This window comes from Amia ocellicauda, chromosome 3 (genome assembly GCF_036373705.1).
Source record: "Amia ocellicauda isolate fAmiCal2 chromosome 3, fAmiCal2.hap1, whole genome shotgun sequence".
Taxonomy (NCBI): domain Eukaryota; kingdom Metazoa; phylum Chordata; class Actinopteri; order Amiiformes; family Amiidae; genus Amia; species Amia ocellicauda.
Window position 1 is genome coordinate 29,826,471 of NC_089852.1, and position 69,494 is coordinate 29,895,964.

Sequence of the window (69,494 nt, forward strand, 5' to 3'; positions counted from 1 at the left end):
TTGAGATATATCTTACATTGAACTGCATATATCTCAAACTAACTCCAATTCAAGATATCTCAAATTCAATTCCAGATATCTCGAATTGACTGTTATAATTGGGATGCACACATTCCAGATATCTCAACTACAACATAAAGTCAACAGCGATAAGGGTCTGTGTATGTCTATGGTGAAAAAAGTAGATCTACGTGATTCTATTTCTATGGTCTCTCCCCGTCCCCGCCAGTCTCGGGCAGAACGTCGTGAACTCTCGCGGTGTTTGGGCCGCAGCTTCAGAGCAGCATGGCGGCGGCGGCGATGCGGAGCTGCTGCAGGGGAGTCCTGCAGGCGGGCGGCCACGGCAGAGCTACTCCCCTGTGGCCCCGGCGCACCGGAGGTCAGTCCCGCTGAGTGTCGGCGACCTGTTCAACACGCTCTGAATGGCGAGGGCAGCCGTGGCGGATAATGAAGCGAGAGGTCGGGGGTGTGTCATCAGGGCGGCCGGAGAGATCTTCGTTTCCTTACATTGTCGTAAAACGGTCCGTCCGTCCGCAGTACCGCTGTCGTGAACGTGTTGACAGTGAAGACTAGCGGCCGGTCGTTTCTCTACGGGTCCCTCAGGTTGATCATTTACCAGCTTCAGCGAGCTCTTCTGTTGGTTTTATTGGAAGAAGATTTACTGAAGGGAGGTCTGTGTTTGTGCGCGTTTTACGATGACTATTTCCATATCGTTTTGAGCAACAGGGTTTTATTACTCTTTCTGTTCAAGGTTTAGGGCGAATTGGTATTTTACTCTCGCGTATTACTATTGGTTATCTATAGTTTGATAATAGTTCTTGAGGAGGTTTTTCGGCGACACATGAGCGCCTCTCGATAAGGAGTGCAGTGGCCTCTGTTGAAATGAGTGACTTGGGCCATTCGCCTGTTATGATTAATCAACATTGTCGTGAGATGTATGATTCTGCCGTAAACATGTGGCCAGTAAGTGTTGCCCACCGGTCAGTATGATCTGCGTGTCACATAAAGCCAGCCAGCAGGTGCGAGTGCTGTGGTGTTGCTGTCAATATTGAGTGTGAATTTGTTTATTATTGCACAGGATGGAAAACGTTGGGAAGCACAGGAGCTGGCTGAGGGAAGCAGGTACAGTATAGAGAAGTGCCTCTGTGTGAAGGCCACAGGACAGCCTAAACAAACCACTGTGCACAGCCTCCCTTACACTGACCTCCATGGGGCTTAAGGTCTCAATTAATACATGCAGTCGCTTTTGGTTCATAATGTGTGTATTCTAGTGTTTTCACTTAGCTGACAGACTTTCAATAATTATCCAGTAGAAATCATTCCATACCGACAATTCTGAAGTCCTTTATTTCATTAGTTGTATGTTTTTTTTTGTGTCATCTGACACGTGAGGCAGGTTTTGAGAACCTGCACAATCAATAAGTTGTGAGATTGTATTGCAGTGAAGGAGAGCGCATTTTCCTCCCATGCTACCTCACGAAGAACCTCATATTTTACACCTTTTTTTCCTTGTCAGGATTAAGACAGAAGTCATCAGTGCAGTATTTAAATCGCCCAGATCTTCCAAAGCTGGCCTACCAGAGAATTAAAGGCAAGAGCCCCGGCGTGGTGTTCCTGCCTGGCCTCGCCTCCAACATGAACGGGCAGAAGGCAGAGGCGCTGGAAGATTTCTGCAAATCTTTAGGTCATTCGTATTTAAGGTAATTCCTCTTGGAGCTCTACCATTGTTTTACAGTCCTGAATTGTTCACATGGACCATTGCAAGTTATTTGGGGGAGACTCTTCTTGTCTGTAAAATTGAAATTGCTTATTTTTAAAAATTACATTCATCCTAAAATATTACAGAACAAGCCTCCCCCTGCTGTTGTGCACTAAGGAATTGGGAATTTCAGTGCTTACCCTCTGACCTCTGTTTAGAATAGGTTAAGGAGTGCATGCTGTTTCTCAGATGTTGTGCAGCATTTTAATGATTGATAAATGTGAAGCTTTACTCTTTTGTAGTAATGTGAGCTTGAGTGATTTCCATCAGTAATGTAACTTAAGACCTACTATAAACAGTAATGTGTACAAGTGTGTCAGTTAGACCTTTGTTTAATTCAGTTGGATTACCATATACCGTTTTTGCAGTAAAATGCCAGATTGACTCTCACAATCTGAAGAGTTGACCAGGCGCAGAAGACTACATCAAAATATAAATCATTTAAAACTTAATAATATCCATAGTCTTCAAATTTGAGATCTATAAACAACCTGTTATTTGAATAAAATCATATTTAGAGGAGTCTGTTAGTATAAATGTGAAATAGTCACTCTTTTATGACAGCAGTGTTCTACTGGCCAGTGTTTGAATGTAATGAAGGTGTGGCCATCCATCCCCTCTGGGATTCTCTCAGGTTTGATTACACGGGATGTGGGGCGTCGGAAGGTGTGTGGGAAGAGTGTACGCTCGGCACGTGGAAGAAGGATGTGCTGACCGTGCTGGACGAGCTCACAGAAGGACCACAGGTAAGGGCTGCTTCCAGAGAGCTCCGGGGCTTCCCAGCTTTTATTAACACTATTGCAATGGTATTTGTTTCTTGCTTTCTTTTCTTATGGGGGTTTTGTTTGTAATTGTTAGTGTGTGTACACTTCTACAAGAAGCTGGAGACAGAGAGAGATTTCAGAGAGACGGAATAGAGGGTTGGTCCTAATCTGATTTGTGCTGGAGGTGAAAGTTGTCCTGTATTGCGGCCCACAGCCCACTGCTGCTGTGTGAGGAATGCATCTGGGAGGTGCCGTGTGGGTACGGTGGGTTGTGAGTGCAGCTGAGTGTTGTCTTTGCTGCAGATCTTGGTGGGTTCTAGCATGGGCGGCTGGCTGATGCTCCTTGCCGCGATCGCTCGGCCGGAGAAGACCGCGGCTCTTATTGGCATCGCCAGTGCTACGGATCACTTCGTCACTGCTTTTAAATCCCTTCCTATAGAGGTAAGCAGAGCATTAGGTCTCATGGTTACTTGGTTTATATGACTTAAGAGCTATCTTTTTATCAGGCTTTACTTCCTCCTTCCTGGACATGTTCTGCAAGCTGAACACACTTTTCTTTCCCTTGAAGGTGCGCAAAGAAACGGAAGAGAAAGGGGTGTGGAAGTTGGTGAGCAAGCACAGTGAGGAGGGCTTCTATAACATGCGCCTGGAGTTCATTAAGGAGGCGGAGAACCACTGCATGCTGCAGAGCCCCATTCCTGTCACCTGCCCTGTGCGGCTTATCCACGGCATGCAGGACCAGGACGTCCCCTGGCACGTCTCCATGCAGGTGGCCGAACGTGTACTGAGCACCGACGTGGACGTCGTCCTGCGCAAACACGGCACGCACCGCATGTCTGAGAAGGACGACCTCAAGCTGCTGGTCTACACTATCGACGACCTCATCGACAAGCTCACCACGCTGGCCTGAGCGGACTGGAGTCGACCTTCCTTCTCCTGGCTTCTCTTCTGGGCACTGTGAAGGCAGTTCATTGCCACGCTTATGCAATTAAAGAAAAGGGGATCACCAAAGTAAACAAAACTGTCCGAGAAGTAAAAGACACACAGACGCAGAGAAAAGCTTTTTTTGAACCTTCTATTCCATTTTGCCTTACAGATGGAGTTTTATTTTATTTTATTTTTGATAGTAGTTAAATTGCAGTGTGTTTGTAGTCACACTAGGTTATGTAAAAGATGCTGCTATTTTTGTTTCTATGACAGAACCCCCCCCCCCGCATGTCCCGGAGCTATTTTTCCTACTGTTTTGTACCAACACACACACACACACACACAAATCTATATTCATGTTCCTGTGCCTATTTTTATGACTTTGTTCCACAGAATTTGCCATGGTGTTTATGTATACTTTCAAATAAACATGGTATGTTGCCTGGAATGGGTTTCCTTTTTCTGTTGTGATACGTGTGGGGTTACCATGGCTAGTACAGACTGCCAGTGCTCGAAGATCACCTCTTTAGATCCATTATTTATAGGGTATATCTTTGTTTTATTAACCTTGCAGAACTGTTTATATATCCGGTGTGTATCTTTGATAATTTATGATTTGTTCTCCAGTACTGTCTGCCGGCTTGCTCAGCCCTCAGAGACTGTGCATCTCAGTGCCAGAGACAACAAACTCATATCATCAATATGCCATTAGAGGGCAGCAAATATCAAGGAAATTATAATGGTCAACTCACCTGCAATTACTAGCTGATTGACTTTCTGCCAAGTTTCTCCTCAAGGTTTGAAGTATACAGGAATTGACTCCTTCTATGTCTACCTTATTGGTCTGTTGGCACCTGGAGCCGACACATTTCCTGTGACAGCACAATGTCAGTTCTCACCGTTGCCATAGATTTATGCATGAATTGCAAGAACCATTTTTTTTTTTTAAGTTGTTGTTGCTACATGCTTGTCTGGTCCTATAAGGAACATTAGCAAATAGTTTAATTTCTCTGAGCGTGTATGCATTTATATCTAGATGTGCAGTTGTGTGTTATAATAATATAGTCTCAATAAAAAACTAGTCAGGAATCTGCTTCTAGTAATTTGTGTTACGGACAAATGACAGTTTTAGCTTGAATGGGAAAAGCTCAGGAATGTAAAAAAGTTAAATATTAATGGAAAACTGGTAGAAATTATTAATATTTCATATTACATTGAACATGTGCCTAACAAAGTGCAGTTTTCACTAAACTGAAGGAGAAAGTATTCTGGAACTGTGCATATAAAAAACTGCCTTTTCAAATTCTGCTTCCATACCAAAGTTAAATGAAAGAACCTTTCATATTTGTTGGGCCAGACAAGTAGGTTTCCTGCTGCAAACTGTTTAGCTCATGAACTTACAAAATGCTGAGCTCCAGCTCTTCCTTTTATAAAATATAAGACTCCATATTCTCTATTCTCCCATACTTTCTTTTTATCACCATACATTTATTTTATCATCCATGTCAGTCATTCAATGCAAAAAAGTCACTTTATGATAATGGGTACCAATTATTGATGAACTGATGTATAAATAGCACAGGATTGACATGAATAGCTTATGTACTTCATCTGAGTTTAGTTAATCACATATATAACAAGGTTAGGGATAGGATTACAGACTAGGTTTGTGATCAACATCAGAACTGGCAGTGCATGAGGCATTCATAGGTTATTCCTTTAGGATTCATACAGCAGTTCATTAAGAATTGGTGCCCATTATTGTAAACTGTTACCCAAAAATAAATAAATGCAATGGTTTGCTGCCATATTATACTGCAACTACTGATGCTAGAAAAATGTAACAAAACATGTTTCTGTGCTTCATTTTGCTTCATTAAAGTATTACTGTATCCAAAAAGTACATAATTTCCGTAATTAAAACTGAAGAATTAGATAATCGTGGTTCATTGTTTCTTAATGTTGCCATATCCTACAGCCAGTTATTAATACAGGTTTTGCTTGGATAATGTTCAAATTGATATTTGTTTTTCAAATAAGATGGAACCAAACCAAGAGCACAAAGAGCCGGTGTGTTCCACCTCGCTCAGCAGTATTGGAAAAACGCGCTTCCTTGTGTAGGAATGCCCTTTTTCCCAGCTTGCGTCCTGCTGTGAAGTTTTTCGGCTGCCAGCATTGAAGAGCAAGTTGTGTAGTTGCGGTGGCTGGCCCTGAGAGTCTCATCCAAGCAGACAGAAGGTAAGTTTTAAATTTCTAATTATTTCAAAGATATATGCACCTCTATTTTAACTATGTTGCAAATTGTGTGATGAGATATTTGTAATTCTGTGTCAGGTAGTGTTTTTTGTGTTTTGTTTGTTTCTTCTGGTTACTTTTGCTTTACTCTAGGGGAGCAGAAAGGAAGCAAGATGCATAGTCATGCTGTGTTTGAGCAGTCTTGTTAGAATCAGATGAGTTAAACCTTGATTGTAGGATGCATCAAACAATATTGATTCATAATCGATTACATTAAAAAATTAAATGTGGCACATAAACAGTGAACACATGGAGATACAAACAAACACATACACACAGACCAGTGGAGTAAAGGTAACATTGCATGTAATATATAGGGCAAAGATAAGGCATTGACCCTTTGTGACTGATGCACAGTGGCGACACCAGCTAGAGTCTCTGTTTTGTCTGTTCTTGTTGACCATGTTGCTCAATCTTTAAGCTTTATTGCTCATAGTAACCATGATTACAATCAAAACATATACATCTCCAATTAACTTTTGTTTCAACAGTATATCCAAGCATTTGATTTGCTTTTTTATTGCTTCCCACACTGTTTAGATTGAGATAATGATATCCCATTGTATATGTTTGTCAGGTGCCAGCCCTTAACTGAATATTGTCTAAGTTCCATTGTATAATCTGTGCTGCTGAAACTGTATGTCATCTAATAATTTGACAAGTTTACTAACTGTATCAGAGGCTAGATCATTAATATCAATTAGGAAAAACAGACACCCTTACACTGTCCCTGGTCCCTGGTCCAGCTTTATGGCCTTTCATGTGGCATTTGCAGTTTTCATAGTCAGTGTGAATATTGTAGTTAGAGGTCAATATAAATATAATTTGCTTGAGTACAAATGAGAATATACCATCAGGTGATTGGTTTATTTTAAGTTTTCCAATTGAAGTTCCCTTCTTCCTCTATCTTGATATCAGTTAGGATTGCTCCCTAAGCTGTTATTAGTGTTATTAGTTTCTTCCTTGGTAATCACCTCTGTGAAATACTCTACACTCTGCCCCAGGTCTATAATTACCCCAAGCTGTTTTACTTCTTCCAACCTGATTAACCTACAAGCTATTTTATACTACTTCCCTTATAAATATATTACTTGCATATTAAAAAATGTATTGTGCAAAAACTACTGTCACATGCAGACAAACTATCTATCTAGATGTTTCTGTCCCCTGTTTGACTGGGGTTAGTGGTGCATGGTCTCCTTCTGGAACAGTGGCCTCAATGTGGTCCAAAGGTTCTGCGGTGGTTTTAATGGCGGCGGGTGACCTTTTGAAGCGGTGTGTTGGAAATGAACTGTAATCACTTCCAGCGTAGACACTGTCGCCTCTCAGTCCAAAGGGCAGACAACATTACACACTGAACAACGTCAGGAAAGCCAGGACACAGGTACAGAAACTGCTGGGCTCACAGCATACCTGTGCGTAAGAACAGTAAGACTGAACCTCTTAATAACCTCATATATTCTGAAAAAGTGTGAAGACTGAGGAGGATTGCCTTGACTCTGGAAGGACCATGTGTGCGAAGCCGTGCCAGGTGGTGCTTTTGGCGGGGCTCCTGTGTGGTAAGACCCTCTACTTGTGTGGCTGGGATTGTGTGTGACTGAGGGGAGGGAAGCACTTTTTGCTCATGAAAAGCAACCCCCAACAAAACATATGCAAGGTTAGGAGAAACATTACCAAAATAATATAAATGTTTATTTTAAGTGGTGAATAATTTAAAAAGTAGGTACTTATTTTATCCTGTTGTATATTTTTTAAGTTTTAAATATACTATTTGCTGGTGGTATGAATTACCTATTGACTTGGTGAAACAACTTTCCAGAAAGTTTCACTATTTCACCATATTTTCACTACATTCATACTTCATAAAATCAGCTGATGTTTTTAATTTTTTATTTTGTGCTGTAAATACAGGAGTGTCCAGTGCTCCATTTATGAAGGAGGAGGATGCTAATCAGTTCATCCGACTGAAGAGACAGGCGCAGTATTCACAAGATGGCTACTGGGACCCGTACCATGCACACAACCAGTGGGGATACACTGTCCAAGAGCAGGTCAGTGCACTGCCACACTGCCTCAAACTGCTACACACTGACACAAAACTGGGAAGTAATACAACCAGACCAGAGCGTAGGTCATTCTTAGATGCGGTGTCTCAGTATTGTACTGGCAAATGTTAAGCTTAGAATGATATATGTAAGCAAAGGTACAATTTTATTCTCCCTATTATGTCCTCCAGACAACCAACTAATGCTAGTGGCATTACTGGGCAAAAACTTCAGCGTAAATCCAGTTCCCTTTTAGTTTCGTAAGACCACAAAACAGAATTTGCCACATGGCTACAGAAGCTCCTGGGTGTTTCAGGTGGGCTTTCTTGAGTAATGGCTTCATTCTTGTCACCATACCATACAGGCCAGATGTGTGGATTGTGGAGTGTTGTCACATGTACACTTTGACCAGTCTTGGCCATAAAAGTCTGTATCACACTTGACCTCTTAGTCTCTGTCATCCAGTTTGGAGGGGCAGCATGATCGAGGCAGGGTCTTGTGGTGCCCTACACCTTCCACTTCTTAATAATTGTCTTGGCCGCACTTGCCCTTTGATAGTTTTTATACCCATCCCCTGATCTGTGCTTTCAACAACTTTGTCCCAGAGTTATTTTGAAAGTTCTTTCATGTTCATGGTTGAGTCTTTGCTACAGGAACTGCTGAATTTATCCACAAATCATTTGAATCACTACAGTTTATCAAAGATAAACTTGGTGTGTGATCTGGAAGGTGATTGCTTACACCTGAATTAATTTAGGATTGCTGTTACAAGGGACAATTATCCAACCAAGCCATTGCAATTTTTATTTAATACATTTTTATTACCCTTCAGTTATTTGAGAGCTTAAAACCCTTGTATTGTTTTACTGTGGATTGCAGAACAACAGCAGGTTATGTGCTCCTTCTCTGTATTTTAGGCTACTGAATACTGGACATCACTCCGGACCAACGCACAGTACTATATGGACATGGGTTACATGATGTTTGATCCATCTGTTGCCATGTAAGTCCAAATCCTCTCAGCTTTAAGTTAAAACAGCAATATTTTTGTATAAACTGGATAGAGAATATGAAAGTGCTTTTGAGATTTCAGCCTACGATGTTGGACAGAGGAACGGATATATCCAGATACTTCCTGAGGCTTCCTGAGTCTATTCAGTTGAACAGGTACGCTGGCAGCTGTGAGTGTTGCTGGTCTCAAACTGAAGCCCTCGGGATAACAGCTCAGAGAATCAGAGGTGTCAGACAGCCTGTTTTGTTTTCACAGAGAGAATAACAAGGTGTATATGGACATGCTGCGCAGCACAGGGGAGCACCTTCACGACCAGGCAGGCCAGCACTGAGCCCCCAGGACAGCAGGATCGTGGTAGATGCCCCGCAGCCAGGGTGGCATAGAGCAGCCAGGTCACCCAGTCAAATACAGTGCAGGCTGCTTCAACAAACTGCCCTGCCTGGGTCCAGATCAGCCATAGATTATTGGTGCTATTCTTGGTAGGACATCAAGGGCTTTCTTATATTATGCAATATAATATGTAGTGAAGTGTATTCATACCATCCATTCCATACAAAGTCGTGATTAAAACACGGGGTGTGTAAACCTTTGACTGCAGCTGCATTCATTTCTGTGGAGCAACAGTCAAACATTTAAACACCGGTGTGTGGAATATATATAGTTCTCTCTTGGCTGGATTGTTGTTCATCACAATCTGAAAATATTTAATTGACCAAAAAGTGTCATTTAATGTACAGCTTTGTATTCACATGAATGGATCACAGAATAATATTGTTTCAAATGAAGAATGCAAAATACAGTTAATATAATGTCATGTTCTTCAATATTTTTTATACTCTAGGCTTGTCAATATAGAAACAATAAATTGCATTTCTGCAGTGTCAGTCTCTGTCAGTCTGTCAGGCTCTCCATTAGTTCTGATTATGGTAATATATGTTTATATTTTTATTTCACGTTTGTGGTGCTTTTTAACCTCAGTGTCACCCCCCTGCCGCTGCTGTCCTGACAGTGACACTTCTGGACACATCGGACTCTCCACTTCATGTGGTGTGTTTTCTACATAGTGTTAAGTGTGTACCGTACTGTTGATCATGCATGAATAAAGTTCAAAACAAAATATGAATGTTTTTAAATAAAAATATATTAGTATTAATCAGAAGTAGAACAACATCAATAACAATAACAGCATCGTTAATTCACTCATGTCAGAGGAATAAAGGTTTAATAAAAAGCATTAATCGATGCTAAAGAACAACACACACTGGCGCTGCACAGTCCCCTAGCTGTCCTGCTGTCTTGTTATAAGCTTGCAGTGAACAGCCACTTTCAGCACAACGCTCAGCTGCTATTGCAACTCTGAGGAATCAAGACTGTAGACTGTATGTACCCCATATACTAATGTTAAGGTGTAATTTCTCACAAACAAATATAATAGCAATACAAATATATAAATGAATATCAAAATAAAAATGATTAATAATTATAATAATACTGCACTGCATGGGGATCAAGAATGACGCCATTCCGGGCCCCGCCCCGCGGCGCACGCCCCGCCCCCCGCGCAGCCCTTATTACCGCACAGCCGCTGTCCAGCCTTTCAGCACCTCCAGGAGCAAGAGGCGGCGGACGGGAGGGATTGGATTTGCAAACATCGTTGTGTCAAGCCGCACATCCACAGCTGCAGTGAGTACGAGCCGGCACAGTGCATTCGTTAGAGCTGTCATTATTACTGTGGCTCAAAAATAAAAAGTGACGCGTGCATGTATATGGCACAACTTTAAACATGCCTAAATAAATGCTGTTGTTTTTCAGTCTTTAAAGTTATTGGCTTTATTATGTAGCACTCTTCTGTAGTTTTGTGTTTGTTCGCTTTGCAATTATTCAAGCCGATGTTGCGCAGGATGCTGTTGCAGGATCCTCAGTGACTGCAGCCCTTCTGTCCGTTCGGCCCCTGCGGTCAGACGTGCGGACAGTGTCCAGTGTGGACCGGGCGTGTGTGGGGGAGGCTGCAGCTTCGCCAGGCTGAAGTCACTCCGTTTTTCAGTATTCATCTGTTGTGCTTTTATCAGATGTATGCGGAAACTTATCCACTATACTTTCCCACGCAGTTACGATGGAGGAAAACATGTCGCATCGTTTATTCGCTCTGAGAGGAACCACTCCAAGAGGGTTGCTCTGACGACGTTTTCTGCCTGTGTCAGTTGTTTATTATATGATGTTGATGATGATGATTATTGTGATTTTAACAATATTAATAATAATTCGTTGTTATCTATATTTAACCTTTAGTACAGGGAATCGGAACAGCCATTTAAAATTGGAACTGCGATTAGATTTTATTCTTATACTCCTTGTCATCCTCTGACTACTACTACTATTATTATTATTATCTAAATGTGCTCCTAGGTTAATTCGGTTTACTGTGTAGGTCTGTTGTTACCAAGAAAGTGAGAGAAAGAAAGAGAAACCACTCCTAAACGCTCTGATTATATTTCTGTCATGAGGTTAAATAATTTAAATCCCCGAAAGATATTACTATTACTTACTTGACATTTTGCAAAGACCAAGTTTCATTATATTAAATTCATAAACATTTCTTATATATATATATATATATATATATATATATATATATATATACAGTATAATATATATGTGAGGTGTTTCTCTCCAGTCCACAGTCCTGGGCTGGCTGAAAAGGACCACACCCCGATGCTGGCTAATGGTAGATCTAATAATACCCTTGGGAGACTGTAGATTGCCTCTGTCCTGCTGCTGTAATAGTATCAATTACTCACGAACATCAGACCGTTTTAGGGCAACATCTGTACTTAGATTGTGGGGGATCATTTTCTAAAATATGCTGCCCTGTAACTGTCATGTTCCTTCTTCAGACACAGTTTTTAAAAATTCAAAGTGCAAATAAAATGTTTTGATTGCACAAACATCTATTGTAAGTATGAATGTATTTAACTATCTATTTACAGTGCAGCTAATGTTTTTGTGTCTATAGCCATTTGGAAGTTTGTGAATTTGCAGTAAGTTGCTCCCTGTAGAGAGGGCGCTGAAACCTCTGTTAGGCAGCCCTGAAGACACTGTGCCACTGTTGTGTTTCAGTAATGGCTAACAGAGGACCCAGCTATGGCCTGAGCCGAGAGGTACAGGAGAAGATTGATCAGAAGTATGACACCGAACTGGAGAGCCGACTGGTAGATTGGATTATAGCCCAGTGTGGTGGCAATGTAGAGCGTCCCCAGCCAGGAAAAACCAACTTCCAGAACTGGCTGATGGACGGCACGGTAGGAGCCTCAATTGTGCATTATGCTATTATTTATACTTACAACTGGCTACAGTTTAAGAAAAATTAATTGAGAAATGTGTATATAAATCTAGTATAATATGACAGCAAGGCATTTTTTTTCCATCATCTGAATCAACTGGAGAGCAACATGGATGAGGAATAATACTTTTATAGTTAGCACTATTACTGTTTCATCTAGACTAGTACTACTACCATTACTAATCCAATATGATTACTGCAAGCCTCCACAAGTTATTATTTACTTACTGTGTTTTTCCAATTAAAGTGGCAATTAATACTTGTTATCCAGTTAACCAGCCATGAGAAAAATACTTGTATAATACCTCCATTCAAGGCTGTAATGTTACAGTATTCAGTATTGAAATGATTTGAGAAAACACAGCCCTTAATGAAAGTAATCAATGTGCAGGCCTTTGTGGTCATGGTGGTGCCAAGTGTGGAGTACCAGCTAATGCTGATGGGCTCTGGCTGAGCACTTCTTGTTCATTGTACTCTCTGGTTTTCCTCTGTCTTAAGATGCTCTGCAGGCTGATAAATAGTCTTTACCCCCGAGGTAAGGAACCCATCAAGAAGATTCCAGAGACACAGATGGCCTTCAAGCAGATGGAGAAGATTTCCCAGTTCCTGAAGGCGGCCGAGGCCTATGGAGTTATTACAACAGACATTTTCCAGACTGTGGATTTATGGGAAGGTATGCCAATCAGACTCTCCCACCAAGCAGGGTCGGCTTAAGAAAAACACACACAAAGGTTGAGTGTGCTCATTTTGTTGGGTAATTGATTTTGTACAGAGACATTCTGAATCTCTGTCCACATTTAAAAAGCATTTTAGATGTAAAAATACATAAATAATAAATGTTGTAGAGCTGTGAGTATCTCGGTTCCAAGTATTTGTATATCACTGCATTGCTTCAGAGGGGTGCTGAGCTACACAGAGGGTGTTTGTCAAGGTGCTGTAGCTACACTGCCCTCTCTCTCTCAGGTAAAGACATGGCAGCAGTGCAGAGGACTCTTATGGCACTGGGCAGCGTGGCCGTGACGAAGGACGATGGATATTATCGGGGAGATCGCAACTGGTTCCATAGGTAAGACAGGCATCACAATGTTTCCATATAGCCCAGCACTACCCCTGTGCCACTGTGTTCTTCTCCCAATGACTTTGTAGTTACCCCCGCTATAGTACCATCTATTACTGTAACAGTGGACTCCAGCCTCACATACGCTGTGTTAGTTATCTTGAGCTGACAGGAAGGCCACTGCAGGAGAAGGCCTGTGGGTCTGGCTGTGAGTGCGGATCTTTGTGCTCTGTATCCAAATTTCTGTCAAGTGCCCACAAAAAGCTGTACTTACACATAATGAGCTGTATAATTCATCTGAAGTATTCCTGTAATGGGAAAGCCTACATTTGCAGTTATCTGACCTTTTTAATATTCCGGGATGTCCTCTGGGACTACATCTAATTGAATGTAACGTCATCAAATGTAATGACATAGAATTCCCAATCGTAAATCCAAATCATAGCCCCTTCAGACTAAACCAGAGACACAATCTGAATCCAGGCCTGGCTAGGGAGAGTTGCAGAGCCTCCCTCAGACCTGTCTTATTTCCCAGTGTAGTTGCCGTGAAGGATGGCTCTGTGTTTTGGGAGCAGGATGAAAGGTGTGTGAAAGTGCCAGCGTTGTCCATGAAAGAGACATTCACCTCTCCTCTGTCCACAGGAAGGCGCAGGGCAATCGGCGGGAGTTCTCCGAGGAGCAGCTACGCCAGGGGCAGAGCCTGATTGGCCTGCAGATGGGCAGCAACCGTGGGGCATCTCAGTCGGGCATGACGGGGTATGGCATGCCCCGGCAGATCATGTGACCAGAGACCTGGCGCAGGCAGACGCATGGCGTTATCTCAGTCTCTGGGACGGGGGGCTGCAGCAACTGCGCATAAAGAAGCTTGACCTGACAGCCTTGGAAATCAGTTCCTCAAACGACCATCAAGCCTGGCAGGAAGTGCTTCACACAGACAACCCCCAAGACTGCATTGTAACCAAATGTTGAAATGTTAAATACAGTGCTATGAGTGAGAAGGGAGTGTGCTGTAGAAAACAATGTGTCACAAAATGACTGTATAAATATTTATATTTATTTATTAATGTATTTTGGTCATTTTTATCTTTATTTAACTTTATAGTGAGTTTATTCAATATTACCACTGTCACATTGTCATGTACTTTTCTGTGTTTAAATGCTATTGTCTGTTGGAATAAAATGTCAAGGCTAATCCATTAACCCGGGTTCAGGATGTCTGTTCCTCCGTTGTACAATTATGTTCATTTCGAAATTAAACATTTTCTTTTTTTGAAGCAAACGTAGAAGCTTTTTTGTGAACCTTTGCTGATTTGGAAAGTGTGTTTTAGGAAATAAGAAATCTCTCTGACTCTGTGACTTAACCCTTAACGGTTCATATCTCTACAACACTGTAACTGTCCTGAAGGCTACACACTGATATGCCAACAGCATGGGAATGTAATAAGCTGTTAATCAAAGCACTATCATAACATTTAATCTTCACTTCCTATAGGGAATTATATTCACTGAGTAAACTGAGAATTTTAGACAGCACTCCAAGACATATATTATTTAGTATTACACTTTTACTGATTCATATACAGGATGTCATTTACTTGGTGTATATATATATATATATATATAATATTTAAATATATACACACACAATAATAGTGACTGAGTGTTCTGTGGCGTAACACCAGCCAATGAAGAATGAGTCACATTAGTGCAGAGCAGGGGACATCGGCATTGACCTGAGGATACATGTGTGTGTGCGTGAACACTAAAGCTAAGGATTAATAGCGTGTTATTTTTAAAGCTTTTCGTCATATAGTTTTTATGTTTCATATCAATATTCAGTGACAAAATGAGCTCTGGGGAGACCTGTCAGGATGCATTATGTATGACGAGGGGTTGGGGTCAGGAGGAGCTCATCTGCTGTGAAGGGTGGCTCTGTACAATCCAATAGAACCACTCTGACTCTCCGTCCCAGGGGAACCTGTAATTCAATACTGCGATATATAAAGCACTGCCTTCCAAGGACACAAAGGGAATCCACTCATGTTTTCTCTGTTGGTTTGGTTCTATTCTGTTTTAGTTTGTGTGTGTTTGTTTTTCAGGCCGGGCACTGGGAGTGCGTCCGGCGCAATACACTCCCCGAGCCTGTAGCCCTCCAGGAGTGAGTGAGTGTGGATGTGCAGCCTCACAGCCCCCGACACTCAGCGTGATTTGTTTCTTGGCAGCTGTATAATTAAACAATTCACTTCAAACAAACTGCTGTCCAGTCAAACCCTGAACTCATTTCGGTTATGTGAATGGAGGGCAATGTAATAAACCACTGACAGATGTTTTTTTTTTTTTTCCCAGAGTTAAAGGGATGGTTGCAAGTGTTTTAAAGTTAGATGGAATAGGTTTATATCTGAATATGACTTATATTGCAGCTAATGTTCAAAAACAGATGTTGTAATATTTAATATCCACCCTTCTCCCACCAGACGCAGAAGAGCTGAAGATGAAAGCATGGGGAGGACTCTCTGGGAGGCTTTTATCCTGCAGGGTGCTGACCAAGCCTGGCTGGAGATGGTGAAATTATAAACGCAGGTAACGATACAAACTTTCACCTGTACCTATTGTATTTTTGTATGTATAAGTATTAAAACTTGTACTCTGACAATGAGACACATAGTGACTGGGTACAAGTTTGTAATTTATTATAATTGTCAATTATTTGATTCGGACTGGACTATAATTTAATTTCAGATACAAAATAGAAATTGGGAAAAACATATCTTTGAGGCAAAGAGGAATTAACCAGAAAGGTTTTGATCTATCTTCTCTGTATCTCTTCCTCTTAATACTGCCCTCATACAGAGAAACTCATTCATTAGGCGAAGACAACAAATCGGGAGAAGCGAACCAAAGCGCTTAGTGAAAAGGTCACAGGGGATTCGGACAGCTTTCCTTTCCATTAAAGCAATGTTTTTGTTTATGGTGCCAATAAGGTATTATGGCCTGGCTTATCGATGAGGAAAACTGAATGTGACAAGGCTGCATGAATTAGCATTTATCAACCGGCACATCTATCACTGTCCGCCCTATTAAACTGTCTCTTGGAGAACTGCCATTCACAGAGATGCTATCACTCACAGGCATCTGGACACATTTTTAATTAGGTATTTCAGCATATAGCGTCTTCATGTACTGTATATTAAATAATACATCTCCCATTCAATTACAAAATGTATCTTGATATGCAACTCCATCCAAGCCTTACTGATCTGCATTTTAAAATATGTTGAAGCCCTCTCTGCTCTACTATAGTAATTCCTACACCGTTCACCCAGTTTGGATGTAACTACCCTCACATTAAAGATGATAGTCTACACTTAAATCACATATTGTTTCCTTTCAAATCCATTGTGGTGTTGTACAGAGCCAAAATTATGACAATTGTGTCACTGCCCAAATATTTATGTACCTAACTGTATGTATTATTTATTCCAAGGTAAATGCTTAATTTTAATCTGATTAACATAGATTTACCCACAGGCTAAATTGAATGTGTTTTTTTTTATTGTTTTGTTTGAAACACGATTGTAAACTGATGACTGAAAATTGAATATGACAGCCTAGACATGTGGTTTCTTGTAACTTCTGATAGAGATAACTCTATTCAGAAGAGAGACTGGAAACGAATCCCCTGAGAATTACAAACATGACAGGGAGTCCAGGATAAATCTGTCCCATAACTTTACATTGTGTAAACATTAATCTTTTGGATAGTGTATTATATATCCAATTATACAATTAACAAACAAAAAAAAAGCTTGGTTTATTTCCTAATATAAATGTATTTGTAATAAAATTGTTAGTCCCAGAGTCAGTACCAGACAGCCTGTTGCTCATGACATGACAGGAAACAGACATAGAGTAGTTTGTATGTCACATATATATATATATATATATATATATATATATATATATATATATATATATATATATATATATATATATATATATATATATATATAATTATTTTGTGTACCATTATTCTGAAGAAATGCTGTAAACTTCAGCTTAAAATGACTAGGAGGTTTTTGAGTGCTGTATTCTGAATGTAAAACTGAATGTAAATGGATAGACAGGTAAGGGAGTATTTGGAAACTGAAGACGTGATAATTACATATACATTTAGGCGGATGTACGACGCATGCAGTTTTTTTTCTCTCTAATGCCAGAAATGGATGATTTAATATGTTCCCAATTCACTAGAAACAATACGTCAGTTACAAATGCACTTGTCAATTAAATAACCATTAAATTGCATATGTCCGATAAGACAATCCATGCCATAATGGACCTGTCCGATAAGACACGCAATGTAGAGCCGGTTAAAGGAACTAATCACGACAATGCAAACAGTCAACTTTAATATGAATGAAAAACATGTTGGCTGTCTAATGCTTGAAATCTGATGTTTGCACAGAGGACTGAAGGGCAACCACACTGTACTCACAAGTACTGCCAGCACAGGCCCATGTCAGCATGGCTTCTGCACCAGTTCGCTCTTTCGGCACTTTTTCTACATTGAGTAAAACATTAATATAATTTAACACAGAGAAGCCACTGTGCACTCGGTTGTACTGAAATAATGCCCAGTTCTGTTTTTTCATTCATTATGTCACTCAGTTACACGTTTGCTGAAACGGCGCCCCCTTGTGGGGACTGATTTGCTCTTATATCCCACCAGTTCAGAACCACAGCATCTCTCCCGCTTGAGTCGAGTGTAAAGTTTGCGGGCGGGTTTTTAAATGCTGTCAGCTTGTTATTGTATACGTATGAATGCTCAAATGTTATAGCATGGTGCACTGCTGATGATGGTAGTCTTGATGTATTGTCAACGGCTGGCACAGACACGAAAATATACGAGAATTAATTGATTACAGGTGTCACCTTATGTTATGGGATTGTATGATAATTTGGGGTCTGTGAGACTCTTCAATAAGGTGCACAAACCATTCTCATTGTGTAATGGGAACAACCACAATTCGGAAAAAAAACCTATAATAAGGGTACCTATAATAGGTATACAAATACCTGTTGGTAATAATAGCACACGTAGCAAATAACACAACTACAAAATGAAATACAACACAAATAAAGTTCACACATATATAATAATACAAAATGAGCACTACATGGGTTTACTGGGTCTGCAGGAACTTTATGGAGTTTGCTGATGAAATCTATGAAATTAATTTGTCACTTAATGTGTGTGTGTGTGTGTGTGTGTGTCATGATTATCAACAGCTTTGCCACAACTACGTAGCAGAGAAAGTAGGCAATAGCAAGGAGCTGGTAGCTGTACAGTAGGGAATTAGGGTAGAAGGTGGTTTTCTCCATGAGATCCGACATTAGTCTCCAAAGCTGTGGTCCAGAACCCGCTGTGTGCATGGAGAAGCACAGGCAGCTCGGCTGTATTGTACGGACTAAGTGTCTTTATCAAGATATATTATAAAATATAAAATGTAATGTATGCCCTCACGCAGAGTGCCTTGAGCAAGAGCCTGGATACCGACCTGACCTCTGATGACAGTAATGCTCTCTTCCAGGGCACTATAGGGTTACAGGTACCTCCTGCTTTAGAAACCGATACTCCACTGACAACAGCTCAGAAAACACCCCGGCAAACGTCGTGCTCGGCCGGTGCGATGGGATTATGTCTGGCTTGTGTACGGCTCCTCTTCCCCCCGCCTAAAGCGACCTACCGATACCCTGCAGCGAGGCAGCGGCGCCCCAGGATGGGCACGGAAACCGAGGGGCACAGCCCGAGCCCCGCTGGGGACAATGCCAGTGTCAGTATCAGCACCATCGGGGACAATGTCTGTGTGAGTATCTAAACCATCAACCGTCTCCTCTACTCTAATCTAAAACATAATGCGCAGTGTGGGCATGTCTGGTCTTAATTTGTGTTGATTTGAAACAAAGCTACAAGTCTTTAATAGAAACAAACAAACAAATAAATAGAATCCCAAAATATGACATATGTCGTTTAATACTAGATCATTTAACATGACTCATCTCTGTTCGACTTCTTACTGTAACACTTCACAATCACCCCCTAATTGGTGATGTAATCTCTGGGTTACAGTATGTTACAAGTAAAAACTAGAAACCTGGTCTGTTTTATTCAGTATTTATTCAAAGCAAGTCCAGACAGTTAAAAGAAGTTAGAAGAAGTTAGGAAGACTGTTGAGCGTATTTCTCTTCTAGGTTCTCTTCTAAGTCATTGCAGAGTCTAGGGCAGAACAGTAAGATATTAATGAGTAAGAACTTCAACCAAAACTGAAAATACCAACAACAACAACAACAACTAAACATAAATACATAAGTTGATCGTTTTATATGTTAGTGAATAACTGGCCTGTCTGTGTAGCACTATGAAACTGACCACACTGTGTTAGAGGGGTTTGTTTTGTGTTTCTCTGTTCAGGGAATACTTACTGTTAATCAATGACATACTTACAGTGAGCATCCGTCTGAAAGTTTGGGGAGACCGAAAATCCGATACAGCTGAGACCATCATTCTGCAGAGGCTTAACTATAGCGGAGGGATGGAATGACACCACATCCATTATTAAAGTTCTCTGTAATGTAATACACATTAACTGTAAAGCAAGAGCTTGTGTTACAAGATTTATGTATGTAACGTGTGTTATAAGCATGCAGTCTGTGCGAGGCAGCAACTGGGTTAATTTCCTCCTCAATGTAGTAAACTAGACAGGGCTGACCCTCACTCTCCATCTGCCTGCTTTTTCCCTTTCTTTTTCTGTCTGTCTGTGGAAATGGCATAGTGTAGCATGGTTTACAGGCTCCAGCAGCCATGTTGTTGAAACCTTCCTGACTGGCTTTGGGATTGCAGAGCTGGGTGACACTCCACTGGGTTTCAGGTGACCGACGTGTCTGTGGAAGTGGCGACCGTGGATGCCAAGCTGTCAAAGGCCAGAGCACGGCGGAAGCACAGAAATGGGAAGAGGAAAGGGAAGAGGAGGCGCCGGTCGAAGAAGCGGAAGACCGTGTGGAACCTGCAGGCACTGGCCATCCTGCTGACCGTCACCGTGTTTGTGGTCGTGGTGATCATGTGGACCCTGCTATGGCTGTTCATCTGTGAGCGAGGGAGCAAGGGAGGAGGGAGGGAGAGGGAGAGCAGGGGACAGGGAGCATGCTGAGGGTGTCATGTTCTGGCAGCTCTACCAACAGTCCAAGGAACTGTGTTGTTGGTTAAATGGTAAAAATAATAATCACAAGACACAAGATACTTCAAATGCTTGTTAACATTATTGGTATTGGATTGCATGAAAAACTGATTCAGACCTATACATTTGTTTTCCACTGGAGGGCGGAGTTGTTTGACTTCTCTGAGGGCCTTTTTATTCTCTCAGCTGGTGGGGCCGTGCTGTCCTTATCACACCAAGTAAACTGTGTACTCACAATCATCCATTTCTTCTCAGTCCCTGCTAGTAATGATGGTTGGGGATGTGAAAGTGCAGTAGTATAGCTGAGCACCTCAGGGATGAATAAACACAGCCCAGAAAATGTGTGTGTGTAGCTCGTTCGTAACAATTGATGTACGTGTTTCAGTATAGTCACTCTACTATAGAACTATACTATAGAGGCAGGTGTCTCCTGCATCCTGTGACCGATGCTTCTCTTACAGTTCAGAGGGAGAGTAACAACGGGGTATATTTTGCTGGAATGTTCCGTATCGCCAACTTTGAGTTCATCCCAGAGTACAGACACACCGACTCCACCGAATTCCTCTCCATGGCCACCAAAATTGCGAATGTGGTGAGTTTATATTTTACTGTGAGTTTCTGGAGTCATTTTGTAGGGGCTTGTTTAAAGAAGATTGATACTTTTCTTTAAACTAGATTTATTTTTCAGTTCTACTTCTATTACTACTACTTCTACTGATCAGGATCTAGTACATATTACGCTCTATGAAATAAGTGAATAACTTCAAATGCTTTTTCCGTGTTTTTTGTTTTTCAAAGTTGTCTTTGCAGCAGACAGCAGGGAACAGACAAAACAAACCCCCAACTTCATCTGTGACCACCTAGATTGATATACCAAACTCATCCTTTTTCTTTTGTAGGTGAATGATGTATATAGAAAGTCCCCAGTCTCCAAACTGTACCAGCAGTCTGTCATATCAGACATCAGGTAACGCAGCTTTCACTTAAACAAGTCTCTTCTCCACAGTGTGGTGAAACCTGTCAGGTGGAAGCGTGTGGTGTTACACAAATTCACAGATGTGTGTCTTGCTTTGCAGTACCAACAATAAGGGGGGTCTCCTGGTCCATTTCTGGATGGTGTTCGTGGTGACCAGCATGAACAGCCATTCGCTGTGTGAGGAGTGTGTGGGTGCCATTCTCCGAGACTCGGTCCACACCAGCCTGCTGAACCGCAGCTCTGTGGGCTTCCTGCTCAGCCTGCCCGTGGACATCGACTCCATCGTGGTCAACGGTGACTAAGAGTGCGGAGATGCAGAGTGTGCTGTGGGCATTGATATGAGTGAAGGAGCTTGTCAGAGTCTCCTGTGCGATTCAGTTACACTGTTGACACCATGCCGGTGCTTTCTCAGCTCAGCTCCCAGCTGTTGGTTAGAAGAGAATCTTCAGAGGCCAAAAGACAAACCTGTCAGCCAGTGAGAAATATGTATTGAACAGCAGATGTAAAGAATTAAAAACTAAATACATTCAGTTTGAAATTGCAGTAAATTGACTGTTATGTTTTGTTTTTTGACCTGTATTGTTTTTCTTTCGATGCTTGTGTTGCAGCGGCGTTGAGGTCAGAGTACACGGGGACAGGTGAGGCTGAGCTTTACAGACAGCGCAGGGCTGTCCTGACTGTGTGTAGGAGCAGGGCCATAGTTGTACACAGATGATCCATTAAGCTGGTGTTCTCTTGTGCATGCCTGTGGTCATTGCATGTTGTGAGGGCATTTCAAGGGTGTGTTATCTGCATTAAAGCATCACTTTCTGTTATGACTTACAGGCTTCATTGTGTGAGTGTAACCCAGACCCAAACCCCACAGCCATATACAATTGTCAAATCTAAGCAAATCTGGGTCCACTGAAGTAATTCCAAGGTTAATGCAGTGCTATACAACTAGATAAACTTAAGAGGTGGTTAGATACTGTTATTCTTTGAAACATGAAGGACTTATATGGCTCAGTGCACTGCTGCCCCCTCCCCGGCTCACAATTTGGGGCTGGCTGTCTCCATGCAGATGCGAAGTGTGTGGACGATCTGTATGCAGGGCGTCCCGGCACCAGGCTGCCCCTGCATGTCTCTGTGCCCCAGGGGGGGCTGCTATGCCACGTGAAGCTCTCGACCACGCCTGGCTACCTTGCCCGCCTCACCATTGCCTCGTTTGCGATCGAGCCCACAGCCTGCGTGAGCAGCTCACTCACCGTATACGACTCCCTCATCCCCCTCAGGACCAAGGTTTTGTATAAGTATGTGCAGGAGATCCCCCATGCTGCCGTCCTCTAACATTAAACCTAATATATTTAAGCACATTTGAAAACTTTGCTCTTGAACTGATTATGTTGATGCAGTAGATTAAGAATATTTCTAGTATCTAATAAATAGAACCATAGTATATTTCTTTCCATTAGTATGTTTTTAAACAATATACATTTCCCATCATGCATCACTACACAGCTGGTAAGATGCAGGTTATTTCCTGGTTTAATATAAAGGGTCTAGTTTGAGGGAAACTATTCTTTCTTGATAAAATCTGCACTCTGGAGTAATCCACAGTGGTTGCCATAAACACTTATATATTGACTGAGAGAGGAATAGAGACTGTCAGTATCATTTTTCTGTTACAATTTTCCTTTCCTCTCTGTCTTTTTTCTCAGGGTTTGTGATCCTGTGAACTCGGCCTCAAATTTCTCCTTAGTGTCCACTGGCAATGTTATGTTCCTATCCTTCAGTCTAGGACAAGGAAGCAAGATGTTTATTGGATACTTTGAAGCCATCACTGAAAAAAGTAAGTTGCATTTCCCTCTGTCTGAGCATTGTAAATACATAGATTTACAACCTGTTTTAATTTGTGTATGTAGGCTCAGGGGATTCATGAGTCATGTGTGAAATGCTCACGGCTGTCTCCCTGGCCAGGCTGCAGCAGCGCTCTCATTACTCTGGGCCAGTCAGCCTCAGAGGGAGTGATAACTAGCCCTCATCACCCGAGCTTCTTCCCCCCCCAATGTGACTGCACTTGGGAGTTTCAGGTAACATTTAAATTTCTAGAGTAAAGTCTAGTATGGATATCGTTGCAGTAGAGTTTTAATTCTCCTATGTTGTTAGCATGTTCAGGGTGATTGACTGTGTTGGTATTGTTGTAGACTCCCGATGGCTCGCTTGGAGTTGCGCTGACATTCCACAACTACATGTTAACAGAGAAGGGCTTGAGAGGCTGTGAACACGGCTGGTGGAGGATTAATGAAGTGATGTGAGTGTTGCATATTGTACACCATGCGGCGGGTGGAATGCATTCAAATCAGTTCAAATCTCTTGAATGTTGCTCAAACACCTCTAAAGGCGCACAAACGAAATCTGTAAAGGCGCACAAATATTCCCCTATTGTGAAATAGTAAAATTGACATTATATTTAATCCAACATAATCCATTTGACCTTTGAAGTTCAGAGAATAGTGAGAATCTGGTCTTGACCCAACTGTCTTCACTTCAAACCTCATTTGTTTTAGGTGTCTTGAGTCTTGAATGCAAGGAGGGATGAGTTTGTACACTGTACTTTGTTTTTTATTTCTTAAGCACGGCCGTTTTTAATGAAATCCCGGCTTGTCTTCCTCCCCTTGGTAAGACGAGTCCCTCCACAATCAGATTCCTGCCAGACAAGCTGTGATCGCCCATGGCCGCTTGCCAAGGCAGGAGCTTATTTACAGAAGTCTCTCAGCTCTTTAGGGTCTCGTAGTGCTTTTACAAGAGAGAATAACCGCGGCACTAGATAAGAAATGTGTGTGAAATGTGAAATAAAGGCAGATGCAGAGATAAGCCGAGTGACTGCAGTGCATTTACAGATACGTACATGTCTTTCATTTGACCATGAGATTCCATTCCTCCACAATGAGGCATTCACATGCAAACAGGACATGAACGTATTCCATCCACAGCACCGTAATGGATCCTTTCATCATTGTCAGGGAGCTGGGGGCCGGCCCAGTGCCTGTGAGACGGGCTGTAAGAGGACCTGACACGGTGACGCTCTCCACAGGAGCCGGCAGGGCTGCCAGCCCGCATCTCTCACTGCCGGCTCCGCTACCTCTGACCAGCGGGCCTGGAACCTCACTGCCTGAAAAACAATAAAACAATCACCACAAATATATCATCTGAGTGGGGGGTTGATCAAATAAGACTCCACTTTTGACCATGTCCAGTTTGATCAGAGACACCTTCTAAAACCACTTGCGGCTGACGTGTGTGTGTCTGCTCTTTCTAGATACTGTGGAGACTATGTGGACCACCACACAGTGTTCCGCGTTGCCCATCCCAGGACTGAAATAGAGTTTCGCTGCAGCTCCAAGTTCTCAGATCCTCCTCTCTCGGCTGAATACCGCAGCTACAACATCAGCGAGCGTAAGACAGCCTTCATTCATTTACATCTTCTTTACCAGAGTGTGACAGGTCTAGAGGGGGTCAGAAAGCAAATTTTGTCTAATTCAAGTTCTGCTTTTGCAAAGTTCTCATAGAATCCCATCCCACCTGCCCCACATTTCTGCAATGGACCATAATGATAGGATACTGATCTTTCTGTGCACTGTGACAACATACACAAGCCTCCAAATAAGCAGTGTAACAGTTATCAGGGTGGGTGTCTGGCTGCAGAGCTCATGTTTTCCACATGTCTCCCGTGCAGCCTGTGCAGATGGCCACTTCTTGTGCTCCACGGGGCTGTGCGTGTCAGCAGAGCGGCGCTGCGACGGCGTGGATGACTGCCTGGACGAGAGCGACGAGGTCTATTGCTGTATGCACACAGACATCTTACTAATATTACTACTGCTAAGGATAATAACTATAGTATAGTTCAGGAACCTGCTGTTTCAGCGTGGCAATCTGGATTAGACATCTCCAGTTGTAAACCACAGACTGGACCTCCCTGCAAGGGTCCCATGGATGACACTATTGTTATTGCTCTAAAAGAGTTAATCTCTTTCAGCTAAACCTCCCTGCGATGGATTTGCCCAGCAGCACCCAGACTACGCCTGCAATGGAGTGAGGGACTGTGAGGATGGCAGTGATGAGGCCAACTGCACACAGGGTGAGTGTGTGCTGCTGAACTCATTCCTGCTGCTGGAAGATCCTCATATCTCATATCAAACAAATGCAATTATCCTTGCATCTCTACAGGGGCTGCTTTCTCCCTTGGCAAAGGAAAATTGCATTACTGTGGTTGCCAAGACTACCCTGTTCACTGTCGTGTTTGCTATAATAGAGAGGCCGCTGTATAACGCTGTGCTGATGCTGTTTCGTTTATCTTTGTAACCCCATTTGATCACATTAAAGCTGATCTGACTTTTTCAGAAGTTCCGTGCACACCGATCAGCTACAGATGCCGAAATGGTAAGTGCATCCGGAAGAGGAACGCGGAGTGTGACGGCGTCCCGGACTGTGCGGACAAGAGTGACGAGAGTCACTGTGGTGAGTTGTGTTGTCAGTCCACAGCCTGCCTCATGTGCCACACCTATAAAACACAGAACAGGCCTGTGCAGAACCTGGCAGGATCATCACAGCAGGGTGAGCGGATTTAAAGTCAGGCTGGTCAGGCTGCAGGTCTGTAAATATGCTCTGGTCTTCAGCGGTGTTGCTACCCCGGCTCACAGCATCTCCAGGGCTCTGGACATCAGCCAGAAGTCCAGGCTTCATTACCCCATCTCAAACCGCCTCATGTCACATGCATCAAAGAGACCTTTAAGAGGGGCTTGATTGCTGTCTTTGTTTACAGTTATTTTCTGTAATTTTGTATTACCGACATTCATGTCATCAGAAACATTTTGCGTAGGACTACTCAGCTTTGATCAGTGAAGCTCAAGTAATGAATAGCAGCCTGTTACACTGTCTCCAGCCCTACCTTATTAACTCTGCAGCAGCAGCCTGCTGTCAGTGTGTTCCTCAGCCCAGAGAGATGCAGCTGGGCCTGTTAGGACAGTGTCTTTAGTCTGTCTGAGCCAGATGGATTTCTTTCACAGGGAATCTCTTTTTATAACTGTTATACAGCAGCACATATTTAAATTATAAAGCATGTTCATTCTTGTACACCCTCTTTGGTTATAGTGAGTGTGCAGTGTGGTCAGTGCAGTATCCGTAGTGAGTGCAGTCCGGTAAGTGCAGTATGTGCAGTGAATGTCCTGTCTATCCACAGCTTGTGGCCGCCCAGCCCCAGTGAGGGCTCGTGTGGTGGGCGGCTCGGAAGCCCAGGAGGGCGAGTGGCCGTGGCAGGTCAGTATGCACTTTGCCGGCACCTTCTACTGCGGTGCCTCTGTGATCGCGGCCGACTGGCTCCTGTCCGCAGCACACTGCTTCAGCAGGGACAGGTAGGCTGGCAGAGCAGCACGGTCACTCCCACCCCGGGGCTACTGCTTAAATAGGTATCTCAGTTTAAAAAAATATTATTTGTGCTGATGCAGTACAGATATGTGGCATTATATGAAGTTTCATGATTTCCTCCACCAGTGAAATGCTTGTGTTTTAAGATAAACATAATTTTGCAGCCCAATTATCACCCATCAGGACACACGTTCTGCTGTCCAATAAAGCTCTGTTATAGGTTTAGAGATGTTTGAGATTGTGGATTGTGTATCTCTTGCAGGCTGTCTGACCCCCAACAATGGAAGGCCCACCTGGGGATGCGCTCTCAGGGCACCGCAAAGTTTGTAGTGGGGATCAGGAGGATAGTGGTGCACGAGTTCTACAGCGCCCGCAACTTTGACTACGACATCGCACTGCTGCAGCTCAGCAGCCCCTGGCCCCTGGCTCTCAGCTCCCACATCCAGCCCATCTGCCTGCCGCCCTCCTCCCAGGCCGTGCCTGCTGGACACAACTGCTGGGTCACCGGCTGGGGCAGCAAGGCTGAAGAAGGTGGGATCAGAGAGGAGACCTTTCCCAGAGACTGAGACGGTGTGGTCTCCTTCCATAGCCAGCCCCCTCCCACTGCGCTCTTGCCATACAGTCCAGCCGTACATCCTTCCTGCGGTTAATCTCCAGAACCATCTTTGATATAATGTCTGTGATATAATGACCAATGACATGTAACTGAAGTAAAGTAGGATTCAAGTCCAGCCTGTAACAGCAGTTAACTTCAAGGCCAGTTTAAACAATGTGTGTCGTGGTGATCTGGCTTCCTGCAACGCCATCCCCGTTTCTCATTGTGTGTCTGACAGATAAAGATCTGCCCCAGATCCTCCAGAAGGCAGAGGTCCAGGTTATCAGCCAGACTGTGTGCAAGGGGAGGTACAGCCCGGTGTCACCGCGCATGCTGTGTGCTGGGGTGATGACTGGAGAGAGGGATGCCTGCCGCGTGAGTCCTCAGTGCAGAGTTCAGACCATGGCGAAACACTGCGAAGCCAGAGCCGTTAGAACGGATCTGTTCAACCACATATCAGAACCACTGTGAATTAAAAATACTGACCCTGTATTCAAAGTATCCAAAGCCTCCACAGCCTCCACAGTCAGTTTGTGAGAGTATGAGAGTAACCAGTAAAGCCATGGGAATTTGAATAGGATCATTGGGGCATGTATTATTATTATTATTATTATTATTATTATTATTATTATTATTATTATTATTATTATTATTATTAATTATTAGCAAGTATTAGGGGGGTTCTACTACAGAAACCCTGTCCTATCCACTGTCCACTGTCCTTTTGAAACGCCTTTCCTTTCCCTCCATGCGTCTCAGCTCTGTCCACTCTCCTGTCTCTCCAGGGGGACTCGGGGGGCCCTCTGTCCTGCCGGGAGCCCAGTGGGGGGCACTGGTTCCTCACCGGCATCGTCAGCTGGGGGGCCGGCTGTGGGAGGCCCAACCTCCCTGGTGTCTACACAAGGGTGTCCAAGTTCGCAGCCTGGATTCGGGAGCACATCCCCTGAGGAGTAAAGGCCTGTTTTATATTGAGCTCAACAAAATAAATATTTCTGAATTTATTACAGAACAAAGTATGGGCTCCATTTTTACTTATGTATGTTTTATTTACCAAGTTTACTTCACACAATGTACTTTGGAATGTCCAAACAACAAATGTCAGAGGTGTGTAAACTCCCTTTACAGAAGTTGTTAACATGACATTATGTTACCTGATCATATTGTACACTACGTTTTCACTTATCCTTTGGACATTTCATAAGGACATTGTATATCTAATTGTTACTGAAGTTACACTTGTTACACTTCTATAAATATTTAATAGTGATTGTGATCAGTCACAGTGTACAATACATGTGTTTTTAGTTTCAAATGAAAATTAGAAATGTGTTTTTCTAGTGCATGGCTTACACTCATTACAACACATTTACTCAGTTGCCCCGAGGGTTGCAGACATTGTCAGAAACACATTTAATCTCCACAGAATGCAGTGATCTCCGAATTATACTTCATTTTGTGAGGGAAAACAAAAACATGATTGTTCATTCCTGCTGAACTGTCACCACAAAATTAAAATTATTTAGGTCACCATTCTATCACCATTGGTTTTGTGCTCCATAAATAGTGTGCCATAATTGTATTTTTACAGTAATTTTAAAATAATTGCCGTGCTTTCCTTTGAAAGGTTGTGTAATGTCTGCCAAATGCCTTCTGTGAACATACTAGTTTGTTGAGGTCCTTCAGGCTAACCAATGCAGTGCCGTGTTTTCGGTCACAAATTTTAGATGCTTTGAGACATGAGGAATGTATTTTAATATAATTACCGTACGGACAATTCCATAGCACACAAAATAAAATGTGAGTGACTGAAGCTAAGTTTCATTCTTACAACACACTAACTAACAAGTCTTCCAAGCACTGAAATGTCAGTAAACCCTGAAAGAAATGTCCTCTTTATTGATGGGATGTGTTCGGCTCCCTCTTACAATAGACCTGTCTATGCTCTTTAAAGAGGGCTGTGTGCTGATCTGATGGCCAGTTTCCCAGACAAGGAAAAATGTTGATCCCGGACTGAAATGCTCCATCCCTGCATGCCAGCCCTGTGTCCCTTTGCTGGGATATCCAAGCTGTTTTGCCAAGAGTTGAGAGAGACACTGATAACAGATACTGGGGCACAGTCGGCTCCTCAAACTGCTTCGGCTGTAAAGACACTTCCAGATATTCATTCTGAAGTGCAAAGTTGTTTCTGTGGGTTTCCTACCTGCGAGCTGAAAACAATTTGAACCCAATGAAACAAGACCTTAAGTTACAACTGGGAGTAGCACAGAATAATCCATAACCTGATTCTGTCCATTTTGAATTATTAATGTGTATATACAGCTGTCTACCAGTTTCAAATCAATTGGATAAAATCAATTCTATGGTCTAAACAGGGATGAGAAAAATATCAGTAGAAGTAATATTCCCTTCAACGTATATGGCACGCATAAGACAGACTGTATTTATTTATGTACTGTAACAGATTTGCGACAATTTTCCCAAAACACAACTTTCTGTCCCAAACTTGTGTTGCCATGGCAGTGAATCACTCCTGATGCCCCCCGCAAGCCCCGGCCGTGCAGGGAGTGTCGCGGTGCATGCTGGGCCCCCTCTGGCTCCTGCTCCGGGGGGTTTAAAGACTGGTCCTCACGGCAGGCAACCCAAACAGGTCGGGTTTCCCTGCTGTTCGGCAAGACGCTTCCCGGGAGCCGCTCACGCAACTCTTCTCCGAGGTCCTGTGCGTTTCCTTGCAGTCGAGCCAAAGGAATGAGTGCCATGACAGCGTTTCCTAAAGACAGGGCTTGCGAGGTTTACAGCGTATCGGGTTGTCGGTGCTGCTCCGCTGCCAGCGTACCTGTGCAGGTAAGAGGCGTCTCTGCGAGGCGGCGCTCAAACGCGCAGCGGAGGAACCGGCGCTACAGTCGTGCCTTTGCGCATCACAGGAGCGCATCTGAAATCTAATGAGAGTATGTTTGTTGAATCCTATATGAAAATAAGTGCATGCTGGTAATGCATGCTATCACCAAGCTGGAGGGGTTTGTGCAGTAGTTATGGTGGCTATCACTTCTGAGGGATGTCGCGGATGTGGTCTTTCGGAGCCGACTTCGGACAGCAGTGTCAGCGGCATGGGAAACCAGTGTGTCATGAATAGACCACGTTTAAATCTCTTCATGGTGCTATTCGACTGCACCAGATTGTTAACACTGTCTAAGGAATCCACCTGTTGCTTAGATATTTATATTTTATCAGTTATAAAGTAAAGGTGTTTTTTTTTTTTTTAAGGAAATTTTATTTGAATCCTTATGTATGTATGTATGTATGTAAGTGTTTACATTTGTATGTGTGTGTATGAGTATGTATGTATGTATGTATGTATGTGAGTGTGTTTATGAGTATGTATGTATGTATGTATGTGAGTGTGTTTATGTCTGTGCAGAGTGATTGTATGCTGTGTGTTGTGTAGCTGTGCTGAAACCACACTCAGAGATGTTGCTGGCCTTTTATTTTTGTAGAGTTGTCATATTTCAGAACTTCGTAAAGAAAGCTGCATCCGGGATCAGTGCCCTGACCTGCCCCCCTCCTGGTTCAGTGCGGCGCTACAGAGACGCTGTCGGCAGTCCCCTGCCTGCGGCTATCTCTGTCCGGCCAGTGAGCGCCTCTGGAAAAGATGGCTGCTGCTCGGAGCGCTCCCTGCAGCCCTGCTGAGCACTGCCGTGCTGGTGGTGACCCTGTGCTACTGCCTGTGTAAGTGTGCTTCTTGTGGATCTGGGCATGGAGCTTTAGTGACAGTCTCTGGACATCCCCCTCCTCAGCCTCTACATGGTGATGTGGGTAAGAGGAATCGTGTGGATGGTGCAGTAAACTGTAACCCGTTCCTCTCTGCAGCCCCAGCCATGTCTGTCTTCTACATCGGTGGAAGTGTGGAAATTGCTAACCTGACCTACACCAGTGAGCTGGCGGACTCACAGTCAGCACAGTTTCAGACCCAGGCTGAGGCAGTTAAACATTATGTAAGTGCCTTTCACTGGTCCAGTCCTTGCACAGGTAGCCTTCAAACCATTTTTGACAACTCGTGTTAAGTGCAAGAGCGTTTTCTTTAGCCTTTTTGAATGTAAAGACTGGGCAGTAATCTGAGCCGGGCAGCTCTGGTATTTGCCCCTGTTTCTTTGAGGCAGCAGAACTAGGACGGCCCTCAGGGAGCGGTGCTTTCAGAGCAGAGCACAAGAAAATCCCTTGTCAGCACGGCGGCACGGAATCCAAACCAGGGCCTTTCAGCTGAGCCCGCTCGCTGTTTAGAAAATTAATGGAAGATAATTTCCTCAATAACAACATTGTCCGGGTGCTCGCTTCCTGACAGGAGCGCCTGCTGTGGGCTCCCCTTGAAGATGTAGCCTCGTTTGCTTGGCTCGTATCTGTGTAATTGGGGACAGACTCGTGAGCCAGCAGGGTGTTAAAGTGTGACTTTGGAGCCGGTGACTTTTAGTGGAAATCTCACAATAAAGTGAACTACACTGTTCGATGCTACTAGTGAGGTGTTAATAGCTTCATTAAGGAGCTGGGGTACACTAGATTACAATAATCATATTATTAATGCTTTCCTTTACTGGCTGTGAAAGAATCTCTCTGAGCTTTAACTGTTGTGTTGCTCTCTGTGCAGGTGCTCATCCCACACTTGCTTTCATCTAATTTCCAGTTGGTTTAATTGACTGTAACTGGGTTTTAATTTGGGCAAAATCTGACCTCAAACTGCAACAAACAACGTGTTTAAAATAAAGCACCATGCTGTTAGGGCCATCCTGACCTATTGACTTTGAATCTGTAATTCTTCCTCTTAAACTAAGGCCCAGGTATTCTGCCAAAGTGTTTTTTTTTTTAATGCTGGTTTCAAAGTGAGATTGTGGAGAATAGGACAATACACCTCTTGTTACTCCAAACAGATCACAAAAGAACTGATCTTTCGGCTAAGGCAGCTTTTTGACTTGGAAGTCTGAGCTGTCACTGACCCCGGGGATCCCTGGAAAATGTCATGTCAGCACCAGCCAGGTGTATTCAGGCAGAAGCAGTGCAGACCAGGGCATTAATACACAGCAGTCACCTGGGGATTCATCATGTTCTCTCTCTCTCTTTTTTTTCTTCTCCCTCTTCTGCTCTTGGAATTTGTTATCAGTTAACAGAGATCTACGATTCTTCTGTCTGGGCTAAATATTATGTGAAGTCAGGTGTTACTGCCTTCAGGTAAGTACTCTGTCTAAAAATATCCTCGGTGTATAAGAAATGGGAATGTGGGTAATATGTTTGAATGGGTTTCATGATTAATGTGACCACACGCTCATGCAGATGTACGTGTACAGTCCACTCTTGAGTCAAGGCTGGAAGTCTGAACCAGCTGGTGTGATCTGTAGTCCACTCTGTTCTTTCTGTGCTTCATTCAGGGCTGCAGAGCCTTTAGGATGATGTTAGTTTTTTCTTTGTCCTGTCATTCACCATTCCTCAGGCTCCTGAGCTGCAGATTTTAGCAGTAAAAACTATTCATTTTGTTTGGGTGCCTATTAAAAACAGATCTATTAGCCAAAAGCTGTATTTTTCTATTTTTTTTTTAACAACCACAACAAAATCCACTATTCTAATTTCCTTTAGCTTCAGTTTGCAGAATCCAGCTTTGGTTTTCTGTCACTCTATCACTCTGCCCCTTTGTCCCTTGGTGTCTTGTCTGGTGTCCTGTACCATACATACCAAAGACCATACCAGTGTCATTTGTATAAAAATAGTGTAATTGGCCCGTTAGGTCTGAAACATTTACACATAGAATCGACAGATGTACTTGCAAGAGATACAAATACATTTATAAATGAATTAATACAATAACAATTTTGAATGCTTCCTCTTTCAGAACAGTATGACACGTGTCTTCACTCTTGATAGTTGGTAAGCTGGCTGAGGTCTGTGCATGCTGCTGAACACATGGCCCTCAGTGTTGCACTGACTAAAGCCCTCTGGCCACTTTCTGTAGTGTCACTTAATTTGAATGCCTCTGAAGTAACACATTGAACTGACACCACTTCACCCCTCTACTTTGCAGGCTTTCAGTAAGACATTCTCATTTCCATAGGGAATAATGGTTCCGTCATTTCAGATCTCGCAAACATCTCGGTTTAAGGCTGCAATTTCACTGATTTATCTCCAGTCACATAATATAATTATAATGTATTGATAGGACGTGTGTGTTATTGTTGCTGTTATTGTCTGCTGTTGTTGCTGTGATATTGTGATGTTCTCGGGAGTTTGGGGATATTAATAAGCAGGGCTGATTTTGCGGCAGTGAAGGAGAAGGCGGTCTGCGGGTCTTCTACTGGAGTAAGTTCTGCTCTCCCTCTGATGTGGCTTCAAACATCAGGAGCGCCCGGCCCTCCCGACTGCAGAGGACTGGCGCCCTCAAGTCCAAACCTTATTTCATCCGGAACGAGGAGGTGTACTCCTTCCAGAACAACTGGGACAATCTGCAGTTATTTGGTAAGGGCGTGTTCAAGCTTTGTCCTTTCGTTTGACATTAACATGTTTGTTTCTTCACTTGCAGCAGCTTCAGGTTATATGTTGTCCGTTTGTTTGTATTTTGTTGCAGATTTAGACTCTGAGGAATATGACCTAGATGACAAGAATAAAATAAAAAACCAAGGATCGTCACAAAGTATCAAATGGCAACTAGGATTCCAAGGTGATTTTAATTGTACTTTTGATATTGCCTGTGTTTAGTTTTTCATTTAGGAGCAGAATTCCTGCTGCTATTAAATACCACGTCTGTGTGTTTCAATAAAAAAAACGGTAGAACATCGTTTCATTCTTACAGATTAGCAGGAACTCTTAGAGGATTTTTAGGTTGCTTGTGCACTGTTAAAATCTGCCCCATGCTAATATCCTGCTTTTTCAAATTCTTTTTAAAGCCATGTCATTCGACCTATATGCAAAGTATGGCAATAACCGGACCCTGACCCTGACCAGTCCCAAGAAGCCCTACTATCAGTGGAGGCTTCGGGTCCCCTCGGGCCACGTTGTCCGGCTGGTCATCACCCCTCTGCAGGGAGCCACGCCAGGGAACTGCGCCGCCCACAAACTGTCTGCATATGACTTCCTATTGCCTCTGCAGAACAAGATCATTGCCAGGTAAGAGGCTCACTGGTCCGAGCTGCTCTTCAGTTTGCTCTGCTTGTAGTTTTGTGGTTCTCTCCTGCTGTCAGTAGGGCCGCCCTGGCATTGCCCTACAGTTTGCCCTGGCATGATGTGGTTTCCCTTCCAGGTGGTGTGGAGTGCCAGTCACAGGAGTGCCCCCTGTGATCAAGCTGACCTCCTCCGGCAACGTCATGCTGGTCACCTTCTCCTTCAACAGGCAGAGGGATGGTGCCATCTTTAAAGCCTACTTCCAAGCCATGCCCAAAACAGGTGTGTATTGCGCTGGGTAAACCACCTCCCATCATAGAAATGATTCTTGTCCTGCTGACTGCTGCTCTCCCTGTGTGCAGGCTGTGGCGGTGCCCTCTCTGCTTGGAATGGAACAGTGACCTCACCCTACTACCCAAGCCACTACCCCCCCAACGTGGACTGCACCTGGACTATAAGCGTAAGAATCAGCTTACTAGACCCTTCAATACTTTGCTTGTCTCTTACCTGATGGATCCCCATTCCTGCCCTAAGGCTGCACCATATAGAATAAAATGGTTCTTCCTGTATTTCCTCACTGTAGACTCCTGCTCCAGGACACTTGTTCTCACTGACCATTGCGGTTTTAGACATCCAGGACTCCCCATCCTCCAGCAGCTGTGAAAGAGACTGGCTAGACATCAATGGAATCAAGTAAGATCCATTTAAGGTGCAGGTTTTAATCTGTTAATTGGCTTTCACCATCCTGTGAATATCTGGGACAATTAAGATCTTCTGCTCCATGGCAGTGGTCAGTGTAATCTAGAGACCTTACCCAGATTCAGTCTGTTGGTTGTGTCCAACATGCCCTTTTATCAGTGTTAATGACTCCCTGCATGTTTATCCTGTCGAGGCGTAGCTGTGAGTTAGTGTCTGAAGCAGCGCTCTACCCTCCTAGGCTGTGCAGTCCCATAGCAGACAGCAGCAGGAAGAGGGTGTATTCCTCGCCCGTCACTCTGCATTTCCACTCGGACGAGTCCATCACCCGCAAAGGCTTCTACATCCTCTACCGGGCACTCCCCCTCGACAAGTGTGAGTACATAACCAGACCTTCTTATTAATTATTAGCGCTAAAGGTGGGGAATACCTGATGCATTTAAAACATAAAAACTTTGAAAAATTAAATTCCCAACACAAGGAATTAGGAAGGTGGTGATGTGGGGGGGGTTCAAGAAGTTTCTCACAGCATGTGTTCGGTTTGACTGCTCCATTCCTTTGCCTTACGAGTCCTTCTATGCTTTCCGGTGGATCTCTGGTCCTGTTGCCAGCGTGTCCCAAGCAGTTCCAGTGTGGGGATGGCTCCTGTGTGCCCCCGAGGAAGCTGTGTGACGGGATGAAGGACTGCTCCGATGGCAGTGACGAGGCCAGATGTGGTGAGTAACGGCTGTATCTTGTTACATACAGAATATGAAACAACTACTCGCACAGTGCCATGGCTGTTTTCTCTGAAAGCTTTATACTGACTTCAGTGAGTGGTCTCATGCGGTTACAGTGTACTCCAGCTGTTAACTGGCCCTGTCTGCGGTCACTTCACAGCAGTGTGTGCCTCGGGACAAGTGCATTGTGGGAATGGCCAGTGCAGACCCCACATCGGACTGTGCACCGGACAGAACAACTGTGGAGACAATAGTGAGGAGGGGGACTGCGGTAAGAATCTTGCTCTGCTGTTGCTTGGTATACGTGGGTAGAGTCCTGCCTCTCTGTGCAGGATACTGCAGTATGTCAGCTACTCCATCGGTAAACGTGTCTCCCTCTGTCTTTTCACAGCAGGAGACTGCTACCTGCGCTGTCCCAAGGGGCTTTGCATCCCTCAATCCTCCGTCTGTGATGGCATCATTGACTGCAAAGATCGCAGCGATGAAATCAATTGCACGAGAGCATGTGAGCACGCTTCTTGACCCATTTGTGTTTCTTACAATTGCTGACATTAAAGAGAACAGTAAATTGTTTACATGTGGGGCTTTGTTTCAGTGTGCATCTATTATCAGTAGTAGAAGTATATTCTAAGCTTGTAAATTTTCACATCGGGTCTCGTCTGTAAGTTCAGGCTTTAGGAAATAGCAGGACAAACATTCTCTGAGCTTCTGCTCAGCAACACTTAGAGATTTTACTTGTTTCCTGTTTCTGCAGTTCATAAAGCCTGTTCTCCATCTTCCTACAAATGTCTGAATGGGAAGTGTCTGAACAAACTGAACCCTGAGTGTGACGGAGTGAAGGACTGCACGGACGGCTCGGACGAGGTTGGCTGTGGTGAGTCTGTGGTGCCTCGGAGACGCACCATGTCCAAGAGCAGACCCATGTCCCAAGTTCAGGAAACACTTATCATGTTGTGTCCTCTACAGACATGACGAGTGCAATATACAACGTGCGTTTAAGTGTTTTTTGTATTTCTGTGAATGTCCCCTGCCTGTGAGTGAGAGACACCGTGCTCTGTTGCAGGGTGTGGCTCCAAACCGCGGAAGAAGAGCAAGATTGTTGGCGGTGGGAATGCGCAGTCGGGCGAGTGGCCCTGGCAGGTCAGCCTGCAGATGGGGCGCTACGGACACGTCTGCGGCGCCTCCCTCATTTCCAGCCGCTGGGTCCTGTCAGCCGCACACTGCTTCCAGGATTCCGACTCTATCAGGTAACAGCAGGGTGGACGCCTTGCCCCTCGCCAAGGACACGGCCAGACAGAACAGGATTGCCCCTGGGTTGTAATAAATTATAGAGCAGATTGAGCTTTCGAACCTTTTGAGATGTTGTTGCTTATTTACCGTGAGCCGCATTAATATGTGTAGTCTGAACTCATGACGATTGACCATCACTTAGATACTTGGCTGCGTGACACTGATTTGATCTGTGCAAACGTGTGAGATGTACTGATTTGAACAACTGATTTGATTTGATTGATTTTTTTTTTTTTTGTGGAACAGTAATGTGTTCTCATGCTAAGCAATTAAGCAACTGAATTAAAATGTCCAAGGTCAAACTCTCAATTTTACTGGATAAGTTATTTAATTATATGTCTTCAAAATCCTGCTCTGCCTCCGTGGGGGGGAAATGCTTCATCCACTCGGCAGCTTGAATCTGATGGAAATGTTAAGCTATTCAGCACCCTCTAGTGACCATCAACTTAAGTACAGAATTGGCAGTCATATTACATGTTTTACTAAATATGATAATTGATTCACATAATAGTATTCAATGTTAGGCCATCCAATCAACAGGGTGTGCTCAGGTGTGCTCAGGTGTGCTCAGGTGTGCTCAGGTGTGCTCAGGTGTGCTCAGGTGTGCTGTGTGTCTTGGTGCAGGTACTCTGACGCAGGCTCCTGGAAGGCCTACATGGGAATGAGCATCATGAACACCCTGGGCGTCTCGGTGGTGACCAGGCTGGTGCGGCGCATCGTGGTCCATGCGCAGTACGATCAGTACACCTCGGACTACGACATCGCTCTGCTGGAGCTCAGCGCCCCTGTGTTCTTCAGCGAGTTCATCCAACCGGTGTGCCTGCCTGCCAACACTCACTCCTTCGGCTCCGACACCAGCTGCTTCGTCACGGGCTGGGGGGTTCAAATGGAGGACGGTGAGTCACTTTCACTCGAACACTTACTTAATTTAATCCTGTCTAGTCGAGGTTGTCCTTCCCATGGATATTCAGATGTTCTCTCCCCACGGTGGTCTTTTGTGCATTTAATAATTAAAGTAACAGTGTAGTTTCACTCTTCAATCAAACTAAACCGGCATTCCCCCACAGCACATTAAAAAGGTATTGGCCAGGTATCAGCCCTTTCACTCTGGTGGAATGTTTACCCTTGATCAAAAGCCTTTCCATGTGCCTGTTGATAAAGATCTACATTGGAAAATAGATGTCTGAGTTGCTTAACCATCTTTAATTGCTTCAAATGTAAAGGCCAGTATGTAGCTTCAGGTTTTGCCAACAGTCTCTGTTAGCTCTGATGTTGTACACGAGAGAGAACATTATTGGAGACTTATAGTGTGGTTGTATTCTCGGCAATAACACAGAGCCTTGTGTGTGTCCCAGGTGAGCTGGCCTCGGTGCTTCAGCAAGCCACGGTGAAGATAATCAGCCGCAACACCTGCAACAAACTGTATGACGACGCAGTCACCCCCAGAATGCTCTGTGCTGGAAACCTTCATGGAGGAGTGGATGCCTGTCAGGTGACAACTGAGCCAACGCACTGGGCTGTTCTGTACATGTTGTCTACTAACACAGGATGAAGAGGGCTAGGCCATTGATCCCAAGCTTTCATTGGCACTGAGATCGAACTACATTTCTAGCATTAAATTAAAAATATCACATTTAATTGACAACTGAAAGGAAAGACGGTAAAGTCCTGCTTGCTTGCTTGCTTGCTTGCTTAGCTTGAGGAATCTGCTCATTAAACGATAAGAAAAATAAATACAGAAATATCAGTCACTATGCTATAAGGAGGGCTATTACAGCATGTGTATCTGGAGTTAATCATGCTTGCTCTCCCAGATCTATAGCTGCCTCTTAGGAGTGGCGGTTCTAGACCATTTTAGCTGGGGGGGCATGGCAGGGGCAACTTGTGTTTTAGGAGGGGCCATCATCATCCTCCATGGTAAGCCGAATTAACATGGGGGGGTGCTGACGGTGTTTTGTCCATGGTGCAATCTGGGGGTGGGGGGGGGAATAATGGTATTTTGGCCGCGGTACTAGCGGGGGATATTTGAAAATGTTTGGTCCACGGTGCGGGTTGCCCCCCCTTGCCCCCCTGTAGATCCGCCCCTGCCTCTTAGATGCCTCGATTCCCTGGCTTAAGCCGAGCACAAGGCTGTGTAACCGACCAGTGTGCCTGCTTCTTCTGTGGCCTGTGCCGTGCGTGTGCTTGTCGTGGCTCAGCTGCTGAGTGCTGTGTTGTTGGTTGTGCTGCAGGGGGACTCGGGTGGGCCGCTGGTGTGCCTGGAGAAAGGAAGGAAGTGGTTTCTGGCTGGGATCGTCAGCTGGGGGGAGGGCTGTGCGCGCCGCAACCGGCCGGGCGTCTACACACAAGTTATCACCTTCTCTGACTGGATTCGCCAACAGATTAACTGAGAGAGGGGCAGCACCACCATTGAAGGAAATCAAACCCATGTTTTAAGGATTCAGTTTAGTTTTGTTTTGTTTTTTCTGGTCATCCCCCTTCCACCCCATGCTGACAGCCATTACAGTGTGACATTCTGCTGATCAGAAACAACTCCTACACAGACGTTCCTCACTGTGCCGCCAGCTCTCCCAGGGGAGGACACCACTGACCTGCTCCTCATTCAGACCCCAAGAGCTCTGGGTGAAGAATGGAAATAAGCCCCCTGGCTCTCCTTTAACAATGGGCTACTTTAACCCAGAGGGAGTGTTGGTAGGGGGTAACCCATGGATGAACCCATGAGGTTTGTATCAGCGACTTCATGTATGAGGATTAAGATTAATTGGATCTTGGACAGTGTGAAAGTTTTTTCTATCTGGAAAACGCCGCTGGCTGCTGAAGACCAGGGTTGCCTGTGAACTTTGCATTTCACCTCCCTCTCTGAAATGTTTCCTACCCAGTGTCTACCACCACATTGTTTTGTCTGTCTAGTAGGCACTCTGGAATTATATTACACTGTTAATTCATAGTTATGTAGCACTTTGCTTTATAGAAACAGTTTTGCCCTGTTCTATAATGTTATAATCTGGGCCTACAGGTAAAGGCTCTCTATCTACTCCAATGAGTAACACCTTGAAATATGATGCCATTGCATTCCTCGTGCTTCCCAAGGACCATTGTGGGCCTGTACTACAGTTCCTGCTTGGTCACATCGATATGGATCTCACTGGAAAGTAGAAAACCCAATTTACATGCCATATACTCTGGCCACAGAATGAGGATTATTTACTGCCTATAAATACTGAATTTATAGGATGAATCTTATATACTAGTAATACTTATTTTTACATAATTATCAAAGGTTTTATTAATTTTCTGACTGTAGAGGTGCAGTATGTATTCTTTCTCATTCTCCACGTCTGAAAGTAGATTTTTCTTCAGGTTTTGAAATGGTGCTGCATTCTCTTATGGTTTATATTGATGTACCCTTTCTAACAGAAATTAATCTGACTATTAATTAGGCAGGAAGTATAATTTGCATTTAATAACTCTGGTAATGTTTATTAAAACCTCAAAGCGTGCAGCGGGGCTGGGAAATGCCGGCTCTACGCCCACAGCGCCAGCACGGCTATTTCACTGACCGACTGCAGGAGAGGTCCTGGCAGTTTCACCCCAGTCTCTCAAAGTCTTCATTCACAAAGACTGTGGACAGTCCAGCCTTGATGGCTTGGCTCAGTTATCACCTGGAAACATACCTCCACAGAAAAATAAATGCTTTTCTGCAATTCATCTCTTTTCTGTCTTTCTTTATTTACTTACTTATTCGTTTATTCTCAAACTGCCCTGAATTTACTGTTTAATACATTTTTTTTTTTTACCTATACATACAGTGAGGGAAAAAAGTATTTGATCCCCTGCTGATTTTGTATGTTTGCCCACTGACAAAGAAATTATCAGTCTATAATTTTAATGGTAGGTGTATTTTAACAGTGAGAGACAGAATAACAACAAAAAAATCCAGAAAAATGCATTCCAAAAAAGTTATAAATTGATTTGCATATTAATGAGGGAAATAAATATTTGATCCCCTATCAATCAGCAAGATTTCTGGCTCCCAGGTGTCTTTTATACAGGTAACAAGCTGAGATTAAGAGCACTCTCTTAAAGGGAGAGCTCCTAATCTCAGCTCGTTACCTGTATAAAAGACACCTGTCCACAGAAGCAATCAATCAATCAGATTCCAAACTCTCCACCATGGCCAAGACCAAAGAGCTGTCCAAGGATGTCAGGGACAAGATTGTAGACCTACACAAGGCTGGAATGGGCTACAAGACCATCGCCAAGCAGCTTGGTGAGAAGGTGACAACAGTTGGTGGGATTATTCGTAAATGGAAGAAACACAAAATAACTGTCAGTCTCCCTCGGTCTGGGGCTCCATGCAAGATCTCACCTCGTGAAGTTTCAATGATCATGAGAACGGTGAGGAATCAGCCCAGAACTACACGGGAGGATCTTGTTAATGATCTCAAGGCAGCTGGGACCATAGTCACCAAGAAAACAATTGGTAACACACTACGCCGTGAAGGACTGAAATCCTGCAGCGCCCGCAGGGTCCCCCTGCTCAAGAAAGCACATGTACAGGCCCGTCTGAAGTTTGCCAATGAACATCTGAATGATTCAGGGGAGAACTGGGTGAAAGTGTTGTGGTCAGATGAGACCAAAATCGAGCTCTTTGGCATCAACTCAACTCGCCGTGTTTGGAGGATGAGGAATGACCCCAAGAACACCATCCCCACCGTCAAACATGGAGGTGGAAACATTATGCTTTGGGGGTGTTTTCCTGCTAAGGGGACAGGACAACTGCACCACATCAAAGGGACGATGGACGTGGTCATGTACCGTCAAATCTTGGGTGAGAACCTCCTTCCCTCAGCCAGGGCATTGAAAATGGGTCGTGGATGGGTATTCCAGCATGACAATGACCCAAAACACACAGCCAAGGCAACAAAGGAGTTGCTCAAGAAGAACCACATTAAGGTCCTGGAGTGGCCTAGCCAGTCTCCAGACCTTAATCCCAAAGAAAATCTGTGGAGGGAGCTGAAGGTTCGAGTTGCCAAATGTCAGCCTCGAAACCTTAATGACTTGGAGAGGATCTGCAAAGAGGAGTGGGACAAAATCCCTCCTGAGATGTGTGCAAACCTGGTGGCCAACTACAAGAAACGTCTGACCTCTGTGATTGCCAACAAGGGTTTTGCCACCAAGTACTAAGTCGAAGGGGTCAAATACTTATTTCCCTCATTAACATGCAAATCAATTTATAAGTTTTTTTAAATGTGTTTTTCTGGATTTTTTTGTTGTTATTCTGTCTCTCAGTGTTAAAATACACCTACCATTAAAATGATAGACTGATCATTTCTTTGTCAGTGGGCAAACGTACAAAATCAGCAGGGGATCAAATACTTTTTTCCCTCACTGTACATAAATACATGTGATTTTCCCAGAAGGAGTGAGGCAGGGAGAGAGAAACAGAGAAAAGAAGGCGAGGGGAGGGAAGGGGAGGGGAGAGGAGATAAGAGGATGGGAGGGGTGTTATATTGCTGACCTGCCTCGTTCAGACTCCGAGCGCTCTGGGCTGTGTGAACTGCACTCCTCACAGTGCCCCGCACAAGGTACTTCTGCCGCGTAATGGGAGACCAGCCGAAATCGGGCGGTGCGCACGGGCGGACAGCGCTCACACACACGGGGGAGGCAACACTGCAGGTGAGCTACTTGAGACTATTTTAAGCAAGTTCACAGTAATCATTCCTTCATTTATTGATATAAAGCAGCTACAAGTCAATTATGAAAAAATACGGAGATAGAACATTGAACTATAAAAATACATGTATACCATTTGGGGGTCCTGTGAGAGTGAGCAGGGGACAATAGTGAGTTAGTGATCAGACAGTCTCTCTGTGAGTGAGTGAGTGAGTGAGTGAGTGATCAGACTGGTCTCTCTGGGAGTGAGAGTGTTCGGGCAGTGTCTCTGACTGACCCTGCCAGACTGTTGTGTTCCCACAGGACCCCGCTGTGCCTAGAACCCCACTCTGGCCGGCAGTTCTGCAGGTGTTGGCCTGGGACCCTCCCACTGCTGAGAAGAGTCTGGGCCTGGGGATGACTGCCGCACCCCCCTCCGACCCACGAGCCACAGCTTCACACCCAGGGCCTGAGCGCAATTTCCCTGCCCTGTGGGTTAGCCTGACTGCCTGTCTCGCTGTGCTGGTGCTTGGAGGCAGTGCTGCCATCACCTGGTACCTCCTGAGTAAGTTCATTTACCTGTAGTTATACTTTCCCTCCCATTACAACACACACTTCCTGTGATACACTGGTGGCAAAGGTTGTGACTTACAAGGAAGACACAAAGAACATTATTATTATTATTATTATTATTATTATTATTATTAATAATAATAATAATAATAATAATAATATTTATTTGTCAGCAGATGATGGTGGCTTACACAGTTTTTAAAGCATTACAAAAGTACAGTAATACAATAGGTATTCAGTTTCTACTTCATTGAATTGGGTGTGTTCAGTATGTTTCTCTCTCCCTCGTGTAGCTGAACTCCCAGCAGAGCAGATGTATTTTGGCGGCTCACTGCGCTTCATCAATGCTGCCTATAGTTTAGCACTGGCTGATAGGTCGTCCAGCAACTTCCAGCTCTTGGCAAGAGCACTTCAACAGCTAGTAAGTGTCTGATATCAAAAGTCAGTGTCTGCTCCAGTTCCAGAAGGCCATGTATATCAGGTGTGGTTTATATAATAAGTGGTAAACACAGACATATTTTGTAGATAGTTTTTTGTTTCTTAATACAATTGTGACTCCTAAATATTTTGTGTATTTCAGAAAAATGTTTAAAAGTAAGGTTTGGATTTTTCCCCCCATGAGAAAATGTATTGTTCAGTTTTGTCTTTCTGTTTTTGTCTTCTAGATAGGCAATGCCCTCCTCCAGCCTGAGCAGCAGTGGCACTGTATCTGTGTGAATGTGACAGCCTTCAGGTGAGCTCCATAGCTGATATTAACAGTGAAATGTCACCTGTGGTTTGACAGTTCAGTCACACTTCCAGGTGGAGAAGATAATGAGAGCCAATATCCTGTTCTCTCCCTCTCCAGTGAGGGCAGTGTCATTGCCCATTTCCTCCTCTCTCTGGAGGTCAACAGCCGAGTGGACCAGACCTTACATGGGTCGGATTTTGCACAGCAACTGACCAATCACATCAGTAAGACTCTGCTGTCACATGGCAACCATTCTACTTCTCATGAACACTACCAGTTGGATACAGCATCAGTTTCTATTTATGGTCAATTTATTATTATTATTATTAGTAGTAGTAGTAGTAGTAGTAGTAGTAGTAGTCATATTGATGGTCAATTAGATAATCCTATGCTCTGTCCTTCATTTACAGAGTCAAGTCATGAGGAGTATTTGCTGTCCTCACTAAAAGGTGAGCATCTGGAAGTGTCCCAGGGTTTAGGTATTCCGGGGGTTTGTTCTCTCAGCTGCACTGCAGACAGAGTGGCCCAGCTGTCAGGACATCCTGTACAACACTGAGACATTACAGCACGGACAGGCCCTGAGCGCAGGGCTTTGTCCTGACACTTAGTACGCACTACACTTCAATACATGATTTATTAATGGTCAGTGGTATAGGCAATGATGGGGACCCGAGTTTTGACGAAGCCTGTGCCTGACACTGTGGTCCTGATGTGAAAGTGTCCCCCTGTGCTCACTGTGTCTCTATGTTCCAGACTGTCCGGTATCTGGGCTGGAACTCCACTGGAGGGGTGCGGCTCCGTGCCGGTGGGAGCTCAGGGCAGGGCGGGGCCAGCGCGTCAGACTGACCCTCCACAGCCAGAGCTCAGGGGGAGACTGTGAGCAGGACTTCATCGCTGTGTATGACTCTTTAGCCGCAGGGAAAGCACGGCTCATCACCAGGTGTGTACGTGTCCAGGGTCCTGACCTCTAGATCTGCTGTATACAGTATGTATTTTTTTGTTCAATTTGGTAATCATGGGTGAAACAAATTAATACAATTGTTTCATTGGAACTGTCTTGTTAAAGTATGAATGCTGGGGACAGAACTGAGTTGAGCAGTGAGAGGCAGCCCTGTATTTCACTGTTGCTGTGCGTTCCTGTGCAGGCTGTGCCCCGGGTCTGAGCACCGCCCTCTGCAGGCGCGAAGTGTGCTCTCCTCCAGCCGTGTCATGCTGGTGATCCTCCATTCACAGCAGCAGCCCTCCGCTGGGCTGTGGGCATCCGCACACTTCCTGCAGGGCAACAGTAAGTGCCATCACTCGCTGTGCCACACGCTGCACACTGGCAGAGTCTCAGCACCACTGATTTCTCTTGTTTTTCCACAGGGGAGACCTGCGCATTTCCTGCCTTCCAGTGTCATAACACAACATGCATCGAGAAGCCCAGCGAAGAGTGTGACAGCACTGTGGACTGTCCAGACACCCCTGAGGAGATGGCCTGCGGTCAGTCACAGGCCAACAGCAAACCAGACAAATATCTGAGCACATGTGGGAGGCTGGACACAAGCTGTTATGAATTAATGTATGGAGTTGCTGCTCACAATGGGAATATATGGCACTCCCGGCTCCTAGCTGGGGTCTGTCATGTGATAGCACACTGAACACAAGGTTACAGATATCATATCTATAGAGACAGATGGTCTGTACCTCTCTGTAACTTGACTCGAAATGACACAAGAAACTTAAAAAAAGTTGTGTTCTGCTGTAGGAACCTCAATTACACAAAAAAGATATCTGTCCTCAAGGCACTGGGTTTAACAGATATTCCCAACAAAAGAGTATCTCATTTCTGGGACCTTCAAACTGCATGATTAACCTACTGCAGTCAGCCTGCAAATGGATATCAATGCAGATCTGTCAGCGCTCTTCTCATTATTTATGTTGGAGAATTATTTAAAATCTAGCCCTGCCAGCGTACCTGTGTTTGCATGGTAAGGAAGCAGACCTTTGGCCTTCAGCCTATTCCAGCCTATGGAGTCATAGAAATTATAGAAATACTTTAGCCATACTGGCACACTAATTGACTTCAGGTTAGCTCCCAAAGAACAAAGCAAAATTGTATTATATTGGTTTATAGAACTGCTTTTTTTGCGGGGGGGCACAGCAAGTCAGCCCTGTGCGGGAAAGTGCAGCCCTGCGGAGTTCAGCAGGTTACTCCGATAAACATCAGGCTCGTCCAGGAAAGGCCGGCTAGGCTGACAAAGGCACGCTGTTCTCGTTGCGCTCCCTGCTGCGCTGTTCACAGTATTGTAATTTTCATCATGCAGGCTTGGCTGAGACACACCTTTGCAGGGCCCCGAACAATAGCTCTTCTGTGCAGCACAATAATGGAAGTCAGAACCCAATCCTCTGGGCTTCTGAGCCCTAATTGTTTGTGATCGTAAACACTGAAAAAACAAATTAGCCAGTATTCTCTGCCTTAACTGTGTATTGGACGAGTTTAAACTTCTTCTGAAAAAACCTATCTGGGTAAAGGTTAAACAGCACAGCAGTGTTTACGGGGAAAAAGAAGCAGCCCACCGAAGACAGGTGGGAGCTCCACGCTATGTGTTTCTGAGGGTAGTGGGCTGCTGATGTGGTGAGGAAGGTGGCAGGTCGGTCAGCAGCTCTGTGTTTCTGTTGCCTCCTGCAGGCTGCGGGCGGCGGGGGGAGCAGGAGAGCCGTGTGGTAGGGGGACAGGATGCCCAGCACGGGGAGTGGCCCTGGCAGGCCAGTCTACACTTCCTGCAAAAACATGTTTGCGGGGCGACAATCATTGGGCCGCGATGGCTGCTGTCTGCTGCACACTGCTTCCAGGACCCCACACAGCGCAGGTGAGCCTGTGGCCGTGTCTGTCTGCGTGTGTCACAGGGTGTCTGTCTGCGTGTGTCACAGGGTGTCAGTCTGTCTGTCTGTCTGTGCCACAGGGTATCCAGTGCATGGCTGTGGACAGCGGTGGTGGGCACAGTCAGCAGACAGGCCGGTGGCCCAGGCTCCGTCTTGCATGTGGTCCGGCGCATTATAACCCATGAGCAGTACAACATGGAGACGCTGGACTCTGACCTGGCCCTGCTGGAGTTGGAGAGGCCGCTGGAGTTCAGCAGCAGTGTGCAGCCCGTGTGTCTGCCTCCCCGCTCACACAGCATCCCTGCAGGCCAGCCCTGCTTCGTCACTGGCTGGGGTCTGCTGCAGGAAGATGGTGAGAGTGATCCCTCCATGTGATTGTTATTTTTTCCCTCATTGGGAAAGACAGGCATTAACTGAAGCTGATGCTAACAGTCTTGTCAATGTGGCCCTGACCCTGGGGCAGCAGAGAGGGCAGCTTTGTGGCACCTCTGATGTGCGGTGCCATCTGTCCCCAGGTGTGCTGCCCCTAGTGCTGCAGAAGGGGCAGGTGCAAGTGATCGCGCAGGCTGAGTGCTCCAGGTACCTGGGCGGCTCCGTGACGGTGAATATGCTCTGTGCAGGACAGCTGCAGGGGGGCGTGGATGCCTGCCAGGTACAGACCTCCCTGGGATGTGGGGGGGATGCTCACTCAGTACAGAGCAGTTGTTGTGTTGAAGGAGTGGCTTTGTAGTCCTCCCCACTGGTGGGGGAATGATGGGAATTGATGAGACTCCAGGATTCATCACGTAACTGGCCTCAATGGGGATGGGCTCGGTGTCGTGTTTCTGAGGCCTGTCAGTGGTGCCACGGAGAGGAGAACACTCTGTGACAGGGCTGCTGATTGGTCTTGATTACTATTATACCCCGTTTCCACTGGCCTGTTCAGCTGCCCCTCAGCGTGGCCGTGTCGTATCTGTGCACCTAAACTACACCCGCAGCATTTCCACTCAGTGTCGTGGGTCCAGCTGCCCTAGGAAGAGACGGAGACACGAAGGTCAAACCGCATCTGGGACGCTCGGCACTCTGGGATTTAGGAGGCTGAAATACCACTAACATTAAAGTGCAATAAACTTTGGGCTGAAATGTTTTTACGATATCTAACACAGTCTTATAGTATAAGTTATACAAGATATTCAAAAGTAGAAACCGGGACACAATTAAACAATATATAAAACAAATTACATCACTTAAAATTTCACCTAGTTTATTTTGTTTAGCAGCACATCGTAAATAACCGTGTTACTTCTCCCTGTATCATGATCCGATTAACACTGACAATATAGGTTAATTTAAGTATCCTACATATTCGCCCTTATTATTTGTCTGTGGGAGAATGAGCTGTGTTGCATTATGAAATACAGTGCGCTGGGTTTAAATCTGTCCGTGTAGCCACTGCATATCTATATCATGAAATACAGATACGAGTCACAGTTTCTTAATACATGTGTATATAAATACGACTTCAACACTCTGGGATCCATAACTTACTGGAACAGTTTTCACATATTCAGTGTTAGCGTGTTTTCTCTGTATACCTGCAGCTTTATCAATGGGCAAAATAAAAATCGCTTCAATAACATCGTATTTCGTCAGGGCACATTGTATTGCAGTCCTGCAGTCCTTTCTCTGGCAGGATTTTCGCGATCTTTTCAAACACTCTTAAATGTCTTTCTGTGCCTAGAAATTAATCCTGTGTCACAACTGCTTCAGATGAATCGTTTCCCCAAGGTAAACACACATATTCCTTCTTCTCTGGCATCGACAGCGGCCGCCATTACTGTAGTCATAATGTCAGAATGCAGACGCGCTGCGTCAGTGACGTCACAGTATGTGCCGCGGACTAGTTTGGGACTCGGCCGATACTATATAAGAAACTGCGCTCCTGAACGTGGCTAGTGGAAATGTGGTATTAGAGTCATCTCTGTTGGTACTTCTCTCACTCAACAAGATGTAGCATTAGGCAATCAGCAGCCACTGTAAATAATGATTTTGACATGATTTGAAATGGGGATTTATTTGTAAACGCAGTATGCGAGTTCAGTAGATCACTTCATGGGGACAGATGTAAGTGCAGACCGGGCTTTGCTGTGCGTATTGTGCTGTGTTACAGCAGCGGAGACAGGTCTGTAGGTGACTGTGCTGTATTGCAGGGTGACTCTGGGGGACCCCTGGTGTGCCAGGCGAGGTCAGGGCGCTGGGTCCAGGCCGGCGTGGTGAGCTGGGGGGAGGGCTGCGCTCGCAGGCAGCGGCCCGGCGTCTACACCCGCCTCTCGCAGTTCCAGGACTGGATCAGCCAGCAGGTCGGCGTGTAGCCGTGCAGCTCCCGGCAAGAGAGCCACAGGGTCCCTGCTCTTACACGGAAGCTGCTGGTGCTGCTGACACAACAACTCACAGTGTCAGCGGCTAAGCCAACTTCAACAGCGGACTCGTGTCAAGACGAGACTCATCATTTCTTCGGCCTGTGCAATTGAACTGCAGGTGCCAGAACCAAGAGGCCGCCGGTTCACAAAGAGGTCATGTTTGTAACTGTTGCACAATCCTGTGCTAGGAGATCGGTGTTTTCCATATTATTAAAGATCATTTTAATTAAGGGTTCTGTAAAAGCAAAATGTATCCCTTCATCAATTCACAACGTTTAATCAGCCTTTCCTTAAGTCTACATTTTGGCACTTCTGATTCTGAATATTGCATTTATTACAGTCTGTTTAACAGTAGATGGCGCAGTTGTGTTGCAGTGAGTGTATGAGAGAGAGAGAGAACTTCTTATGGCAGCAGTTTGTGAGAGCCAGCAGAAGGACAGGATTGAAGTGCGACAGACCCAGAGAAAAGGCAGTGTGACCCAGTAACACGCTGTTTCATTACACAATTAACAAGATCATATTACTAATCACTGGAGCTTCATTTGTTAACAAATATGTCTAATTAGCTGTTTGCCTTTAATCTGGCTGTGTATGTTCTCATGGTGTGTTAGTGTGATATGGACTCTGCAAGCAGGGATTAGTATTTGTCTGACTAAGTCTTAATTGAGGAAAGGTGAAAACAGTTAGTCAGCAGATCATGGGCCTGTTTCTTGGTTGCTGGACCAGTGACAGCTCTCCCATAGCGACAGCTCTTTCTTACCTAGAGGGATATAAACACAGGGATGTAGAATCACACAACCACTCGTACGAGAATATCCATGGAGGAGAGGAACAGGAAAAGGAGCAAGGATTCTTCTGCCAGGAAGCCCCTCTTCGATCCTGTCCTCGTCCCCATTAGCCTTTGATGAATGATGACTCTCTTCCCTTGACAGCTGGGAGACACAGGAACAACTAATTTTTGCAAAAGGGATATGACTGTTTGACAAATGGATGAATTTGGTAGGGAGACCTTGTACTGTGAGCTGCTCAAGATAAGACCACAGCCACGCCAAACTCTGCAGGGTGACCTGGACGGGGTGTGTTCTTGTTCAGGCCAGACCTCTGCCTGGCTGATCTCAACTCTCGCTTTAAATATGAGCCAATGAATCCATCTTGTTCATTATTAGACATTTGCTCTATTTAATAATAAGTTATGTTCTTATAATAAATGACTGGAACAGAAGAGAGAATTTTCAGAGTAAGGTCTAAACTGTGTGTTTGAGTGCAGTGGTAGCTCCTCACACGGGCTTGAGAGTCTTCAGACTGTGGTTCATGCAGATCATGTAGAAAAGGATGTCTTCCTTCAGTGATGTGTTTTTCAGCACATTTAAGGATTTATTCACCACTGGCTATCATAAATGAAAATAGGTTAGACATGGATTCATTCTCTTGTTGAAGCCTCCTAACTCTCAAATCAGTTACATTAAATCAGCCTTTATAAACAGGGTGATCTCAGTCAAACCACAGTCAGTGTGAATTCTGATTCCTCTGTCCAATGAAAGAGCTGGAGGTCAAAAATAGAAGCAAAAATTGCCAGATTGTTGGCCAATCGATATAATGTATTTGAGCTCTTCACTCAACTTTAAAGACAATATTTTTAAAGATGCAAAATCCATGACAGCGTGGTAATAAATATTGGCAGTTTTGAGATTGTGGGAGAGGATGTTTTCTCGATGCAGTGAGACCTGTCTGAGCGCTGGGAAGCCCCAGTCCAGTGAAGCTGTACACTGTGAAGGAAGCCAGCAGCTGATATCTATCACTGCTCACAATACATTACTCACCCAATCACAGCACCTTGCTATTAAAAGCACGCTGGGGCACCTGTCCCCAGGACGCCATTGTTACAAACACAATAGAGCTGCTGGAGTCTCCTTGGCACCAGGTTGTGTTATAATACAGGATACGGCGTTTCCCTCTCGGGGGTCCCGCTGACTGCAGCAGGAGCAGAAAATCTCTGCCCCCAGCCCCTCACCCTCTGAGAAACTCTTTCCCACACCACTTCTTCCCTCAGTCCTTCTTTCCCCCATTACAACACCCCAGCTGTTTCACCGTTTCACAAAAAGGCCAGATTCAGCACATTCCATTTTTAAGGCTTGATTTTGATGTACTCTATTTGTATGACTACACTTAATCACAGATAAGTCCTCTAATTGTAAAGATAACACTGTTGGGTTAATATACGGTAATAACGTATAATAGTGAGAATAGTACTTTTCAGAAGTGCTCCTTGTCAAAAGTGTGTATAATGAAGTATGAAGATGCTGAGATGCTTTGTTACAATTGTGATGTGATTTCTAACAAACAGTATCGATTCTCCTTTGTGGGGCTTTGATTCCCACACCTCTTTAAAAGCTCATCTGGGATGTTTTGTTTGACCCTGTCTGTGACCTCAGGAAGTGTATGGTGCAAGTACATGAGAATTAGTCTTTTAAATGATAATAGAGCTGTGACACTAGGCCTGGCTCATGGCCAAATCCACAAACAAAAAAAATCCCCTCCACAGGCCTGTGTGCCTGTGGTGGCATGCTGTGTGACCGCAGCCAGATTGAACTCTGAGCCGCCAGGAGATTATTTGGGTCAGCCTGGATACTGGCAGCAGCAGCATGAAGGCAGCTATTTTTCTGGTGTTGATGCCATGGAGAGCCACCATGAAGAAGTGTCTCTGAAAGTTATGACTAGTCTGATGGTCAGAAGTCTGATTTAAGTTAATTTTTTGTGTATACATATCAGAGCCAATTAATTATAGCAATACAAGCAAATGGTCATGTTGGGGCCAAGGGTCCTCCTCTCACATGCGGGCATGTTGGGTAGGATATACAAGAATCCTGTTGATGGATCTCACAATAAAAGGAGAAAATGGACACTTAAACCCTCTGAGAACACTCAAATTCTAAAGTTTGACCTGACCACACAATGTCCTATTCACAAAAGTGACATTGGGCACAATAAAGTCATTTGGGACAGAAGTGCTGTAGCCCCCCAGGCTCATCTTTAGATTAGGACATCACCCATTTAGCATGTTAACACTGCCCCACTGCTCATGTGTAACCGTGACAGTAAACAACAGCTTCTCAAGAATCAGACCAACATATGGGTGACTTTCAAAGCTTTTCACTTTAAAGGCAAAGTTTAAAAGTTAAGATAGTTCCAATATATTAATATTTTTGTTATTGAGAGAAAACCAAGTTAGTTAACCCAATAGAAATGCCACCCAAAACAATTTAATAGTCAAAGTTGATTGTAAATATAAAAACCCTACCTGGTCCGTAACCCTAGAAAGTGCTTTTAAAAAATCGTTTCTGGTTCATTTGTTTTAATATTAAACATTCGGTATCATGCCTGAATCACAAATGCTGAGCAGTATGTGTAAAATCATTGGAATCTGTTCCGGGAAGTGCTTAACCATAAATGCAATTAAAGTTGATTCTGTCTTAGAAACACAGACCTCCTCCCTCAGTCACGGAGGACAGTTCCCATCATGAGTTCGGATGCACTGACAATTCATTCACAAAACCCGGGGGACATTCCGATCATTGATGTCCTGAAATGGACGTGCGGGGGGTCACTGCTCTGTCCCATGCCGTGCTATGCGCCCCCTGTGCTCAGGCACTGTGTCCAGCGGGACTGCTGTCCGGTATCTAAACTGTTCAACACTGCATCTCTTCCGTTAGCTAGCATATTGGGTCACTTTGTGCAAAACCCTTAAACTCAGGGAGCTCTTAAACTAAAGTGAAAGTTAACAGGAAGGTTAAGGTTTGATGTAAAGCCCACAAGCCCATGACCCGTGCAGTGTATTAAATATAATACATTAGACACAGCTGCACAACAGCACTATTGCATTCATTAGACGATGTTTAATCTATCACGTTTAAGGGAACTGATTTAAAATAAATTACAGTTTTAATGGCAGGTTACTGAAATGTCGCACACATAAGCTAAAGTCATTAATGCGCTTAAACGCGCGGTTGCGTGAGTGCGATTGGGAAACGGGCTTCTGCCACCTCCGGCTGTGCGTTTCGGAGCCGCCCTGGAGGTGCCACCCTCCTCCGCCCGGCCCGCCGCTCCGCAGCGCTGGGGAGAGGGGCTCCGGACAGCGCCGGGGGTGTGTCGCGGCTGCGCGTCACGGAAGCGGTGTGTGAAAGTGGAGGGCTAGAGGAAAGTTATAAATCTCAGCCCCGAGGTGATTCCTAAAGGATTTACTGGATTCCACGCGTCGCGCAGGCAAACTGGATGCTCTCCATCTACTTTTAGGACTAAGCTAGGGATTTCTTTTCGTGTCAGTGTCTGCAGGATGCCAGTGTGCTAATCCCGCCTCTTATTAATTTGGAGCATCACAGGGACTGATAAGAATAAGGGAATAAGGGAATTGCTCTGGTCATCTGTGCGCACCTTTGCGGAGTGGAAAGGCTTTCTCCTGCCATGGTTGCTATCGTGCTATTTCTGCTCTGTGGGCTCTGTGAGAGCGCGCTGTCAAAGAGTGAGTAATTATTTTATGTATGTATGTATGTAACTTTATGTATGTATGTATTTGCCTGTCGGTTAACTTCCTATTGCAATTCAGAAGAACGCGGCAGGTGTTTTCAATTGTGATTGTGCCTTTTTCTGTTTTAGTCTGTTTAAAATGACTGTACTTTGCGCAGCAGCAAGAAAAGCGCCGAATAAATACATTTAGTATTAAAGTTATTATTATAAAGAAAATTATTGAAATAAAAATATTTTACTGCATATAAAAATTAATAGTTAATAGGATGGTATCCGTATACAGGACACACTGTCTTAAGAAACCCATACTGGTTGTTCCGCGGGATCAGGGCGCAGGTTGAGATGGATTGGAGCAACACAATTGCCCAACATTAGGCAGTCTGTGGACCTGCGCCGTTTACCAGGCACAGTGATGGGACATCCATAGTATGTAGACAACAGGTTCCAGTTAACATAATTGATGTATATAGCAATCCCTCTTACGTCCATATTAAGTTTCCATTTAAACTTCTGTTATGCATAGGCGCTGTATGAAGCACAAAGTGCCTCTGTGTGCTGTGCTGGGTGAGGCTCTCCGTGGAGATGCCCGACGCGCCGCGCAGCGCTATAGGGCATGTGTTGCGTGTGCAGCGGGGCATTTACGCAAGCCTGCTGTTCCCTTATCTTTGTCTCTGCCGAAATCAGCGAGGGCGTTGTTTCCTTAGCCTGATGATTTGCTTCAATGTAGGGGATGATGTGAGTTACAAAGGTCACAACCCCAGCAAGGAAACTTTCCGATTGAAAGGAACTGGAGCTAATCAAGCCATATCGCTAAAACAGACGCGCGCCGGTGACCTGCAGTAACACGGACCTGTGTGCGGTGTGTTTCAGCCTCATTGTTACATATCTGTGCATTTGTAAGTCACTTACTGTTGTATACATTCAGTGTAAAGTGCTGTAACACTCGGGGTGATCCCGTCTCCACAGACTCGGCTGTGGGGAGAAACGATGACTTGTCGCCCTGGATAAGGGTGTCTGCTAATAAATAATAATAATAATAATAATAATAATAATAATAATAATAATAATAATAATAATAATAATTTGGAATTGTCCCAATGCACATTCACAAAGCTGGTATTATGATTATGAGTATGATGATGATGATGATGATTATTATTATTAAGCCTATATTCATAACGTTTCCGACTGTGATTAAATGACTATACCTTGTGTTCAAAGAGGTTAAAACTAGTTTTTTTTATGCAGGTGTGTGTAAAGTTATTTTAAGTTTGTACTCAGAAACAAATAATGTTAAAACATTTGTCCTTTGGGGATGTATAACTCCAACATTTTAATACTTCATTTTCAATATATTTATTCAAATAATCACAATCAAAGACATATTAAACCACGTATTTATACAAGTTATTATTTATAGTAGCAGCTATGAAGCTCCGCGAATCCAGCTAAAGGGCAAGTGTTAAAAGAGTCACGATGTAGGGAAACACACATTTGTGGTAAAATCAACAAGTAACACGATGACTTGTTAACACAAGCCTGTTAAAAACTTAAACTAAAACTAAAACGTGGTTATAACAGAACAATGTGGGGTAACCACGTTTTCAAACTTTGTTTCGAGAATATTTCAGCTACATTGAGAACATTACAGTGAAGTTCTGATGCAAATATCCAGAAGAAGAAGGCTGAGATTATACACGTGATTATGATTTAAATTCATAGCATATCAGTATACCGATCTTACAATACAATAAAGCGATTGATAGACAGATGTGATTTTAAGCTGAAGTGTGGCGGTGATTTTTGTGGGGAAGAATTTCCCTCCGCTTGGAATGTATTTGTCAGAGCTTCCTTCAGCGTGGGAGAGCCTGAAGCACACAACTGGTAATCATTTGTTGGAGGTTATCAAGTGTACAGAAACTCCTGAGTTTGATTTGTGTTGATACCTTTCAAAGAACCTGTACGTTTTTAGCAAATTAAACTTTCTAATTTTGGTTAACACTACCTGTTATCTTCAAATGAGACAACGCTTCTCTCGCAAACAGACCTTCTCAGACTCAGTCAGTTTAGTGGGATCTCTTCCTGCCATTAAAAACTGGTCAGTTCACTGCAGCGAAAGAAAGACGCAGACCTGCTGTGTGCCTTTACACTGGCCACTCAACAGGTGTCTTTGGATTGTGTTAGAGCATGTGTTTCACTAAAAGCACAACACAGAGGCTTCTCTCCAGACAGTTGTGTCATATCTATTGAGTTTGCTTTCCCGGCAATGCTAAGAACAGAGGGGCGCGGGGTGCAGCAGAAACTATTTCTCAGACCTTTTCACTCTGCCTGTGAACTGCAGGAGTCCTGTAGTGAGGCTTCAGACTCAGATCAGCTCTGGAATTAAGGGAAATCCCAAAGGAAAATAAAATAATTTTCAGAGGATCTGCATGTATTTATGTTTTAGTTAGTTGGTCAATTTTTTTGTTTGTTTGTTTAGTGATTTCACGTTAACTGTGTTTTCTAAAGATTGCGAATGGCTGAGAGAGAAGCCTAATGAGGCTTGAAATGAATGCAGTGTGAAGTGGAGTCTCTGCAGCACTGTGATTGATCAGTCTGTGGCAAGCTGATGGTTTGCTGGATGGAGGAGGTCAGGGTTTGAGGTGCATGAGAGATCGGCCTCAGGGCACTTTCCCCAGCCTTGCACAGTGCAGCTTAAGACTGGGGTCTCTTTAGGTGGAATACATTAATGAAGAATTCTGCCTTGCTTAAATATAACTAGGTAATTGGTTTTATTTATTGGTTGATGGATTGAGTGGTGAATGTATAAAATGCAGCAGTTGAGGTTTCAGACATGACTGCCTGTTTAGAAGACACGTACTGCACATACTTCTCCATCCTACTGAATATTTTGCAATACTGACACAACGTATGACATTTCTCTTCCTTGTTACTATTTTTATGAAAGGGAAAGTGTACATCGCTGATGTGTTTCTGTTGCTGCTTGCACGTTACCAACTTGTATGTGTGCCAGTTGTGATAATAGTTCAGAGAGACAGGACATGCACATCATAATCAACCTTTAAGACCCTCGCTGCACAATGCTGATGTTTTCAAATGGAGCGGTTGTGTAGGACATCAGTCCAGAACATCCCAATATTTTCATACACATGCCTTTGTCTCTGGTTTCCTGTGCGGATTATCAGATTTGAGACGTGCTCCATCCGAGGGGGCTGTCTGTTGGCGTCGGGCTGGCTCTCGCTCAGTGAGCACGGCTGGGCCAGGGGCAGGTCAAAGGGGGCAGGGTGGCTGCCTGACTGACAGGGTGAATGAAGAGGCTCTTGAAGGCAGTCAGCATGTCACGCAGGCATCGCTCAGTGAATGGCCTGATGTCTCCAGCAGACACAGTGGAGGGCACATTCCCTTGTAAATATTGACAGTAGGGGTGTCATCCCTCTGGGTTATCCTGCTGGGCTCCAGGCGCACGTCTCCTCTGATGCCTGAGAATGGAATATTAACTAGGTACGACCGCATTGCTTTGCTGACGAGTAAATTATTTTGTGGAGGGACCACATGGCCTTTAAAAGATGCAGTTCTCTATGTAGTTGTATAGGAAGTTTGCCACCATGCTTTTTCTTGAAAAAAATAAAATAAAAATTGAGATTGAACTGCACATTCCAGCTATGAACTGCCACACCGGGGTTACAGAACAGGTGAAGTCTTGAAACTACATTGTCATAATTTAAAAGTCTCAGTTTATCCAGTACGTCAAATAGGACCCACAGTAATTATTTTTAATAAGCAAAAATCATAAATACATACCAATAGAATGACTCACAGAAGAAAATCAAATTCGTACTTCCCCGTCTTAACCTCCTCACTCTGAGCCGATGCCAAAATTCGGGATTTGGCTTCATTCCAAAAAGCAGATTTGTTATTTGTTTTTTAAAACAGGTTTGTCCTGTACATTGAATATACATTAACTGCAATTAGTTCAATGTGTATCTTTATTTATCTTTTATTTTTGCCAGCGAGGTTTGTTTTTCTTGTTTGGGCTGGGTGGTGGTTCTGTGTGTGTGGGGGGGATGGTTGTATTGGATAGTGTTCAAAGTAATGTCCATGTTGTGCACTGTCAAGGAAAAATTGATATTGTAAAATATCACATAGGTTTTGTGAAATGGATTGCACCACTTAATTGAGTCTTTATAGAGGAATCTGCTGAATTCTTTGATGAGTCTTTATCCTGCAGTCATTTCTGTGGTGATGATTGACCGCAGAGGCATTTCAAACACGCTTTGATTTAATACATTGTCTTGTCACCTACATTTTCATCCTTTCTCCAAAGCCAGATGTGACTTCAGTTATAAAAACCTTTTGCAGTCACCTCACAAAATCTCTTCCTGTGAAAGCCACAGTACCATCTGAGAGAGTGCTAAGACTAATGGACCGGGGAAACCATGCAATTGTATATTTGGCACAATGTGTGTGTAATATTTTGCAGCAGAAAATGACATGGACTGGCTGTCTCAGCTTCCCCTGGTTGGTAATTAAAATTAAATCTTGATGTGAGTGATGTGAGATTATTATTATTTATTTATTGGCAGATGCACTTATCCAAGGGGCTAATTACAGGATGCATAAGCATTTTCATGAGTGCAGCAATACAATTCAATTAAAATTAAGCATAAATACAAAGTACAATTTAAGAAATACAGAAGGGTGGAAGAAATGTAAATCGAAAAATACAGAGCATACATCCTAGTAAGATCAATACAAAATTGCAATACATTTGTATACTTCTTAGATCAAAGCGTACAGACAAGTACAGACATCATGCAGAGATAAGAGCTAAAGGAGGGGGTATAGGAGAGTGTTTCTGTGAAAGACATACCTTTTAATGCCAATTTCCTGAAATTTCATCTAGAGTCTCTGCACTGAGCATATCTTTCCATTAATTTGAATGAGATTATTCAGACATTGCACAGGTGCCACATAGCTGAGTTTGTTGGGAGAATGTTTTCAGTCCTCCCCCCAAAAACAAGAACAAACAGAAAGAAAACCGACAAACAGAAACACTGCAAGGGGCAGACCTTGACAGAAACTCTTGCTCTGCTTATATAACCGACTAATGATTTAGCTTGTAATTTTGAGCATTATCACAGCTTTATTTCACTTGATTTACTCACTTGAATTACAAGTTCATTTCATCAGCATGTTTCCCCCGGAGCTGGGCTGTGAGTCGGGACAGGGTGAGACGAGGTCAGATTATGCTCTTGTGAAGTGAAGGGGCTCCCATGTCGTGCAGCCTGGGTACATAAACCCTGCTGCTGTAGGAAACACAGAAAGAGAGGATGTCTCCACCTTTATGTAATATTATAAGTCATGCTTCATTTGAATATTGTATTGCTGCACTTAAGTAACGCTTGCGTATCCTGTAAGTCGCCCTGGATAAAGGCTACACAGCAAAATAAATAAAATACATGCATCAAAAAAGTGATGTGTTAATTTCCCTCCTGAACAAAGCTGTGTTTTGGTATTTGCTGATGCAAACAAGTTGAATTCCTTTTTCTCTGGAAGAATACCAGGACAGAGTTGCTCCACCAGACTGTCCAGCTGTCACACAATCTCCAAGAAATAAGCAGCGGAGGAAGAATGTGCAGGGTATTTTAAGCACACTTTTAAAATGTATTTTAAAATAGATACTCTGATATTTACTCACAATTATACAGTTTTGGTTCCCTTCAAGCAATGCATGCAAGTGATCAGGAGAATTTTCCAAAAGCAATCAAACTTTTTTCAACTGAGAAAGACCCGGAACAGCTAACAACGACCGGAAGGGCCGCGTTATTGTTCTTCGTAGCCTTGTTTGAAGTTATTTATTTGCTTTGAGATTTTTGCCTTTGCTCGTGTACTGGCTGTTGAATACATATTGTGTGAGTGGACGTGGAGGGCAGTGAGGTCAGATCCGTGCCATACGGTTCACAGTGCTGTTGGCTCGAGTGGATGAGCACAGTGGGGCTCATAAATAGCAGCGTCGTCATGATGCTGAAATATGTGATAGTGAGCAAAGGCTGTGAGGTCAGTGCACGGCCGCTCTCTGCTTAGTGAGCTGTCCGTCCACATGGTGTTGACAGAGCTCCGCCGTGTTTGTATATTCCTGTGCTACTCAGCCATTTAGGCTGGAATGAAAACTCATATCAAAAAAATTGCAATGATTCATAACCATTTACTGAAACAAGTGGCTCATTGTGTTTCATCGTATATGTCTCTATTTGCTGTGCACGGGTTTAATGAAGGATTTGATTTCCAGTTATTGGTTAATATTTGCAACTGATACTTTTTCACAAAGATGCCTTTTTATCGAGGTCCTGCAATATTGTTTCGCTGCAGGGGTGCTGTATCTGGAGCAGCACCTGGTTGCTGTGCGAGTCTCCAATGGTCTCCAGGCCAAGTGAGAAAGATTAAAGGGCTATACTGATACTGCGTCCGGAATTCCTGAAACATTAACAGCAATTCAATACAACTATAAATATACAATGAAAACACAGCTGAGTGGCATTAGCTCGTGTAGACATAATACTCAGAGTTAACACACTACAATACTTAATTACTGGCACTGCCTCGGAGAGAGTTCTGCATTTTGTAAATGTGCAAGAGGAATTAAGCCTTTTTCTTTCTTCTTTTCTTCCTTTCTTTAGGGAAAAAAACAAACAAGAAAAGAAAAAAGTAAAACCTTTCTAGCCCTTGCCTGAACACAGTAGATGTGTGCAAATCCTAATTTTCCATAGGTTGTAACACCCACAAATGGAAATATATTCAGAGCTGGTGGAAAATAGGATGTTCCTGTTCAGCTCTGTACAGGTGTGCCATGACTGCTGGCAGAGCCTCTGGACGCAGTATCCCAGCAGGGTTGTTTTTGAGGACTCACATTGGCCAGAGCCCTGGACACTATTTTGGTCCTAGCATTGGACCACATGTTTACAGTAGGGGACTCTCCATGTTTCTTCCACCAAAGTTGTCATTAAGTTAAATGATAAATATTAGTGGGATTTAGAACATCATCTCATTTCTGGTAATGACTAACACAATGATTCATAAAGCCTTGTACTATAGTCATATCTTACAACATCTCTTGCAGTGTATTCCCTGTTGTTTCTCTAGAGATGAATGAAAACAATACATCTCTGTTGATCTGCTAGGTAATAATTAGTGTATCGTGGATTCACCCCAAACAGTTATTTGTCACTGTTCTGAATGAAATACCATTGAATTGTACATATGCTAATACACAGCACTCAAGTGCACTGGTCTACAGTGCAGTACTCCTGTGGTACATGCTGGGCATGGGGCCATGCTAGTACGATCACCATACAGCCTCAAACTCCACTGTTTAATAAAAGATAAACATTTATACAATAAGAGACAAATTGGTATTGGTGGCACTGTATTGTACTGCAAGCCTAAAATACAATCAGCTGTGCTCTCGTCTCATTGAGCAGTGAGTATGGTGCCTTGCTCAGAGAACAGACTTGGCGCTCTGTGGATTCCTGCTCTCTGCTCTCAAGATCAGAGGTCAAGAACTGCCCTTTCCTGCTGCAAACCGGGCTCAGGGCCAGTCCTTAAACACCCACGCATTAGAGCAACCTAGTGTATTTAGAGAAACATCACGTGGAGTTTCTCCAAGGCTGCACAGCTTCCACTGATCTTACTATTACCATGTAAATGCTTCTAGAACTGCATAGTCTGAATATGTCAACCATTTTCCTTTTTAGAGATTCTCATATACTGTTACAGTTTCTACAGTGAAAGGAAAGAAATATCATGAGGTCACGCTGTGACTGGCCCTAGTTCTATTAAAATAGTGTTGTTTCTCTCAGAGGGAGCAGCCCTCGACAAACTCCACACTCTGTTCTTTCTATGCTGTGAAATAAAAGTGACACCTCCGTCTGTCTCCAATGCTGGCCCCTGATGTCCATACACAGCTGACCGCTTCACATTTCTGTTTTCTTCCCACATTAACCACTGATAGATGTCCAAAATCCTGCTGGTCTGGATTTGTGTGCTGTACTGTAAACATTGCCCTGTGGTGTTTCATAGTCTCTGCCCTTCTCTCCACACCCTGTGATATCTCAAGTCCTTCTCTCCATTTCCAGCTGAACAACCCAAAGGCAGACTGAGCTCACCTGTTTTCAGTGTCAACAGCAAGCAGCTCGTAATACCGGCCAACCAGACACTGCAGCTGGAGTGCAAGTAAGTGCAAAACCATCAGCGCTGCTTACAATAAGGACAATGAATGTGATTGTGTGTGTGTGTGTGTATGTATGCACGTGTGTGCTTGTGCATGTGTGTGCATGGGCCATTGAAACACTGTTTTAGGGAGTCTCTGCTGGCCTGATTTTCCACCTTAAACACCTTATTTTTAGTTGTGTATGAGTGCTGTAAACAGCAACCCTAAGCTACTGTGCTGAGGGACTCTGTGGTCTGGTGGCTGTGGGGGGTTGTGGTGTAGGGGTTGAACTGCTGCAATGGAGCTACTTTGAATTTAGTGCAGGCACAGTGGTTAGTGCAGTCCCTGTGTGTGGGGAGGAGCTGTTGACTCACTGAAGATGGTGTGTTCCCTGCAGGGGCCTCTGGCCACTATCCTGGGCGTATCCGGGCGCCGTGTCCACGGTGGGCGGGAGGCTGGCCATGTCGGAGCGCCGCTGTGGGAAGGGGCAGAAGCTGTACTGCAGCAGCCTGAGCCTTCACCAGGCCCGGGCCCAGGACACTGGCTCCTTCAGCTGCAGATACGACAGCAAGAAGAAGCGGCGGGCCACCGTGTACGTCTACTTCAAAGGTAAGATGCCACTTTGAGAGCCCTGTTTAACAAGATGGGGTGCAGGGATCCACTGGTTGAGTGGTGCTGTTCTGCTGTGTGGCTCCCAGATATGAGTGAAATACATCATCCTGTCAGCAGGCCTGAAGAGCTATAGCGTCCATACCGTCCCTCAAAGGTGTAACTGTGATGAGGGATGTGGATGTATTGCTGAAAGGGTGGAGTGTGGAGCAGGAACTCACAATGAAAGAGACCGTTTGTTTGCAGCAGTCGGTGGTTGTTGCCAACAAGGGGGAGAAGGGGACATGTATCCTGCCGTGCCCTGTCAGAAGACAGAACCATTGTGGACTGTTCCTATAGACTTGAATCAAAAAGAGTTAGGGGAAATCTGGGAAGGTGTAGAAGACAAGTAAGAATTGTAGATGTTCTTCACTTAAGGGTAAAGGAACAGAGACAATGAGCTGTGTGCATACGTTAGCTAGAAATGTAAGAGAAGAGTCAGCAGCAGTAAAGAAAGGAGTTGTACATATATGAATATCCAACATGTTATCCTTCAACATATTCAACACATCTCTAGCAAGCATGTCACATGCCCATCCATCAGATGTGGATTGTGTAATGTTGTTAATTGTTTTTTGAAATGTATCTAAGTAATTTTGGAAAGCATCACCTGTCAATTGAGTAGCAGTGAGTGCATGATTAAGACTTTTCAGAGAGTGGCTTAGGCCTTGAGTTGTCTGTTATTCCTGAAACATTATTTGTATCCCCTGTCTGCTGCTGCATTAATGGAGTTGATGGCCAAATTGACATACTACTGCAGTCTTTCCCTTGTTTTACTTTTTCCACTGACCTCAGTTGCCCACTTGTATGTGTCTCCCACAGACACACCCATACTCAATATATCAGTGCAAGGTTTACTAAAACCTTCTTTGAGCATTCTCAAAACCTTAATTGCTGCCCTAAACTCCTTTATATACACTACATTAGTATCTTCCCATATGTTATTTGGCCACTTATCGTTCACTATGACATATACATCTTTTAAGTGCATTACATGAATTTCCTTAATTTCCTCTAACTGTTCCCAAAAGTCTCCATTACCGTGGGCTGGTTTCTATTTTGGTAAATCTTTCAGGAGTTTGTGTAATTCTCCTGGTGTGAATGAGGGATTTATGATAGTCATCACCTTACAGTCTGATTAATCTGCATCACCCTTTTTAGTCATGGTTTCTATTTGAGCCATTTTAACAGGTCGATCACTAAACTTGCTAAGGCTGGGACAGAGAGGCTTGCATGCTCTTTTCCTCATAATGCTCTCTTCTGTACTCCCACGCCTTCTGATCTAAATCACCCCAGCCGATATCAGCATTCTCACCGAGACTAACACCACAGACAGCAGCACATTTCTTTCCAACCATATGTCATTTCGCTCTTTCTTTTCTCAAATGTGCTATTTCTTTCTGCAATTCAATCACTTCTTCCTCTTTCTCTTTTCTCAAACATGCTATTTCTTTCTGCAATTCAATCACATCTTACTCTTTCTCTTTCAGCATAGTTTTGAAACAAAACAACTGTTCCCTTTCTTCCTGCATCTCCTTTTCCATTCTCTCATAACACGTTGTCACAATTAAATTTCAACCACTTTATCTGTTTTATTTTAACTTTCTTTCCCCAATAATTTATCTGTGCCCTTGGGCTCCATTCTGAATCCCAGCCACCCTTTACCATCCTGCTTTATTCTTAAATAAACTTTGTTCTCAAATGATTCAAGATGGACCAGCCATCCATAAGTTTGGAAGACATTAATTACGACAATCCAAACTAGGTAATCATTATTATTTATTTATTTATTAATTAATCTATTTATTTTTTCCTGCGCCATTTTCTCTGTCTTATGTCGTGATCAGGGATTATTTCCCTATTTCATTCACGGATGGTCATGAATATACCTAGGTTCAGTCAATGCCTTCTAAAACACACAATAGTCTCACACTCTTCTTATTAAAAAATATATTTTTCCTGCCCGAACTAACTTCAAATACCCAGCAACAAACTCTAACCTATAGGGTGGTATAAAACAAACTCACCCTTCTTAGTTTGTCCACGGATGGGTGTTCCTGGAGAGTCCGATGACAGGATCCTGTTCGTGACGCCAATTGAAGAGTACTGTGTGCAGTAGAAGGTTGATTCTTTATCCTGTCAGCTGCAGGGAAGTTACATTTGGTATTCATGGGTTGTATACAAGACAGAGAAGACAGTTATTTCCTTCTTGATTGGTGCAAGCAAGCTTACTACAGGGCAACAACAGAATGCAGAGCCTTAGCGATAAGATGATTATATTAGAAATTATAGAAAGAAAGGCTGTTGATAAAGGCTGTGTCAGCCCTTGCCAGGCCCAAGAATTTCGTTCTTCCAGGCCTGACCCATAATTCCAGTTATCCAGTTAGTCCGCTGTTTGTCTGTCGGCTCTGGCGCTCCTGGCTCAGCTTGCTCTGTGTTTTGGAGCATTTGCAGTGGAAACTTTGTCCTGTCCCCTGAGCTCAGGGGGTCAACAGGATTATTCAACAGAATCCTAAGGCACCTCAGAATTTGGACTTTGGATGTTAATCGTGACCAGTGTCACACAGTCTTGATACACAGGAAAGCATGTCATTACTTAATCATATTATGTGTGTTTCATTTTAGCAACAGGATCTCATACTCATAAGTAATTTGAACAACTTTCCCAGGGTTATTTAATTTGCCCTTAAATTGGCCTTATCTGCTATTTTTGTGCAAGTTATGCAACTTGTTTATTTATTTGCATATTTATTATGAGGAGACTGGTGGCATGCATGTCTCACAGAAGGCACCCGACCTCAAGTCTCATTGAAGAGGAGCTCGCTGCTGTCCAGAGGTTTGTTGTGTTTCCCTGGGATTGGGAAGCAAGCTGTGGTCAAGTCTGCATCACTCAGGCCCCTGTATTGTTTCCTGTGGCAGGACATTGTTTCAGTCCACTTCCCATATGAGCTCCGTGTGGACCGGCATGCATGACCTCTCTAGAACAGTCAGCCAGACACGCACAGTCCCGCCAGTGGCATGCGATTAGCACGCTGACCCCCTGTCCCAGTCAGAACCTGAGATGTCAGTCAAAGACGGGCGCTCCCCGGACACAGCTCTCAGTGGCACGATTCCTCAACAGCTCCTCCGCAGGCCGCCAATGGCCATCCCTCCGGGGATCAGGTCACGGCAGCTCCAGGACGTGAGGCTGGGAAGCGCAGTGAGGTGGTGTGTGAGGATGAATGGGTCTCCGAGGGGCAGTAAGTCCTTCCACCCTCATGGCCTATTAAGCATCCCGTGACCTCCAGCTCCGCTCGGTGTAAACTGCTGTGATTGCACAAGTTCATTTTTAGCCTCTCTTTGGAATCAGAGAGCGAAGGGAAATGTGGGATTAAGGAGTCCTTGGGGTACTTTTGTTAAATGTTCAGGGAATTTTTATTTTTTTTCTAATGTTGCTGTAACAAACAATGGATGAACAACACCCAGTACCTTAAACGGCACAGAAATGTCATTTAAAAAAAAAAAAGAAAAAGAAAGAAAGCCCTTGAGTTATTTTAACAGCACAGCTGGGACTGTAACCCGGGGGGAGTTGTATGACTGGGTGTGCTGGGAACGCTGAACTGTGTGAGGACTGGTATTTTTAAATCCATTCTACTATTGATGTATGTGTGACTCAGTACACAATACAGTACAGCGGGGAAGCTAACCTAAAAGAAAGCAGAGTGTTTTGTATAACAGCAGGCTCCACAGCCAGGGGTGATGTAGCTGTGCAGAGCTGAGGAGTTTGTGGGGACGTGCCCTGTCTGGTTCAGAGTGCTATTGCCTGAATCGCAAAAGATACCAAACAGCAGGTGGGGAAACATTGGCCAGGGAAGGTATTGTTTAGTGATGGATGAACCAGGCCTCCTCACCAGCACTGTGAAGTGAAATTGCTGCAGGAAGACAGAAATGCAGAGAGATCCACCCAGTGTGTTCATTCCCTGTCTCCGGGGTATGGAGGGCACAGGTGTATGCCGGACTCCACAGACACAGTGTGTGTGCGAGACCCTCCTCCACTGAGACCCTCTGACCCACCACAACATTTTAACATTTTGAGTTTCTTGTGGGTTAGAGAACGAGCTGCTTGTGCCTTTAATTCATCCAGTTGCTTTTTTGCTATACTTTAAAGGTCTGAAATATGTGTGTGTGTGTGTGTGTGTGCTGTTGCAGATGCGTCTACGCCCTTCGTGGAGCTGCATAGCGATATCCCTGAGGTCGTGTACATCATGCAGGGCAGTCCGCTGGTGGTGCCCTGCAGGGTGTCGGCCCCAGACATCCCCGTCACGCTCATCAAGGTGGGTGTCAGAAGAGCCATACTTTTGTCTCCTCTCCCATCTCCTGTCTCCAATCTCCTCTCTCCTCTCTCTTCTCCCCTCTTCCCTCTCTTCTTTCTCCTATTCTCTTTCCTCTCTCTCCTCTCCCTTGTCTCACTTGTTTTTACAGGTATATCATCACAACTCTGAAACAAAAAAAACATATATACATGTGTATATATATGTATGTATGCATGTATGTGTCAAGTAAAACCAAAGTAGGTGTAAATGCAACATGCCCATCAGCAATCCTGTGAGTAGTGAAGCCAATAGGTAGCAGGAACAGCAGCAGCACAGTACACACCCCGGTCCTCTCTGGCTGCTGTGTCTGTGAGTGCGGTTGGGCGGCCCTGCAGGTGAGTGTGCTGCTCCTAAGAATAGACTGGAGCAGGAAGAGGACCACGGATGTTTCCTGCAGAACCTGTGGTGGCATTTCTGTCCACTTTGAAAAGCAGAGCCCTTCCATGTCTGAGAGAGAGCGGGGGGGTGGGGGCAGTGGCCCTGGGGTCTCATCACGACGGATTCTCACTTCCTCCTCTCCCCTGCGGCTCCCACCTCTGCTGCCTGGGAAAGAGCCCAGGAGCCAGGAAGACTCACTTTCCTTATTCCCTGGACATGAAGAACCCCCTGGCTGCCGCCTGGAAAGGGCAGGGAAGTCTTTATCTTTCCATAATGGACTCTGCAGATGTATCCGAGTGTGCAGCCTGGCCCTTGGGCCGGAGGAAAGGGGCTGCCCGAACAACGCCCACTGCCAGCCTGCGCAGGGTGGGCCAGCAGGCCCGAAGTGCTGTCTCTGGAAATTCCAAAGAAATGGAGTGGGCCTCCTGTCCAGCTGAGGTTGATAAAACACGTTGCGTAACAGCCAGAGCCCAGCAAATGAGCTGGACTGAGTTCACAATCATTTCCTCTGGGATTTGCAGAAACTATGCAAGAAATTCTGGGATGGTCCTTTCGAAAGTCTGTCAGAATTAATGTAAAGTTCGCGGGTGCTCAAAGAGAGAGCTGCAGGCACCACTACATCAAAACACTTTCTCTGAAATGTTCAGTAGGACCCCCGCTGAGCAATCTCCGCAGCCTGTCTGCCAGTCGCCCGGACTACAGCACTGCGCCTGACTCATGTCACGCTGACAGCACAGTGGGCGTCTTACCTTGCTGCAGTCATGTAGGCTAATACCATTCACCTTGAAGGGAACTTTACAACTTGTTTTACATTCCTAATGAAAGTCAATCAGATATTCATGGATTATTACAATTCATATTTTACTCTAAATGCAGAACACTGATTCTCAGCCTTGCATGGTATTGTGGATATATCACATATACATAATATATAACTACAGTCATTTTTATTCATTACAAAGTAATCGTTAAAGCCATGACATCGGAGCAAAATGATACAGACTTACTTTCTCTTAGTCTAAATATGTTACAGAGAGCTCAGCTAAACTGAGGTGAAAGTGGAGATCTCTGCCCGCCCTGAAACAAGTGGCGTGCCATAAAAAGCCCATCACGTGTTCCATTCACACCGCTGCCAGAGTGGGAAGTGCCGGCTGAAAGATGCTTTACCACAAGGGTATAACTGTATGAGGCTGTATTGTGCTGTTTTTGAAGAACCTTTCAATAATGGTTGCACTTTTCCTTCCTTGATGAGATACTTGGGGCATCCTCAGGGGGTGCAAAGGAAGCCCGTAGTACTGAGAGATGGCCAGGCTGCCGGGTTCCCACTGGGGCCTGGCAAGAGACCTGGCGAACCTGTAAATCTCACAGCTTTGGCTATCAACTGTAAACACCATTAAGCTGGGAGGCAGTCGGGTCTTTCTGCCTGCGAAGTGTCCACAATATAGTAGACGTGCTAAAATATTTGTGTTGGTTACACTTTAACATCCCTGGTCGCCTCAGGAAAGCACTGTAAGTACATATTCTAAAAATACAAGTTGAGCCCTTCTCTGATAATTACACAATGAAGTGCTTTTTCCTGGAAGGACTTAGCACTTTGCTTATATCCTTAAATTGGCTCCTATCACTGAAAAACAATCACTCTGGGGCGGCGCTTTCACTTTAGCTGTGAACGAAACTAGCTCGTTTTCCAGAGCAGTGACCTGCTTCTCTGGAAGGACAGCACAGAGTCAGTGGGTCTGTATCCTGTAGTAACAGGATGTGAGTAGATGGCCCGGAGTCACGTTTCCCACTTCCTCGTGCGGCCCCTCCGCATCTCCGCCCGGCCCTCCCCCACGGACACACACGGAAACGACCTCACCTGCCAGTGATCGATGTGCACAGCCAGTCTGGGAGACGGATTCGGAGCCACACTCTGATTTATCA

At 44.2% G+C, this 69,494-nt stretch overlaps 6 protein-coding genes across 8 annotated transcripts in view; all 6 read left to right on the forward strand.

The window, feature by feature from the left end:
- Positions 1–247: 247 nt before the first annotated feature.
- Positions 248–3,898, forward strand: abhd10b (abhydrolase domain containing 10, depalmitoylase b). Of its 2 annotated transcripts, XM_066698959.1 has the most exons (6): positions 440–671; positions 1,079–1,122; positions 1,517–1,700; positions 2,394–2,505; positions 2,827–2,964; positions 3,092–3,898. In XM_066698959.1, exons 2-6 carry the CDS (start codon positions 1,080–1,082, stop codon positions 3,431–3,433), a joined length of 819 nt encoding a protein of 272 aa, XP_066555056.1. In that variant the 5' UTR covers positions 440–671; position 1,079; the 3' UTR covers positions 3,434–3,898. The 2 variants fall into 2 exon arrangements, with proteins under 2 accessions (XP_066555055.1, XP_066555056.1); XM_066698958.1 differs by lacking the exons at positions 440–671; positions 1,079–1,122 and adding an exon at positions 248–379.
- Positions 3,899–7,074: 3,176 nt separating this feature from the next.
- Positions 7,075–9,681, forward strand: LOC136746458 (uncharacterized protein C3orf85). Its single transcript, XM_066698961.1, has 4 exons — positions 7,075–7,304; positions 7,657–7,796; positions 8,708–8,793; positions 9,058–9,681. Exons 1-4 carry the CDS (start codon positions 7,256–7,258, stop codon positions 9,131–9,133), a joined length of 351 nt encoding a protein of 116 aa, XP_066555058.1. The 5' UTR covers positions 7,075–7,255; the 3' UTR covers positions 9,134–9,681.
- Positions 9,682–10,375: 694 nt separating this feature from the next.
- On the forward strand, positions 10,376–14,478 carry tagln3b (transgelin 3b). Its single transcript, XM_066698960.1, has 5 exons — positions 10,376–10,485; positions 11,920–12,101; positions 12,641–12,815; positions 13,106–13,208; positions 13,842–14,478. Exons 2-5 carry the CDS (start codon positions 11,922–11,924, stop codon positions 13,981–13,983), a joined length of 600 nt encoding a protein of 199 aa, XP_066555057.1. The 5' UTR covers positions 10,376–10,485; positions 11,920–11,921; the 3' UTR covers positions 13,984–14,478.
- Positions 14,479–20,302: 5,824 nt separating this feature from the next.
- Positions 20,303–28,355, forward strand: tmprss7 (transmembrane serine protease 7). Its single transcript, XM_066699987.1, has 17 exons — positions 20,303–20,345; positions 20,896–21,026; positions 21,334–21,401; positions 21,511–21,704; positions 22,019–22,048; positions 22,471–22,699; positions 23,108–23,238; positions 23,367–23,479; positions 23,594–23,700; positions 24,709–24,845; positions 25,126–25,233; positions 25,426–25,527; positions 25,791–25,907; positions 26,629–26,800; positions 27,076–27,344; positions 27,647–27,783; positions 28,194–28,355. The coding sequence occupies exons 1-17, from the start codon at positions 20,318–20,320 to the stop codon at positions 28,353–28,355; spliced, it is 2,235 nt and encodes a 744-aa protein (XP_066556084.1). The 5' UTR covers positions 20,303–20,317.
- A 2,923-nt stretch (positions 28,356–31,278) lies between these two features.
- LOC136746459 (suppressor of tumorigenicity 14 protein homolog) lies at positions 31,279–40,948 on the forward strand. The gene is made up of 17 exons (XM_066698963.1): positions 31,279–31,397; positions 32,555–32,622; positions 33,707–33,897; positions 34,007–34,099; positions 34,326–34,545; positions 34,679–34,821; positions 34,902–34,999; positions 35,123–35,232; positions 35,477–35,610; positions 35,847–35,951; positions 36,115–36,225; positions 36,346–36,459; positions 36,709–36,828; positions 37,018–37,201; positions 37,869–38,140; positions 38,600–38,736; positions 39,476–40,948. The coding sequence occupies exons 1-17, from the start codon at positions 31,281–31,283 to the stop codon at positions 39,632–39,634; spliced, it is 2,376 nt and encodes a 791-aa protein (XP_066555060.1). The 5' UTR covers positions 31,279–31,280; the 3' UTR covers positions 39,635–40,948.
- A 12,732-nt stretch (positions 40,949–53,680) lies between these two features.
- The window catches only part of flt1 (fms related receptor tyrosine kinase 1), a 54,523-nt gene continuing 38,709 nt past the window's right edge, over positions 53,681–69,494 (forward strand). For both annotated transcript variants that reach the window (XM_066698964.1, XM_066698965.1), the window contains exons 1-4: positions 53,681–53,982; positions 62,120–62,216; positions 62,591–62,802; positions 67,030–67,154. In XM_066698964.1, coding sequence (XP_066555061.1) covers positions 53,925–53,982; positions 62,120–62,216; positions 62,591–62,802; positions 67,030–67,154 — 492 coding nt within the window. In that variant the 5' untranslated portion in view covers positions 53,681–53,924. The remainder of the gene's footprint in view (positions 53,983–62,119; positions 62,217–62,590; positions 62,803–67,029; positions 67,155–69,494) is intronic.

Excerpts from the sequence above, each read along its gene's own strand:
- LOC136746458 (XM_066698961.1), top strand. The coding sequence starts at position 7,256 with ATGTGTGCGAAGCCGTGCCAGGTGGTGCTTTTGGCGGGGCTCCTGTGT. Across the intron at positions 7,305-7,656 it reads TTTGGCGGGGCTCCTGTGTG|GAGTGTCCAGTGCTCCATTT; the intron begins GTAAGACCCTCT and ends CTGTAAATACAG. Across the intron at positions 8,794-9,057 it reads TTTGATCCATCTGTTGCCAT|AGAGAATAACAAGGTGTATA; the intron begins GTAAGTCCAAAT and ends TTGTTTTCACAG.
- tmprss7 (XM_066699987.1), top strand. The coding sequence starts at position 20,318 with ATGTGGACCCTGCTATGGCTGTTCATCT. Across the intron at positions 25,234-25,425 it reads GAGCGACGAGGTCTATTGCT|CTAAACCTCCCTGCGATGGA; the intron begins GTATGCACACAG and ends AATCTCTTTCAG. Across the intron at positions 25,908-26,628 it reads GAGTGACGAGAGTCACTGTG|CTTGTGGCCGCCCAGCCCCA; the intron begins GTGAGTTGTGTT and ends GTCTATCCACAG.
- tagln3b (XM_066698960.1), top strand. The coding sequence starts at position 11,922 with ATGGCTAACAGAGGACCCAGCTATGGCCTGAGCCGAGAGGTACAGGAG. Across the intron at positions 12,102-12,640 it reads ACTGGCTGATGGACGGCACG|ATGCTCTGCAGGCTGATAAA; the intron begins GTAGGAGCCTCA and ends CTCTGTCTTAAG. Across the intron at positions 12,816-13,105 it reads GACTGTGGATTTATGGGAAG|GTAAAGACATGGCAGCAGTG; the intron begins GTATGCCAATCA and ends TCTCTCTCTCAG.
- abhd10b (XM_066698958.1), top strand. The coding sequence starts at position 286 with ATGGCGGCGGCGGCGATGCGGAGCTGCTGCAGGGGAGTCCTGCAGGCG. Across the intron at positions 380-1,516 it reads GTGGCCCCGGCGCACCGGAG|GATTAAGACAGAAGTCATCA; the intron begins GTCAGTCCCGCT and ends TTTCCTTGTCAG. Across the intron at positions 1,701-2,393 it reads TTAGGTCATTCGTATTTAAG|GTTTGATTACACGGGATGTG; the intron begins GTAATTCCTCTT and ends GGATTCTCTCAG.
- LOC136746459 (XM_066698963.1), top strand. The coding sequence starts at position 31,281 with ATGTCTGTCTTCTACATCGGTGGAAGTGTGGAAATTGCTAACCTGACC. Across the intron at positions 36,829-37,017 it reads CTCGGACGAGGTTGGCTGTG|GGTGTGGCTCCAAACCGCGG; the intron begins GTGAGTCTGTGG and ends GCTCTGTTGCAG. Across the intron at positions 38,141-38,599 it reads GGGGGTTCAAATGGAGGACG|GTGAGCTGGCCTCGGTGCTT; the intron begins GTGAGTCACTTT and ends TGTGTGTCCCAG.